A 72,089-nucleotide genomic window follows, 5' to 3' on the forward strand; every position below is an offset into this window, starting at 1 on the left:
CGTACAGGTTTATGTAGAGTATATGCATCCTGCTCTGATAACCACTCATTCACTTTAGCAGCGCTTAACCGGCTACCTGTTTCTTCGGCTATAGCTCTCTGTAAACGTTCCTTACCCCCTATAAGACCCAGGGTTGGAGGGGTTATAATAAATGTTTTTCAACATCTGCTCCGCCATCCTACAATAACGTTAATGAGCCACTTTCAAATAACGACAACATTTCATTTTCATTTTGAATGTATTTTTTTTATTTTCTGCAAACATCAAGTATTACGTAAGACAATTCAGGATTCGTTGCAGGATACTTGTCCCTGTTTTCTCAATGATCCCAGCATGAAACACCCTGTATATTTGGTTTTAGATTTTTTTAGATTTTTTTAAAACACACACTATATAAGTACATAAACAACAAATATGATACATGTTACAATTAAATGGTATTTCAAACAAATAAAGTAAAATCTTAGACAAAGTTGTTTCTAGTTCTTCAGAATCATCCACAAAACGGGATACCAGTTGTGTCCGTTGTAGACTCTCGCCCGCATGTCGTACATGATTCATGATCTGCTCCATTTTTAGCAAACGCTCTACATTAGCCCAGGCATTGTGTGTTGTGTAGAATGATACATTGTTCACTTTATTTTCAATAATTTGATGCATAACATTTGTAAGTTCTCTCAAAAGAAAACATGTATTTATTCTCTCTAACATCGTATGCATATAGTTGCCCATGGCTTTACATCTAAATAACAAATATATATTGTTACTCGTTCTCTTGGGGTTTATTGAGCCAGAAAGTCATCACATCAGCCACCACAGCTTCCCTGTATTTGTTGTCGTCAACCAGGGTGTCATGACGTTGCCCTCTTTGGGTAGAGCAAGCCCATCCCCCTCTCCCTGCCTCCCCCCTGCCTCCTCCAACTAGGCTGCTGTGGTCAGAGAGAGGTCGTAAATTCCTGAGAAGACCCTGCCTCATGGCCACACAGTATAAGAGACAGAGTGAATTTTCATAGAGAACAAAGGAATTTCTTCCACCTCACAGAACAAATTTCATGTTCCGGAGAAAGTATAAAAGACCGGTGAAGAATCCAGCTACGAACAGGTCCATTTGTTACAACTTGAGGAAGCTCATGGGAGACGCTGTGGCCACATTACCATAACGCTGTTTATATAATAGCCTCAGATATGAGGTTTACATCTAATTGTTGTATAAGATGAATGAGTGAGTATGATACTGTTTACACAATTTTACAATGTGATTTGAACTGTTTATTGAAGGAAACTCCAATTCCCTTTTGAGTTTAACTAAATCAGAGGACTGCCGCTGAGCCCAGTTAGGGTCAGGCATCCTGGGACAGCCCTTTTCTGCAATTCCAAATAAAACCCAACTTTGAGAAATTCTCAGTAAGACCATGTTTTCCTCCATTACGAGGGTACAAAGGTTGTAGACCAATGCTGAATCTTTTAACAATACTACGTGGTTAAACTCTTAGACTATCGATACCGACAAAATAAGAACAAGTCTTTGATATTAATTACTATTCTGCAGCCAGGAATTCGGTATCATTGAACGCGAAGAACGACAACCGCCGAAACATTCATTCTATAATGAATGAATGAATGTCACTCTGAACAATCCACTCTAACCTCAACAGAGATAACGTGGGAGAGAGACGGACAATTCTACAAAATAAACAACTTTTCAACAGCGATCAAGACGACACACTGAGCGTAAATATATATGTTGATTGCAATTGTTCCCGAATGAGTGAGCGTTCACGTGCAATGGATTAGCATTTCAATTGTTATAATTATTAACTCTGTAGTGACTTCTCAGTCGACCCCCACTCCCCCTTTTGTCCATCAAGCCGCAATGCCGGTTCAGCCCACTAGGGGCACATTCTCCTATCATTTCTTGTAACCATATTTACTGTTTGTTTATGCATCATTTCTGTGAATTACTTAGTTAGTAATAAATGAATGATTCAAGACAATTGATGTATGGATGACTCAAAGTGAAGACTGGGTTCGTGCAGATAATCAACAATTGACGATGTTTGGGATGGCGGCGCTGGTTGGGGTGATTGATCTCACAACCGCTGCATTTTTCTCTTATATACTCTCTAATCACCACATCTAAAAGTGTGGCTACAGAGGTCTTGATGGTCCACAAAAATAGTACTGACCACCACATCAAACACATCCTCAGGCTGTGTACATGTAGGGGGTGTCGTGGGTCTTGCCTGGGGGGAGTAGAATGTTGGGCTGCGAGGCATAGAGTCTGGCCCCCATGACGTATCGGAGTCCTGGTATGTTGTATGAATATCATCATCATGAATCAAAAATCAAATCAATTCAAATGTATTTATAAAGCCCTTCGTACATCAGCTGATATCTCAAAGTGCTGTACAGAAACCCAGCCTGAAACCCCAAACAGCAAGCAATGCAGGTGTAGAAGCACGCATATCCATGTAATATATGCTGAAATGAAGAACTGGAGGCTTTAAGGGCACTCCCTTTATTGTTGAACCAGTCCTTTGGGTATCAGGGCGTGGTTAACGCAGCAGTTTTTTTCGGGGGTTGAACCATCTTGGGGTTCCTTTGAATCATCATCCTCAGGATTCATACAGTATCTAATATGCACTTCCTTAGATGAACAATGCTCTGGATTCATACAGTATCTAATATGCACTTCCTTAGATGAACAATGCTCTGGATACATACAGTATCTAATATGCACTTCCTTACATGAACAATGCTCTGGATTCATACAGTATCTAATATGCACTTCCTTAGATGAACAATGCTCTGGATTCATACAGTATCTAATATGCACTTCCTTAGATGAACAATGCTCTGGATTCATACAGTATCTAATATGCACTTCCTTAGATGAACAATGCTCTGGATTCATACAGTATCTAATATGCACTTCCTTAGATGAACAATGCTCTGGATTCATACAGTATCTAATATGCACTTCCTTACATGAACAATGCTCTGGATTCATACAGTATCTAATATGCACTTCCTTAGATGAACAATGCTCTGGATTCATACAGTATCTAATATGCACTTCCTTAGATGAACAATGCTCTGGATTCATACAGTATCTAATATGCACTTCCTTACATTTTTTTTTTTTTTTTTTTTTTTTTTTTTTTTTTTTTTTTTTTTTACCTTTATTTAACCAGGCAAGTCAGTTAAGAACAAATTCTTATTTTCAATGACGGCCTGGGAACAGTGGGTTAACTGCCTGTTCAGGGGCAGAACGACAGATTTGTACCTTGTCAGCTCGGGGGTTTGAACTCGCAACCTTCCGGTTACTAGTCCAACGCTCTAACCACTAGGCTACGCTGTGTAGCCTCTGCTCTGGATTCATACAGTATCTAATATGCACTTCCTTACATGAACAATGCTCTGGATTCATACAGTATCTAATATGCACTTCCTTACATGAACAATGCTCTGGATTCATACAGTATCTAATATGCACTTCCTTAGATGAACAATGCTCTGGATTCATACAGTATCTAATATGCACTTCCTTACATGAACAATGCTCTGCCGCTGTTGACTCTGTACAAAAAGAGCGTCCAACAACTCTTTTCAATTCCATTAGATCCCAACTTTTAAAAGGAATAAGCATGAGCAACCTAAAATCCCCAGTCAGGCCACCATCATGAATGTTTTGGTTGCGGGTTTCCTCGTTGCTGATATTGAACTCCACACATCCACATGGAAGTCCATTCTTTCTTTGTATTTTCACCCTATGAAATACTCTACCTGAGGAGTCAGGGGCACCTTCCCAATGGGTCTCGTAGCCAGTGAACAAGCTATACCCCTTTGTGATAACTCTCTGTTCGGGAAATACAACCTTGCAAAAAAAACGGCCAGTCTTCAAGCCTGTAGTCCACTTCTAAAGCCTGGTCTGTATATTATTCTCCTTCGGCTATGGTATAGAGTTTCTCTCTACAGGCCAGGTAATCAAACTGATACTCCCATTGCTGTCCATTAGACATCAGCACTTGATCTTTCAGCGCAGTTGTGGGCGGTATTTTGGTTCTATACACTCTTAGAAACCGATTTTTGTTGCATCGTATATTGTGGCTTTATACTTGGCCCTTTCTCTATGTTTCAGCCGAGGTCCTGCTTCCTTTGTTACAGTCATCACTGCTTTGCAAAATCCATGTTTATTTTAAAAATCTTGTTTAGTGTTGTTTAGGGCCGCATGTCTTGTTTTGGGATTTATTTATAATACGTCGGCCGCAAATACAACCCCCCCGGACATTCCTACTTCATAGATAACAACCCTAAGGGCAATAAAATAGGGTGGGTGTGGGGTCACCCTCTTTGAAATGTTCAAACACATCCCCCCTGTTCAACCAGGTCCCTACACATCAATCATCACGACAACTTCAAAGGAATAGATGCAATATAGATATAAAATAACACACCCTCTAACACGTGACAACAGGAACAGGATGTCCAACAGGATGTCCTAACCGGATACCCATATTTCGGCACGTACGTGTCATCCGGACATAGGGTCATAAATCATAATTTTGACTCGTGCCGTCTACTTTATTCTCCACTCTGTTCTATCTGAAGTATCACTACTCTGTTCTATCTGAAGTATCACTACTCTATCTGAAGTATCACTAATCTGTCCTATCTAAAGTATCACTGCTCTACCTGAAGTACCATTACTTTGTTCTATCTGAAGTATCACTACTCTGTGCTATCTGAAGTATCATTACTCTGTTCAATCTGAAGTATCATTACTCTGGTCAATCTGAAGTATCACTACTCTGTTCTGTCTGAAGTATCACTACTCTGGTCAATCTGAAGTATCACTACTCTGTTCTGTCTGAAGTATCACTACTCTGTTCTATCTGAAGTATCACTACTCTATCTGAAGTATCACTACTCTGTTCTATCTGAAGTATCACTACTCTGTTCTATCTGAAGTATCACTACTCTATCTGAAGTATCACTACTCTGTTCTATCTGAAGTATCACTACTCTATCTGAAGTATCACTACTCTGTTCTATCTGAAGTATCACTACTCTGTTCTATCTGAAGTATCACTACTGTGTTCTAGCTGAAGTATCACTACTCTGTTCTATCTGAAGTATCACTACTCTATCTGAAGTATCACTACTCTGTTCTATCTGAAGTATCACTACTCTGTTCTATCTGAAGTATCACTACTCTGTTCTATCTGAAGTATCACTACTTTGTTCTATCTGAAGTTTCACTACTCTGTTCTATCTGAAGTATCACTACTCTGTTCTATCTTAAATATCACTACTCTGTTCTATCTGAAGTATCACTACTCTGTCTGAAATATCACTACTGTGTTCTAACACAACATACATCCTGTTAGTACAAGTATAGTCCTGAAATATTTCAGTGAATTATAATTGAGCTGAGCTTGACACCTCATCTTCTACTGCGTGACTGTGTAGTGTGTTCACCAAAAGCTGATGATGAATTGTAAATAAGTTGCTAAGTCAATATTTGGTCATGTCCTTTTAATGGTTCATTAGAGATCTGAGAACTTTGAAATGATTGAGAGGTGGAGTTGGTGATGATACGTTTCCTCCAACCAAAAACAAATCATCTGTAGACACACCCCAGAGCTTGAACAACTGTAGGACATCTATGAATGCGTCCCAAATGGCACCCTTTTCCCTATATAGTGCACTACTTCTGACCAGAGCCTTATGGTGACTAGTGAGTAGGGTGCTATTTGGGATTGATCCTACAACTTTGTGGTCCAGTGGTGAGTCCTGGCTGTGAAGCAGACTGTGTCCATAATAAGACTAACACAAACCTCCATCCCTCTTCTCCAATAACAGGCCATGAAACATGACAAGTAGTAAACCACAACTGAAGTTATATAACACTGAAGTTCAAACAAGTTAATCCCATCAGGTTTTAAAGGTTTATTTGAACATCTTTGTAAATATGCAGAACATACATAATATTTGATGTCATGCAACATATTAAAAACCCGGTAAAACCATAAAAATCAGCATAAACAGATGGACAGCGCATCATCCATTAGCCATTAAAAGGCCCACTCCTTCATTTGAAAAAGAACTAAACGGCAGCCCGTCACTTGGTTTGCTATAAAAGCTGAGGGATAGAGCTGGAGAAACGTAACAACTCAAACACGTCTGTGGCATAAATGGCTGTAAATATCACAGACTGGCCCTTTAAAGATTAATGCAACAATCTAAGATTCTGTAGACTGTTGATGAGTCTGTCCATTCATCACAGTTTAGATACGGGTTTACTGTAATCAATATGGGCCCAAATGGCACCCTATACCCTATACCATACACGAGGACTCTGTTCACTATACACTGAATGTACAAAACATTCCTAATATTGAGTTGCACGTCACCTTTTCGCTTTCAGAACAGCCTCAATTCGTCAGGCCATGGACTCTACAAGGTGTTGAAAGCGTTCCACAGGGATGCTGGCCCATGTCGATCCCAATGCTTCCAACAGTTGTGTCAAGTTGGCTGGATGTCCTTTGGGTGGTGGACCATTTTTGACACACACGGGGAAACTGTTAAGTGTGAAAAACCCAGCAGCGTTGCAGTTCATGACACAAGCCGGTGCCCTGGCACCTACTACCATACCTCGTTCAAAGACACTTCAATCTTCTGTCTTGCCCATTCATCCTCTGAATAGCACACATACACAATCCATGTCACAATGTCTCAAGGCTTAAACATCCTTCTTTAACCTTCCCTTCATCTACACTGATTGAAGTGGATTTAACAGGTGACATCAATCAGGGATCACAGCTTTCACCTGGAGTCTTATTGTTATGTACACTCATTGTATAGGGAATAGGGAGCACTTTTGGGATGTACGCTACTTATCAGGAATATCGATAGTTACCTAGGGATTATTATAATTAATACATTACACAATGTCAATTACAGTAAAGGTAATCCTACCTCTGACAGACAGACAAACAGAACAATGGTAACACCTAAAGTTTGATCAGTCCCCTCCTTAGATACAGAATCAACTATTCCAGCATCATCAAGGTACTTCCTTGAGTGTAGTAGTTTAAAAGCAGGCACCTTGTGCCTCACGGTATCAGTAGGAACAGGAAGAGTACCTGTTCAGGTGGACCAGGACAACTCGTTAGAAGAACCATCATGGCACTCCAATGGGTGAAGCCGTGGATCGCTCTGGTCTTCGTACTATCTGCTGCACATTCTGAGACTGGTAAGAAAATATATGATGAAATACAATTTAATATCACTTTAGGATAAGTCATGTAGCATAGTTTAGGAACTAAAGAGGAGCTGGGTTAGAAGCAAAATAAGACTTGTTCCCTGTCTATTTCCAGTTATGATTCCAGACATGACTTCCATTGGGAGTCTATATGATTCCAAACTGCAAATCGTATCAGGTAATTTGTGTTGTTGAATATGTCACCAAATACTCAAATATCTATATTCTACTCTACTGTTATATTATACATCTTATATTCAGACATGAATGGTGCAACTATACTGTACATTTCCCCCCATGCAGCAGGAGCAAGTCCCACTCATAACGGGCAGGTCTGCAGCACATGGGGTAACTACCACTACAAAACCTACGATGGAGACCTCTTCCAGCTGCCCTACACCTGTAACTACGTGCTGTCGTCGTTGTGTAAGAGCAGCAGTGGCTACGAGGCCTTTAACATTCAGCTGCAGCGCGGGGAGGTAGATGGGCTGCCAACCATCACCAAGGTATTCCTTTGTGATCAGTCCTTTGATTGTTTTACATTTCACTATTGATTAATTGATTTACATTTCACTATTGATTAATTGTTTCAAATTTCACTATTGATTAATTGTTTTTAAATTGCACTATTGATTAATTGTTTTAAATTTCACTATTGATTAATTGTTTAAAATTTACTATTGATTAATTGTTTTTAAATTGCACTATTGATTAATTGTTTTAAATTTCACTATTGATTAATTGTTTTTAAATTACAGTATTGATTAATAGGTTTTATTGCTCTATGATCTTAATATAAGGTGACCTTGAGGGTCCTGAAAGGCGTCTGTGAAATAAAATGTCCTACTATTATTATTATTAAGGTTTCTTTGAAGCTGGATGGAACCTTCGTGGAGCTGGCCAACGGTAACGTCAGCGTCAACGGATTACAGTGAGTTCCCAGTCTAGTCAACAATGGATCTCAGATGTGTAAAACCATTGGCTCTTAGATGTGTAAAATACATAGTAATACAGGAAGTAAATGATACTGGGGTTTGTTATAACTTATCTACATCCATGGGATTCATTTTATTCAGAGATCAATCTTTTTTTAGTTCAAAAAAAGATTGTAACAAATTTTATTTTCACTTCACCTGCATTCAGTTGCTACTTTTGTGCAAAGACTTGAGGTAAAATACATAAGTTTAAAAAAAATGCATCATCATTAATCTCATCTTGAGATCAATCTTTTGCTGTTTTAATATAATCTACATAATGTCAGTTTCAACCGGCAACAGTGAGTTCATCCGTGATCTAAAAGCACTCAGAGGTCAAACTCTTCTTCTGAAGTTCAGTTGATGTGCATTTACAGATGAAAGTTACCAAGCTGAAATTCCATTTGATGAAATCCTATACAGACATTATTACCTGGTACAGTCTCAACAGGGGAGGAAGAGAAATACAAAGAAAATACTGTAAAGGACCATTTTGACCCTTGTTGGAATACAGACTCTCCTCTCTGATGAACACTATTGTTTTGTCCCTCTAGGGTCACCATACCGTTTGGTCAGTTTAACGTCTTCATTGAGAGGACCGTTTCCTATGTGAAGATCACAGCCAAGCTGGGGTTAGTCGTCATGTGGAATGAAGATGACTCCCTCTGGGTATGTGTTTAGTTTGCTTACTCATTTCCATACGTCTTCTGTTACACTACAGTGATATGTGGTTGTTTCACCTGCTTTGGTTCAATACACTGATTGTAAATCACTCTGGACGAAATGTCAAATGTAAATGTGATGCTTTAATGCAATATTCTGGTCCTGGTGAAAATAGTCTGTAGTTAGCTAGTGACTCTAGGGAACATCAGTGTTTGGGGAACTGTTGGGATAAGATTGGGAACATCAGTGTTAACCTCTGATGGGATAAGAGTGGGAACATCAGTGTTTGGGGAACTGTTGGGATAAGAGTGGGAACATCAGTGTTAGGGGAACTGTTGGGATAAGATTGGGAACATCAGTGTTAGGGGAACTGTTGGGATAAGAGTGGGAAAATCAGTGTTAGGGGAACTGTTGGGATAAGATTGGGAACATCAGTGTTAGGGGAACTGTTGGGATAAGAGTGGGAACATCAGTGTTAGGGTAACTGTTGGGATAAGAGTGGGAACATCAGTGTTAGGGGAACTGTTGGGATAAGAGTGGGAACATCAGTGTTAGGGGAACTGTTGGGATAAGAGTGGGAACAGAGTGTTAACCTCAGATGGGATACGAGTGGGAACATTAGTGTTAGGGGAACTGTTGGGATAAGAGTGGGAACAGCAGTGTAAGGGGAACTGTTGGGATAAGATTGGGAACATCAGTGTTAGGGGAACTGTTGGGATAAGAGTGGGAACATCAGTGTTAGGGGAACTGTTGGGATAAGAGTGGGAACAGAGTGTTAACCTCTGATGGGACAGGACAGACCCATAATCAATCTATATTTCTGCACGGTTACATACAGCATTCTTACATTAAAAGTTGTTTTATTCAGTCTAACGGTCATACCAACAGATGTGGTCTCTTTAGAAGGGCCACAGACTGGCAGGTGAAGTGACATTACAATAGGCTTTGCGCCAATCAAGGATGTGGACTAATCTACTTCCTCCAACAACCCCTTTCATCAGCTAGGCTTCAGTGAAAAAACTCAGAAAATGGTTGTCCTAAATGGCACCCTATTCCCTTTATAGTGCACTACTTTGTGTGCACTACTTTTATATAGGCCTATACAGGACATTGGGTGCCATTTGGGGGGGACAGTATGGAAGAACTTATCAGTTTAATCAGTTCACATTGGTTTTATGGGTGGAGCTGGACTCAAAGTTCCAGAGTGTGGTTAGATCAGAAGACACAATATTGTCTCAATATCTATTGACATTGTAGTGAGTAAATACTGTATGTATCATCGTTCCCCTTTGTGTGTACATAAATAATCCCAGTGTACTCAAACATCATAATCTCAGACTGAAACTAACTAGCAAAGCAGACAGACCCGTTTTCAGACAACTCACATTCAATTTAATGACGAAAAATATGATGTTTAATTTTATTTTATTTTTTAAATGCACGTGAGAAAATAGAAAACAACATGATGAGAGTTTAAAAGGTTTTATCAACATGATGAGAGATTAAAAGGTTTTAACAACATGATGAGAGATTAAAAGGTTTTAATAACATGATGAGAGTTTAAAAGGTTTTAACAACATGATGAGAGATTAAAAGGTTTTAACAACATGATGAGAGATTAAAAGGTTTTAACAACATGATGAGAGTTTAAAAGGTTTTAACAACATGATGAGAGATTAAAAGGTTTTAACAACATGATGAGAGTTTAAAAGGTTTTAACAACATGATGAGAGATTAAAAGGTTTTAACAACATGATGAGAGATTAAAAGGTTTTAACAACATGATGAGAGTTTAAAAGGTTTTAACAACATGATGAGAGTATAAAAAGTTTTAACAACATGATGAGAGTTTAAAAGGTTTTAACAACATGATGAGAGTTTAAAAGGTTTTATCAACACGATGAGAGATTAAAATGTTTTAACAACAGGATGAGAGTTTAAAAGGTTTTATGAACAGGATGAGAGATTAAAAGGATTTAAAGGGAAGAGTGCATGTGCAGGAGAGGTAAAAAACAGAGGGGATTGTAAGACACCTCCCCTGTCAGATGTTTATAAAACACAAACCAACAAAAAAATAGAATCCTGATGATTAAAACAGAGAAACAATTAGTTGGGAGGAGTCATATAGTGACTGTATTTGTTTTTGTTGTTCAGATCCAATCCATTTCATATCAGACCAGAATAAAACTACAGTGAAACAGGTTTCCTATTGTAGATATATTGTAGACATGATCCCTAATCCACATAATTCCCTTTAATGAATAACCACTTGGGAATACAGTAGAGAAAACATTGAATAATATTAGCAAAGTCCTGAGCACACTTTTGTATTTTTTTAGGAGGCCTAATGCTCTGTATTGATCCTATCTGTATGTACCCAACCTGAAGTACAGCACCTGTTTTGTGTTAACCTCCCACTCCTTGTACTCAGCGTCATATGCCAAACATAGGGATATCAAATCAAATTCTATTGGTGTGTGAAATGTACATATATATGAACTGCTGTAGGTGCATGGCCAGCTAGCTGTATGTGAAATGTACATATATATGAACTGCTGTAGGTGCATGGCCAGCTAGCTGTATGTGAAATGTACATATATATGAACTGCTGTAGGTGCATGGCCAGCTAGCTGTATGTGAAATGTACATATATATGAACTGCTGTAGGTGCATGGCCAGCTAGCTGTATGTGAAATGTACATATATATGAACTGCTGTAGGTGCATGGCCAGCTAGCTGTATGTGAAATGTACACATATATGAACTGCTGTAGGCGCCTCAACAGCTAGCTTGCAATGCATTAACACTCAGTCATCTTCCATTGGTTTTATAGGTGGAGCTGGACTCAAAGTTCCAGAATCAGACATGTGGGCTGTGTGGAGACTTCAACGGAGTCCAGAACGAGTTCAATAGGAATGGTAAACAAAATCACCAAATGTCATAGAGGGGCGGATTACACTCCTGTTCTGTTTATGAATGTGTGGGTTCAATCTATGGGTTAGGAAGAGGTTATGAAGTATTTTTCTAGGTACCATTTTAAGAAAAGGTTATCAAAAACACAAAACACATGATGACAGAGACTGTTTGTAAGGGGAAATAAACAGGTAAGATAAAACTGTTTATTTTCCTACAGATGATTATCTGAAGACAATCGACTATGCTGATATTTGGAAGATGAATGGCCCAACAGAAACCTGTACAGAAATCCCTGTTCACACTGAGCAGTGTGAAGACCAGGTATTTACAAGTCTAGAGTTGAGCTGAATTGTTTTTTATTTTATTTTATTTCACCTTTATTTAACCAGGTAGGCTAGTTGAGAACACCTTTATTTAACCAGGTAGGCTAGTTGAGAACAAGTTCTCATTTGCAACTGCGACCTGGCCAAGAAAATCATAGCAGTGTGAACAGACAACAACACAGAGTTACACATAGACTTGTAGATGACCTGGAGCCAGTGGGTCTGGCGACGAACATGTAGCGAGGTCCAGCCGACTAGAGCATACAGGTCGCAGTGGTGGGTGGTATAAGGTGCTTTAGTAACAAAACGGATGGCACTGTGATAAACTGCATCCAGTTTGCTGAGTAGAGTATTGGAAGCTATTTTGTAGATTACATCGCTGAAGTCGAGGATCGGTAGGATAGTCAGTTTTACTAGGGTAAGTTTGGCGGCGTGAGTGAAGGAGGCTTTTTTGCGAAATAGAAAGCCGACTCTAGATTTGATTTTGGATTGGAGATGTTCGATATGAGTCTGGAAGGAGAGTTTTCAGTCTAGCCAGACACCTAGGTACTTATAGATGTCCACATATTCTAGGTCGGAACCATCCAGGGTGGAGATGCTAGTCGGGCGTGCGGGTGCATGCAGCGAACGGTTGAAAAGCATGCATTTGGTTTTACTAGCGTTTAAGAGCAGTTGGAGGCCACGGGAGGAGTGTTGTATGGCATTTAAGATTTCTTATTCATTACATATAAACATGACTGTTAGTTTAAAATACCAATATCATCAGCATCATGGCTGACATTTGATCAGTACATCATTTTATTTTATTTATGTATTTGTATTTCACCTTTATTTAACCAGGTAGGTTAGTTGAGAACACCTTTATTTAACCAGGTAGGTTAGTTGAGAACACCTTTATTTAACCAGGTAGGCCAGTTGAGAACACCTTTATTTAACCAGGTAGGCTAGTTGAGAACACCTTTATTTAACCAGGTAGGTTAGTTGAGAACACCTTTATTTAACCAGGTAGGTTAGTTGAGAACACCTTTATTTAACCAGATAGGTTAGTTGAGAACACCTTTATTTAACCAGGTAGGTTAGTTGAGAACACCTTTATTTAACCAGGTAGGTTAGTTGAGAACACCTTTATTTAACCAGGTAGGTTAGTTGAGAACACCTTTATTTAACCAGGTAGGTTAGTTGAGAACACCTTTATTTAACCAGGTAGGTTAGTTGAGAACACCTTTATTTAACCAGGTAGGTTAGTTGAGAACACCTTTATTTAACCAGGTAGGTTAGTTGAGAACACCTTTATTTAACCAGGTAGGTTAGTTGAGAACACCTTTATTTAACCAGGTAGGTTAGTTGAGAACAAGTTCTCATTTACAACTGCGACCTGACCAAGATAAAGCAAAGCAGTGTGACACAAACAACCACACAGAGTTACACAGGGAATAAACAAACATACAGTCAAAAACGCAATAGAGAAAAAAGTTTATATACAGGCAATAAATAGGCCATAGTAGTGAAATAATTACAATTTAGGCAATTAAACAATGGAGTGATAGATGTGCAGAAGATGAAAGTAGAGATACTGGGTTGCAAAGGAGCAAAACAATAAATAACAGTATGGGGATGAGGTAGTTGGATTGGGCTATTTACAGATGGGCTATGTACAGGTGCAGTGGTGGGTAGTATATGGGGCTTTGGTGACAAAATGGATGGCACTGTGATAGACTGCATCCAATTTGCTGAGTGTTTGGAGGCTATTTTGTAAATGACATTGCCGAAGTCAAGGATTGGTAGGATAGTCAGTTTTACGAAGGTATGTTTGGCAGGATGAGTAAATGATGCTTTGTTGCGAAATATGAAGCCGATTCTAGATGTAATTTTGAATTGGAGATGCTTAATGTGAGTCTGGAAGGAGAGTTTAGAGTCTAGCGAGACACCTAGGTATTTGTAGTCGTCCACATATTCTAAGTCAGAACCGTCCAGAGTAGTGATGCTGGACGGGCGGGCAGGTGCGGGCAGCGATCGGTTGAAGAGCATGCATTTAGTTTTACTTGCATTTAATAGCAGTTGGAGGCCACGGAAGGAGAGTTGTATGGCATTGGAGCTCATCTGGAGGTTAGTTAACACAGTGTTCAAAGAAGGGCCAGAAGTTTACAGAATGGTGTCGTCTGCGTAGAGGTGGATCAGAGAATCAAACCGTCTGTTGCCTCTAGTAATTCTTCTTCTTCTTCATCCTTTCAGACCAAACTTTGTGAGCAGCTTCTCACCAGTCTTGCTTTCAGTAGCTGTAAGGACCTGATTGCCACAGACTCCTTCATCAAGGCCTGTGCAGAAGACATGTGTCACTGTGGCAACAGCAGCAGCAGTGTCACCTGCGCCTGTCCCACCCTGTCAGAGTACTCCCGCCAGTGTGCTCACGCAGGGGGGAAACCCCAGGAGTGGAAGACCGACCAGTTCTGCTGTAAGGGAACATTATTTGCATTACACATCTTTTTTGTTTTTATTCTAGATTGTTTGTTTGTGTTGCTCTGTTGGTAGTTTGGTTGTGGGTAAAAAAAAACAACCTCAGCCACAGTTATGTTGTAACTCAAAGTAAACACTTTTGATATGCAATAATGCTTGGCCTTAGGTAATCTATAATGTCTTCTTCTTTGACATGCTTGTATTTACATTTATGTGACTGAAAACTGAGGAGCAAATCCCAATTTTCACTTCCAATGATGTCAATAGAAGGAGATGTGAAAATGTGATGAAGAGTCAGAAACAGATTTGTGACTCTGGTTATTTGTGTCGAGCAGTGGAGACGTGTCCTTTAAGCATGCAGTACCAGGAGTGTGGTAGTCCCTGCACTGATACCTGCTCCAACCCAAAGAGGAACCAGCATTGTGAGGAACACTGCACCGACGGATGCTTCTGCCCTGCTGGTACATGCACTCATTACTGAATACAACATCATATGTCAGCTATGTAACCATTTTAAAGTAGCTGAATACAACATTATATGTCAGCTATGTAACTATTTTAAAGTAGCTGACTACAACATTTTATGTCAGCTATGTAACTATTTTAAAGTAGCCGAGTACAACATCATACGTCAGCTATGTAACTATTTTAAAGTAGCTGAATACAACCGATGATGCCCTGATGCAGAGGTGCACCACAGGTCCCAGAGTGGTGGGGCAAATTGTTTTTCCTGGGGCCCGGAGCTTTTCCTAATCTGGTAACCTAACCCAGGTATACATCAGGATAGGATCTGGATAGGGATAGGATCTGACTGTGATTAATTAGTAGTTGTGAAAAGGTATTTTTATGGGCAATGATGGGAGTGGGACCAGATTTAAATTTTTAGCAGATGCTCTTATCCAGAGCGACTTACAGGAACAGTTAGGGAAAGAGCCTTGCTCAAAGGCACACTGACAGAATTTTCACCTAGTCAGGTCAGGGATTCAAACCATTGATCTAGCCCAATGCTCTTAACCAATAGGCTACCTGCCGCCTAGGTATACAGATATATATTTTCTAAACAGGTCACAGGGTTTTTCAGTACCATAGTCAGACTGAGAAAGCCTCTAGTTTTCTTCCCATACAGTTTAGGTGTAGGCTGCTGAAACATTTCCGTGAAGAGTTCTTGCTTGGGTATGTCAGGAGTGATGTGTTATCATGTTTGCTAAATACATACCGGAGGAAAGCGGAGCAGAGTTTTGCTAGATTATGTGATTTGCGCCTGGCCTGCGCAACCTGTGAAGACTGTATTAACTGTATCAACCAGGAAGACCGTATTAAAACTCATATCAGTTATGTGGCTATTTAAACCAGGAAGACTGTATTAAAACTCATATTGGTTATGTGGCTATTTAAACCAGGAAGACTGTATTAAAACTCATATCAGTTATGTGGCTATTTAAACCAGGAAAAGGTTAAAGGTTACATAGATTGGAAGAGTAGCCTTATTGTGGGACTGGAGATTTCGTTATTTGATCAAAGTTCTGCAACAGATGTACCGTAGTAATTAAGATACTGATCTACATGGATCAATGTATTTTATGAGATAAGGAAGGACTAAATTAATTAATTGAATGTCATTTAAGGGATTAGGTGACTAAATATATTTAATGTGATTTATGGGATCAGCTAACTAAATGTAATGTATTGAATGTAAGTCATGGGATCAGCTAACTAAATGTAATGTATTGAATGTAAGTCATGGGATCAGCTGGATAAATGTATTGAATGTAAGTCATGGGATCAGCTGGCTAAATGTAATGTATTGAATGTAAGTCATGGGATCAGCTGGCTAAATGTATTGAATGTAAGTCATGGGATCAGCTGGCTAAATGTATTGAATGTAAGTCATGGGATCAGCTGGCTAAATGTATTGAATGTAAGTCATGGGATCAGCTGGCTAAATGTATTGAATGTAAGTCATGGGATCAGCTAACTGAATGTATTGAATGTCTTTCTCATAGGAACCGTGTTTGATGACATCACTCAGACTGGCTGTGTAGCTGTGAACCAGTGCTCTTGTCTCCACAACGGACAAACTTACCAGCCTGGACAATCATTCTCAAGAACATGCCACAAATGGTAAGAGATGCAATGCGTTTATATACACTGAATTGTTGTGTGTGTTGATCCAGGTGTGTTGAGGCTAAACTGACTGTCTCTCTCCGTTAGTACCTGTATCTAAGGCCAGTGGAGTTGTATGTGCTGTGGCTAAACTGACTGTCTCTCTCCGTTAGTACCTGTATCGAAGGCCAGTGGAGTTGTATGTGTTGAGGCTAAACTGACTGTCTCTCTCCGTTAGTACCTGTATCCAAGGCCAGTGGAGTTGTATGTGTTGAGGCTAAACTGACTGTCTCTCTCCGTTAGTACCTGTATCCAAGGCCAGTGGAGCCAGATGTGTTGAGGCTAAACTGACTGTCTCTCTCCGTTAGTACCTGTATCCAAGGCCAGTGGAGCCAGATGTGTTGAGGCTAAACTGACTGTCTCTCTCCGTTAGTACCTGTATCCAAGGCCAGTGGAGTTGTATGTGTTGAGGCTAAACTGACTGTCTCTCTCCGTTAGTACCTGTATCCAAGGCCAGTGGAGTTGTATGTGTTGAGGCTAAACTGACTGTCTCTCTCCGTTAGTACCTGTATCCAAGGCCAGTGGAGCCAGATGTGTTGAGGCTAAACTGACTGTCTCTCTCCGTTAGTACCTGTATCCAAGGCCAGTGGAGCCAGATGTGTTGTGGCTAAACTGACTGTCTCTCTCCGTTAGTACCTGTATCCAAGGCCAGTGGAGCCAGATGTGTTGAGGCTAAACTGACTGTCTCTCTCCGTTAGTACCTGTATCCAAGGCCAGTGGAGCCAGATGTGTTGAGGCTAAACTGACTGTCTCTCTCCGTTAGTACCTGTATCCAAGGCCAGTGGAGCCAGATGTGTTGTGGCTAAACTGACTGTCTCTCTCCGTTAGTACCTGTATCCAAGGCCAGTGGAGCCAGATGTGTTGAGGCTAAACTGACTGTCTCTCTCCGTTAGTACCTGTATCCAAGGCCAGTGGAGCCAGATGTGTTGAGGCTAAACTGACTGTCTCTCTCCGTTAGTACCTGTATCCAAGGCCAGTGGAGCCAGATGTGTTGAGGCTAAACTGACTGTCTCTCTCCATTAGTACCTGTATCCAAGGCCAGTGGAGACAGATGTGTTGAGGCTAAACTGACTGTCTCTCTCCGTTAGTACCTGTATCCAAGGCCAGTGGAGTTGTATGGATCTAGATTGCCCTGCTACCTGCTCCATAGTGGGAGGTTCCCACATCACCACCTACGATGGGAAAGCCTACACCTTCCATGGAGACTGCTCATATGTCCTGTCCAAGGTAGGGATCTAACCTACTGTATGGAATGATATTAGTGCCAACAGAAATATTGAATAAAAATGTGATTTCTTCATACAAATTCAAAGTGATTCAATACAGATTTCATGTCATTTGGCACTAATATGACTCCATGCTGACACATACTGTATGTTTAGTAGATTTAACTCCTAACTCGCTAGCGAACATGTACTGGCCCACGAACCGGCCACATCCGGCATAGATTGCGGACGACAGCTGGCAGCCACTTGCATTGGAGGTGCTTATACATACCATTGGCATCACTATCCATATTAATCTCATAAATACTTTTCAATCAAGTTGAACCATAATATACAGTGCCTTCAGAAGGTATTCACACCCAATAATGTAGTTACTCCACAATACTAACCTAATTGACAAGTGAAAAGAAGGAATCCTGTACAGAAGAAAAACATTCCAAAACATGCATCCTGTTTGCAACAAGGTACTAAAGTCATACTGCAAAACATGTGGCAAAGCAATTCACTTTTTGTCATCAATAGAAAGTGTTATGTTTGGGGCAAATACAATACAACACATTACTGAGTACCACTCTTCATATTTTCAAGCATAGTGGTGACTGCACCATGTTATGGCTGCATCATGTTATGGGTATGCTTGTAATCGTAAACCCCGTTCCGCTAGCGGAACCCCTCGCCACAGCCAATGAAATTGCAGGGCGCCAAATTCAATCAACAAAAATCTCACAATTCAATTTTCTCAAACATACAAGTATTAGACACCATTTTAAAGATAACATTTTCGTTAATACGACCACAGTGTCCGATTTCAATAAAGCTTTTGGGCGAAAGCAGAACATATCATTATGTTAGGTCAGCAACTAGTCACAGAAAGCATACAGCGATTTTCCAACCAAAGAGAGGAGTCACAAAAAGCAGAAATAGAGATAAAATGAATCACTAATCTCATCAGATGACACTCCCGGGACAACATGTTACACAATACATGTATGTTTTGTTTGATCAGGTTCATATTTATATCCAAAAGTCCTCATATCCTCAGTTTACATTTGGCTTTGCCTCCAAAACATCCCGTGAATTTTCACAGAGCCACATCAATTTACAGAAATACTCATAATAAACTTTGATAAAAGATACAAGTGTTATTCACAGATTTAAATATATGCTTCTCCTTAAAACCTCTTACTTCTACCCCCTCCTTTTTTGAAAATTCTGTTAAAAATCGCGCAACTTTTCAGCGTCCTGCTACTCATGCCAGGAATATAGTATATGCATATGATTAGTATGTGTGGATAGAAAACACTCTGAAGTTTATAAAACTGGTTAAATCACGGCTGTGACTATAACAGATCGTGTGTTTCATTGAAAAACGCAAGAAAAACTGCTCTCTGAAAGCAAAAAATAATTTCCATAAGTCACTTCCACCAGTTGTTAAAAGAGAACAGAATTTAATGGGAATCTGCCTGCAATTCATACAAATTCCGCACGATGGCGCCATTGTCCTAATTTTCAATTGAATTAATTGTTGGAAAATCCTTCTGTCTGACCTCCATTTTCCCAGTCTTCACCCGGATGCAGTTGAGGGAGAGATCAGATGGCATTGTTTTTGAAGTGAAGACCTATTGAAGAGACATCGCCCTGTAATCATTTTGATAGATTATAAACGTTTACTAATACCTAAAGTTGGATTACAAAAGGATTTCGAAGTGTTTTGTGAAAGTTTATCGTCGACTTTTTTAATTTTAAAAAATTACGCAGCGTTTAAAAACGATGATTTTTTCTGAATGACACAACTTCCATACAAAGCTATTTTGGGTATATATGGACCGATTTAAACGAAAAAAAGACCCAATAGTGATGTTTATGGGGCATATAGGAGTGCCAAGAAAGAAGCTCGTCTAAGGTAATGAATGTTTTATATTTTATTTCTGCGTTTTGGGTAGCGCCGGCTATCGCAAAATCTGTTGTTTACGTGTCGAGCTGGCATTTTGGGGGGTGCATGCTATCAGATAATAGCTTCTGATGCTTTCGCCGAAAAGCATTTTAAAAATCTGACTTGCTGGCTAGGTTCACAACGAGTGTAGCTTTAATTCAATACCCTGCTTGTGAATGTTGATCAAAGATTGAGTTGTAACGAGTACATTTAGCATTTAGCGTAGCGCATTTGCATTTCCAGGGGCATACTTGGGACGTCTGCGTGTCAAGTATTCTCAAGAAGTTAATGCAACCGCTGTAACAGATTTCAAACCATGCAATAATCTGAGGACGGCGCTCAGAGACCAACACAACCCATGAAGATATCCACCATGTTGGAGTCAACAGAAGTCAGAAATAGCATTATAAATATTCACTTACCTTTGATGATCTTCATCAGAATGCACTCCAAGGAATCCCAGTTCCACAATAAATGTTTGATTTGTTCCATAAAGTCCATAATTTATGTCCAGATTACTCCTTTTGGTTCACGCGTTCAGTACACAATCTAAATTTACGAGGCGCGGGCAGGTCCAGGCAAAAGTTCAGATGAAAAGTCATATTACAGTCCGTAGAAACATAGAATCAATCTTTAGGATGTTTTTAACATAAATCTTTAATCATGTTCCAACCGGAGATATCCTTTGTCTTCAGAAAAGCAATGGAACAGAGCTCGCTCTCACTTGAACGTGCATGGTCAGCGCATGTTCAGCTCATGGCACTCTGGGAGAGACTTTACTCAATCCCCTCTCATTCAGCACCACTTCACAGTAGAAGCATCATATAAGGTTCTAAAGACTGTTGACATCTAGTGGAAGCCTTAGGAAGTGCAACATGACCAATATCCCACTGTGTCTTCAATAGGGAATGAGTTGAAAAACGACCAACGTCAGATTTCCCACTTCCTGGTTGGATTTTTTCTCAGGTTTTTGCCTGCCATATGAGTTATACTCACAGACATCATTCAAACAGGTTTAGAAACTTCAGTGTTTTCTATCAAAATCTACTAATAATATGCATATATTAGCAACTGGGACTGAGTAGCAGGCAGTTTACTCTGGGCACGCTTTTCATCCAAACGTGAAAATACTGCCCCCTATCCATAACAAGATAACTTAACTGCCATACCTTGTACCAATTGTTCCCAGCAAACCAACGAGACTGCTTTCACAGTCCTGGGTGACATAGTGAAATGTGGGAAGACGGACATTGAGACCTGCCTAAGATCTGTAACCCTGGTGACTCCAGAGTCCACGGTAAGTTAGCCAGTCAGTGACTCGTATCACCATTTCAAGGTTGGAGTAAATTAAATTTCATTTCCAGTCAATTCAGGCAGTCCACTGAATTCCAATTCCAATGCTCTTCATTGTTTTTCAGTGAGGAACATTTGGAATTGGAATTAGGTTTTCTTTCTGAATTGACTGGAATTGACTCCAACCCTGTTCCACACTCCTTATCACCAGGGGAGTTGTTTTAACTCAAGTTGTAATTTGTTACTTGCAGATGATCGTCATCGAGGCCAGTGGAAGGGTCTTTGTCAACAAGATGTTTTCTCAGATGCCGCTTTTCATGGGTGAGTGACTGATTGATGGCTGCTTGAGAAAAGGGATACAGAGATGTGATATCTGTCTATTTTTGTAGTCATTGATCAGTATAAATGTATGTTTGAAACCCTTCCCATGCAGTACGTACTGTACCAGAAGTTGTCTCTTTCTTTCGTCTTTCTTTCCTTATCTAGCAGCATGTAACACCATAAGCATCCCACAATAGGGAAGTGGGAGCTAAAAGTTCATGGTAAACCAGATTGTAACTAGAACTTGTGTATATTTTCCACAGCTGATGTAAGGATCTTTCAGCCCTCTACGTTCTACATCGTTGTGCATACCTCTTATGGGCTCCGTCTAGAGGTCCAGCTAACACCTATAATGCAGGTCTACATCGTAGCTAGCAGTTCACACAAAGAAAAAACCCAGGGTATGTTTCTCTCTGCTCATTTAAAGTCTTTGTGGAAAGATAAGCGTTTTTGGGTCTTTGAAAAGCACTTTATAAATCTCATGCATTGTTATTATAAAAGCTTATAGGTTATCAAACTACTGTTAATGTAACATGTGTCACTATACCACTTGTTTGAGGGGTTCGGTCAAACCTCACCTGAAACAATTAGTAATAAACTAATGATACTTGATGCATTGCATCTTCTGTCAATGTTAGTTCAAACCACCTGTTATAATGTTTTGTACCTCTTATCCAGGTCTTTGCGGAGACTTTAACGGTGTCCAAGCTGACGACTTCAGAACCATCAATGGACTCGTGGAAGGAACCGCTGTGACGTTTGCCGACACGTGGAAGACCAAAGCAAGCTGTCCTGATGCGTCACAGAACTTTGAGATCCCATGCAGTCTGAGTGTAGAGAACGGTACTCCTTCGACCTCTTTAAAAACACTAACATATGTATAATGCAGCGGTTCTCAAACTAGGGGTCACGACCCCATGTGGGGTCACTTTCTATGAAAATGGGGTCACAGGAGAATTTCAAAAATACCAAATAATATATATACAAATTTGTTTACATCCCTGTTAGTTAGCATTTAGCCTTTGCCAAGATAATCCATCCACGTGACAGGTGTGGCAGATCAAGAAGCTGATTAAACAGCATGACAATTACACAGGTGCACCATGTGCTAGGGTAAAAAAAAGGCCACTCTAAAATGTGAGGTTTTTGTCATACAACTCAATGCCACAGATGTCTTACGTTTTGACGCTGCATGCAATTGGCATGCTGACTGCAGGATCCACCAGATCTGTAGCCAGATAATTAAATGTTCATTTCTCTACCATAAGCCGCCTTCAACGTCATTTTAGAGAATTTGGCAGTACATCCATCCGGCCTCACAACCGCTGCTGATGTCAGTGTTGTGAACAAAATGCCCCATGGTGGCGGTGGGGTTATGTTACGGGGCTGGCATAAGCTACAGACAATGAACACTCTTGCATTTTATCAATGGCAATTTGACTACACAGAGATACCGTGACGAGATCCTGAGGCCTATTGTCATGCCATTCATCCAACCACCATCACCTCATGTTTCAACATGATAATGCACGGCCCCATGTCACAAGGATCTGTACACAATTCCTGGACGCTAAAATTGTCCCAGTTCTTCCATGGCCGCACTTGACCGTTGCACTTGAATCATTCCCACGTTGAATGGCTAGTTCCACTACGGAATGAAACCACACACTATTGCAGAGACTTTGATATTACCAACCGCAATCGATGTGGGGGGATAGAGGCACATGTTAAACAAAGAATTTATGCTATTTCTCGCAATCAAGAGGAAACTCTGATTGAACGACTCACAAACTCCCCAGCTTTTTATGGGTCTGAAAGGTGGACTCTTGCACAAATGGGGCAAATCTATGGTGGGACAGCGGGCAGGCCTCTTCACTAAATGGGGTCGTGGGCCAAAAAGGTTTGGGAACCCCTGGTCTAACGAAACAATACCCGAATGCGCTTCAGCCCAGCTTGAACAAAAAGGGAATCAGGTGTTCGACTGAGGGACTTGATAATACCAAAACGATTCCTTACTATTAGTAGAAAAAGGATCACTGTGAGATCTGAGTTTATTTTCCAACTAACCATTTAAACTCTTTCATTATGTTTCGGCGTAGAGAGCCTTTATCAGAGCCTTGGAATACTTTTTGGAGATTACATTTACATATGTCTACTGAGATGCACAGTAAAGCCTAGATAAAAACTCTTTGTACTTTTACAGAGAGATATGCCAAGTACTGGTGCTCAATGCTGTCAGATCGTGAAGGAATATTTTCCCCATGCCACACCGAGATCAACCCAAATTACTACAAGGAAGTAAGTATGATGGTTTTAACTTCTCAAATGCTCTTTAATTACAGAGTTATCCCAAAGCTCTATGAATACATATATTTTTAAACGATCAATTAAGACGTTCTATATCAACATTTTCTATTTATCTAATCAGATTTTTGTAATACTATTGTCCTGTGCTCGTGTGTGATTTCAGAAAACAGTAGTTTTCTTCATTATCACATCTCATAACTTCTTCTTCTTCTTCTGTTTCTTCTTCTCTCCCTGAAGATCTGCCTATATGACAGTTGTAACTGTGAGAGGAGTGAGGAGTGCATGTGTGCTGCGGTCTCCTCCTACGTCCATGCATGTGCTGCTGCAGGCGTCCTGCTCAGTGGATGGAGAAACACCACCTGTGGTAAGATAAACATCAGAGATACTGAATGTATTTATTTATTAATTAATGAAGGGTTCCCCTCCTATTAAACCACGGTGTCCAGGGTTTACCCTCCTATTAACCAAACGGTGTCCAGGGTTTACCCTCCTATTAACCCATGGTGTTCAGGGTTTACCCTCCTATTAACCCCCGGTGTCCAGGGTTTATCGTCCTATTAACCCACGGTGTCCAGGGTTTACCCTCCTATTAACCCACGGTGTCCAGGGTTTACGCTCCTATTAACCCACAGTGTCCAGCCTTTACCCTCCTATTAACCCACGGTGTCCAGGGTTTACGCTTCTATTAACCCACAGTTTCCATGGTTCACCCTCCTATTAACCCACAGTGTCCAGGGTTTACCCTCCAATTAACCCCCGGTGTCCAGGGTTTACCCTCCTATTAACCCCCGGTGTCCAGGGTTTATCGTCCTATTAACCCACGGTGTCCAGGGTTTACCCTCCTATTAACCTACGTTGTCCAGGGTTTACCCTCCTATTAACCCACAGTGTCCAGGGTTTACCCTCCTATTAACCCACAGTGTCCAGGGTTTACGCTCCTATTAACCCACAGTGTCCAGCCTTTACCCTCCTATTAACCCACGGTGTCCAGGGTTTACCCTCCTATTAACCCACAGTGTCCAGCCTTTACCCTCCTATTAACCCACGGTGTCCAGGGTTTACGCTTCTATTAACCCACGGTGTCCAGGGTTTACCCTCCTTTTAACCCACAGTGTCCAGGGTTTACCCTCCAATTAACCCACGGTGTCCAGGGTTTACCCTCCTATTAACCCACAGTGTCCAGGGTTTACCTTCTTATTTAAAAACAAAATACCGCAAAACATGTAATTAAATGTTGAATCACCATACTGTTTTCCACAGAGAAGTACTCCTCTAGCTGCCCTGACACAATGGTCTATGACTACACCATGACCAGCTGTGACCGCACCTGTCGTTCACTGAGCCAGACAGACTTCACCTGCCAGGTACATTTACATGGACATCTCATTTCTATTGCATGTGTTTGCTATTATTATTATTGTTTATTTTATGAATGTCTTGTTGTTTTGTATGTTGTTGTTGTGCTGTTGTTGCTGTTTTGTTGTTGTCTTGTTGTTGCTGTTTTGTTGTGGTTGTGTATCTTCTTGTTGTTGTGGATGTTGTTGTTGTCTTTGTTGTTGTTGTTGTCATGTTGTTGTGTATCTTCTTGTTGTTGTGGATGTTGTTGTTGTCTTTGTTGTTGTTGTTGTCATGTAGTTGTGTATCTTCTTGTTGTTGTGGATGTTGTTGTTACTGCAGACATGCCCAAAGTAATTTCCCCTCATGGATAAAACACTTTTAATTGAATTGAACAGTTAGACCATGTATCTGTGGACGGCTGTGGCTGTGCCGATGGAACCTACCTGAACGACCAGGGAGAGTGTGTCCCTGCCTCACGCTGCTCCTGCTACAATGGAGGCACAGTAGTACCCCCTGGAGAGGTCACCAGGATCTATGGGGCTACATGGTGAGGACTTGGTTGGCATGTGAAAGAAAATCTCTGAAAATCTGATGGTCTTCTCTGTTGTGGCTCTATTAAAATATTTAGAAATCGACTGTCTTCTTCTGAAGTCTTGTTTTACTGCAAGAGGCATGCTAAACCATGCTTAACCCCCTCCTCTTATACCCCTCTTAACCACCCAGCTCTTGTAGACAAGGGAAATTAAGCTGTACTGGAGAACAACAACATTTATGTGAGTACTCTGAAATTCAGAACACATCATTATATGCCAAATTTAGCAAATCACTTCACATCCAAGACTGTAGTTTAATCCCTACTAACCTATAAAGCCTACTTTTGTTCCCTACAGCCTGTGAAGAACCAATGGGTTTCTTCAACTGTTCTAGTGCAGGGCCCGGTGCCAAGGGCTCAGAGTGCCAGAAGAGCTGTCAAACACTAGACAGTCACTGTGTAAGTCTACAATGGGACATGCCTTACAACATGTTAATAAAACATGCCTTACAACACGTTAATAAAAACATGCCTTACAACATGTTAATAAAAACATGCCTTACAACACGTTAATAAAAACATGCCTTACAACACATTAATAAAACATGTCTTACATCACGTTAATAAAAACATGCCTTACAACACATTAATAAAACATGCTTTACAACACGTTAATAAAAACATGCCTTACAACATGTTAATAAAACATGCCTTACAACACGTTAATAAAACATGCTTTACAACACATTAATAAAACATGCTTTACAACACATTAATAAAACATGCTTTACAACATGTTAATAAAACATGCCTTACAACACGTTAATAAAAACATGCCTTACAACACATTAATAAAAACATGCCTTACAACTCGTTAATAAAACATGCCTTACATCACATTAATAAAAACATGCCTTACAACACGTTAATAAAACATGCCTTACAACACGTTAATAAAACATGCTTTACAACACATTAATAAAACATGCTTTACAACACATTAATAAAACATGTCTTACAACACATTAATAAAACATGCCTTACAACACATTAATAAAACATGTCTTACAACACATTAATAAAACATGCCTTACAACACGTTAATAAAACATGCCTTACAACACATTAATAAAACATGTCTTACAACACATTAATAAAACATGTCTTACATCACATTAATAAAGAACATGCCTTACATCACGTTAATAAAAACATATGTTGCAACACATTTTAATAAAAACATACAAGGACAATGTTATGTTAACACAGTGTCAGATTGATCAAATTATTTATTAGCTTGGACAAAGCTAGGCCCAGGATCCCAAACGATATCCTCCGATGAGATTGAGTTTTTAGAGGGTTTCTGTTTGAGCAGACTGTAATGTTTATAGAGAACCTGAACTCCATGAACATCAAAGAGATCATCTTTAAAAGTCATCCTTGTGTCTTTTCAATCACTTGATCAATTGATCCATTTCACAAATAATGTCCCCATCTTATACACTGGAGGGTGGAGGGACAAACGGGCACATAATGTCCACATCTTATAACCTGGAGGGTGGAGGGACATTCAGGCACATAATGTCCACATCTTATACCCTGGAGGGTGGAGGGACATTCAGGCACATAATGTCCACATCTTATACCCTGGAGGGTGGAGGGACATTCAGGCACATGATGTCCAACTTAAATTCATGTCAGTCCTTCCCTGATTCATTGTGTTATAGATCAGTGCAGAGTGTGTGTCAGGCTGTGTATGTCCTGATGGTCTGCTGTCTGATGGAAACGGAGGATGCATCAAGGAAGATCTATGTCCCTGTTCTCACAATGGAGTCTATTACCAACCTGGACATGTGCTCAAAGTAGACTGCAATACCTGGTAAAATCAACTTCTATCCCTCTTCTTCTTCTTCTATGGATATGTCAAATGCTTCCCTCTAAAATCTCCCCCTGTGATTATGTTTGCATCATTGTAGCACTTGCGAAGGCAGAAAATGGCAGTGTACCAATAAGCAGTGTGATGGGATGTGTGCCATATATGGAGATGGGCATTTCATCACTTTTGATGAGAAAAGGTTCACTTTCAATGGAGATTGTGAATACATTCTTACTCAGGTAGGGCAATAATCATTTGTATTCATGATTTTCTTTGTATTTTATTAAAACCCCTACTTTATGTATGATGCACATATTTTCTAATTATGATTAAGTTGAAGTAATGATAATAACTACGAGGTTTTCTGACTGTGTATTTTAATACATCCTGCAGGACTACTGCAGCAACAATCCAAACGGTACCTTTAGAGTGATCACAGAGAACATTCCCTGTGGAACCACCGGCACCACTTGTTCCAAGGCCATCAAGCTCTTCTTGGGGGTAGGAACTACTGTTCATAAATGGCTTCATACATGCATTAAAGGTACGATAGACAAGTCTGGACATTTGACTCAATGTCGACGCCGGTGGCTGTGAGTGTAATTGCATGCTGAACTCTGGATGCACTTATCTCGTCCCCTCCATGTGTTTTGTTAGCACACTAGATTGACAAGGCTGTCTGACGGAGTGTCTGCTTAGAATTATTGTCGGGTCAGATTTGATAGCAGCACAAAAATCTGCCAGCGGCATACCACCCTGCATACCACTGCTGGCTTGCTTCTGAAGCTAAGCAGGGTTGGTCCTGGTCTGTTCCTGGATGGGAGACTAAATGCTGCTGGAAGTGCTGTTGGAGGGCCAGTAGGAGGCACTCTTCCCTCTGGTCTAAAAAAAAATCCCAATACCCCAGGGCAGTGACACTGCCCTGTGTAGGGTGCCGTCTTTCGGATGGGACGTTAAACTGGTGTCCTGACTCTCTGAGGTCATTAAAGATCCCATGGAATTTATCGTAAGAGTAGGGGTGTTAACCCTGGTGTCCTGGCTAAATTCCCAATCTGGCCCTCATACCATCACAGTCACCCTCCTCTCCCCTGTAACTATTCCCCAGGTCGTTGCTGCAAATGAGAACGTGTTCTCAGTCAACTTACCTGGTAAAATAACAGTTAAATAAAATGTAAATAAAAAATCACCCCTTTGTATTAGGGTTAGGGTTAGCTATGTATTAGGGTTAGTGTTAGCTATGTATTAGGGTTAGTGTTAGCTATGTATTTGGGATAGGGTTAGCTATGAATTAGGGTTAGGGTTAGCTATGTATTAGGGTTAGGGTTAGCTATGTATTTGGGATAGGGTTAGCTATGTATTAGGGTTAGGGTTAGCTATGTATTAGGTTTAGGGTTAGCTATGTATTTGGTTTAGTGTTAGCTATGTATTAAGTTTATTGTTAGCTATGTATTTGGGTTAGGGTTAGCTATGTATTAGGGTTAGGGTTAGCTATGTATTTGGGTTAGGGTTAGCTATGTATTAGGGTTAGTGTTAGCTATGTATTTGGTTTAGGGTTAGCTATGTATTTGGGTTAGGGTTAGCTATGTATTTGGGTTAGGTTTAGCTATGTATTAGGGTTAGGGTTAGCTATGTATTTGGGATAGGGTTAGCTATGTATTAGGGTTAGCTATGTATTTGGGATAGGGTTAGCTATGTATTAGGGATAGGGTTAGCTATGTATTTGGGATAGGGTTAGCTATGTATTTGGGTTAGTGTTAGCTATGTATTAGGGTTAGGGTTAGCTATGTATTAGGTTTAGGGTTAGCTATGTATTTGGGATAGGGTTAGCTATGTATTAGGGTTAGGGTTAGCTATGTTTTAGGTTTCGGGTTAGCTATGTATTTGGTTTAGGGTTAGCTATGTATTAGGGTCAGGGTTAGCTATGTATTAGGTTTAGGGTTAGCTATGTATTTGGGTTAGGGTTAGCTATGTATTAGGGTTATGGTTAGTTATGTATTTGGGTCAGGGTTAGCTATGTATTTGGGTTAGGGTTAGCTATGTATTAGGGTTAGGGTTAGCTATGTATTCGGGTTAGTGTTAGCTATGTATTTGGGCAGTAGAATTTAAAATCATGTTGTATCTGTGTACAAACTGGATTGTGAAAAACCCAGCACCACCACAGTGTAACCCTGGATAGTATAAAGCCCAGCACCACCACACTGTTACCCTGGATGGTGTAAAACCCAGCACCACCACAATGTTACCCTGGATAGTGTTAAATCCAGCACCATCACAGTGTAAACCTCTCTACTAGTATTACATTAGCAATGAACACTTTCTGTTTCTCTCTTTCAGAGCAATGAGATCATACTAGCAGATGAATCTGTAAAAGTGATCAAACAAGAGAACGGGGTTGACGTACCATACCAGGTCCACTCTATCGGTCTCTATATTGTTGTTGAGGCTGAAAATGGCCTGATCCTCATGTGGGACAAGAAGAATAGCCTGTTCATCAAACTCAGCTCTACCTTCCAGGTGAGTGACTAGAATAGAACATTTTGAACCAATGCTGGCACTGTATCTTTATTTAGCAATTGCATTGGCTTCCAAAGCAATGTGATGTTTGATTATCTACTTCAAGTTACTATTTCTAAATGTTGAATTTCCTTCCAGGGCCAAGTGTGTGGTCTGTGTGGAAACTACGACGGTAATGGAAAGAACGACTTCACGTCCAGAAACCAGGAAGTGGTTGTTGAAGCTCTGGAGTTTGGGAACAGCTGGAAAGTGTCACCCAGTTGCCCCAATGCTGATGTCATAAAAAACCCATGCACTTTAAGATCATACAGGCAGTCCTGGTCTCTGAAACGTTGCAGCATCATCACCAGTAACGTTTTCTCAGCCTGCCACTCACAGGTACAGTACACAGCAGATACTATTCAATGTAGATTCAATACCAAAGTTGTTAGGAAGTCGACGTAGTCTATATAAACGAAGATAAAAAGACACATATATACAGCAAATACTTCAATAGAGACGACAGCAGATACATTCAATAGAGACTACAGCAGATACATTCAATAGAGACGACAGCAGATACATTCAATAGAGTCGACAGCAGATACATTCAATAGAGACTACAGCAGATTGATTCAATAGACAGTACAGATACATTAGAGACTACAGCAGATACATTCAATAGACAGTACAGCAGATACATTCAATAGAGACGACAGCAGATACATTCAATAGAGACGACAGCAGATACATTCAATAGAGACGACAGCAGATACATTCAATAGAGACTACAGCAGATACATTCAATAGACAGTACAGCAGATACATTCAATAGAGACTACAGCATAAACATTCAATAGACAGTACAGCAGATACATTCAATAGACAGTACAGCAGATACATGCAGTTGGCAGGTTCAAATAAGCTGGCTGTACAAAGGCTATGACTTGTGTATCTTGGCTACATTGGTATTTGCATTTGGTGAAAATTGTAATTTTCTGTTAAAAGTCTACACCGTTGGGGGGGGGGGGTTACATATGGAATTGTTTTAAAATAGTAATACTATTGATCATTTGGATATTTCATTTTGAATTGTAGGACCCCTTTATGTTTCAAAAATATATATTTACGAAAGAAAACATTTAAAATATTGAATTTGGCCTTTAATACTACAGGCCTTAACAACACATTCATAAATGGCAAAAAAAGACAGTCAAAAATAAATCATAAGAAATAAGATGTTGAAGTGTCTGTCGTATAGATAGGAGGAGATTTAAGAAAGCTCAGGAATACATATTTTTTGGGGGGGCTTGGTGGACAAAAGGGAAGTGGGGGTCGACTGAGATGAGACACTACAAGGTTGATAATTATAACAATTTAAATGGTAATCCTTTGCACCTGAACGCTCACTCATTCGGGAACGATTGCAATCAATATATATATTTACGCTCAGTGTGTTGTCAGGATCTCTGTTGAAAAGTGTGTTTCTGTTGGAGAGTTTGTCCGCCCTCTCTCTCTCTCTGCCGTGGTTAGAAAGGATAGTTCAGAGTAACATTCATTCGTTATAGACAGATGTTTCGGCAGTTGTCGGTCTTCGTATTCAATGACACCGAATTCCTAGCTGCAGACTAGTAATTAGTATCAAAGACTTGTTCTTATTCTGTCAGTATCAATAGTCTTAGAGTTTCAACAACCATTACAACCTTAGCTTATACTCAGGTTTTATGGAAAAATCTTTCCAATAAAATTGGTTTGTCAATAATCATGTGAATGTCCACACAGTCACCATAATAGACAACAACAAAAGTAGTACTAAACAGAAAACAAAAACATAAAGTCAGCCATCCAACCGAATAATAATCATTGTCAATAATTCATCTGTAGTCTCTTCAACAAGCTGGGCAATGCATTGAATAAATAAATGATGGCTTAATGCATCTTCCTAAAAGGTGGACCCCACGCCATTCCATGATGCCTGTGTGAGGGACTCGTGTGCCTGTGACACTGGGGGAGACTGCGAGTGTTTCTGTACAGCTGTAGCAGCCTACGCCCAGGCCTGTAACGAGGCAGGGGCTTGTATTAAGTGGAGAACACCAGATATCTGCCGTGAGTCATTTGCTTTGAGTGGGACAATTGATTGATGGATAGGTGGGATTGTTTAGCTATCGGGACAGAATACCAATTTATCATTTGAATGTGTAACTGTTCAATCAATCTTTTAGGACCCTGGTTCCGTTAAAATGTGACATGTTTTCGTTTCACCAGCTCTGTTCTGTGATTTCTACAACCCTATTGGTGAGTGTGAGTGGCATTATAATCCGTGTGGATACCCCTGTATGAAGACCTGCAAGAATCCCTCAGGAACATGCTCCAGTCAGATCCCTGCACTGGAAGGTAACTAAGAGCCCTTCATAACAGCTTGGCCGTTTGATTTACAATTTACATTCCAAGTTGTTAAACAAATGTACAGTATACAATATGTAATGCCTCCCCCTCCCTTGTTCATCTATACTGAAAACGAAATACAAATATTGAAATATCATATCCATTACAGCTTTGGTGTTAAAACTAGATACCATGAGGATGATCTAATCTGTGCAGGTGTCCTGGATTAAATTGACTGTTTTTATCTTAAAGGTTGCTATCCAAAATGTCCTTCGGCCCAGCCTTATTTGGAAGAAAGTACCATGAAGTGTGTCACTAAGAAGGACTGTGGTTGCTACGATGGAGATGGAACTCATTACAATGATGGAGAGGTTATACCTTCCAAGGAGAACTGTCAGCCATGGTATGTATCAACATTTTGATAAATACACAGATACTGTATTTACATTACATAGGGTTTAATACGGTTGGTATAAGCCTTAAGGTAGCCTGTATTTCTGGTCAGATAAGGCAATGTCAATAGTCCACCTACAAAGAGGTTTTCCTACCATTCAATTGATTATGATTTTCAAAGATTGTGATTTGACCTGTTAATACCTTATTGTGATTTGACCTGTTAATACCTTATTGTGATATGACCTGTTAATACCTCATTGTGATTTGACCTGTTAATACCTCATTGTGATTTGACCTGTTAATACCTCATTGTGATTTGACCTGTTAATACCTCATTGTGATTTGACCTGTTAATACCTTATTGTGATTTGACCTGTTAATACCTTATTGTGATTTGACCTGTTAATACCTCATTGTGATTTGACCTGTTAATACCTCATTGTGATTTGACCTGTTAATACCTCATTGTGATTTGACCTGTTAATACCTCATTGTGATTTGACCTGTTAATACCTCATTGTGATTTGACCTGTTAATACCTTATTGTGATTTGACCTGTTAATACCTTATTGTGATTTGACCTGTTAATACCTCATTGTGATTTGACCTGTTAATACCTCATTGTGATTTGACCTGTTAATACCTTATTGTGATTTGACCTGTTAATACCTCATTGTGATTTGACCTGTTAATACCTTATTGTGATTTGACCTGTTAATACCTTATTGTGATTTGACCTGTTAATACCTTATTGTGAATATAACATATAACATTGTTATGTAATTCATAAAAAATAGCTCTTAATATCTTATTCGACTTTGAAAGGAACTGTAACCTCCTTCTTTCTTTTTCAAGTCGTTGCTCATCAACTGAGGTCAGATGCAGCTATGATGTCCAAGGTAAGGAAAACCACGACAAACTGAAACATCAGCCTACATTATTACCAAGAAGTAAAATGACAAGATGATTACATGATAATAACTGAAACATTAGTCTACATTATTACCAAGAAGGTAACATGACAAGATGATTACATAATAATAACTGAAACATTAGTCTACATTATTACCAAGAAGGTAACATGACAAGATGATTACATGATATTAACTTGTGTTCCTTGTGATAATCCTATTGCAGCTTGCTATTGTTTATACGACGGCAGAACATACCCGTATGGAGCGACCATATATCACACATCTGACGGTGATGGGACCTGTATTACTGCCACCTGCAAAGAGAATGGAACTATTGTCCGGATTATGAACCCCTGTCCTACCACCCCAACTCCAAAGACTACACCAAGTGTTACAACAACACAGATATCCACTCAAGCACCGACCACAACAGTATTTGTTTTCTCAACTCCTACCACTACCCCAACCACAACCACAACCCATACCCCTACCCCCACAACAACCATGACACTGACAACACGCCCTTCCACTACCCCCACAACAACCATTACTCTGACAACAACCCCTTCCACTACCCACACAACAACCCCTACTTCACCAACACCCACTTTATCCACTACTTCTCCACACTGCCTGACCAACACTGTCTGTGAATGGTCAGACTGGATTAGCAAATACTATCCCTCTGTTGGACCAGAAGGAGGAGATTTTGAAACCATAGAAAATATAAGGAAATCTGGTATTGATATTTGTAGCCAACCGAAGGAAGTAGAATGCAGAGCCAAAGACAACATCTATGTTCCTTTGGCCGAACTAGGTCAAAATGTTGAATGCAATCCCTCAGTTGGACTGATATGCCGCAACAAGGATCAAGGCATCCCACCAATATGCTACAACTACGAGATCAGAGTCAGATGTTGTGTTGATGTTTGTAGCAATGAGACACCTACCACCGCAGAAAGGCACACAACAACCATTACAACATCATCAACTACCCCAACAACAACAACAACAACCGAAAGTCCAACACCAACAACTACCCCAACAACAATAACACCAACAGAAAGTCCAACAACAACAGAAAGTCCAACAACAACAACAGAAAGTCCAACAACAACAACTACCCCAACAACAACAACAACAACAGAAAGTCCAACAACAACAACCCCAACAACAACAACAACAACAACAGAAATTCCAACAACAACAGAACGTCCAACAACAACAACAGAAAGTCCAACAACCACAGCTAAGTCAACAACTCAATCCATAACAACAATAGTAACAGAGGAAGTTACAACTGGTCCAGAATCAACAACACCTACCACCACAACAACAACAACAACAACCACCACAGAAAGTCCATCAACCACAACAACATCTAAGACAACAACATATTCCACAACAAGTGAAACAACAGAGGAAATTACAACTGGTCCAGAATCAACAACTCCCACAACAACCCCTACTACTACCCCAACTACTACCACAACAACAACAACAACAACAACAACAACAACCACCACAGAAAGTCCAACAACAACTACAGCAACAACATCAAACCCAACCACAACCCCTACCATTACCCCAGGCACAACCCCTACCATTACCCCAACGACAACCCCTACCATTACCCCAACAACAACAACAACAACAACAGAAAGTTCAACAACAACAACAGAAAGTCCAACATCAACAACAACGACTATGTCAACAAAATATTCCACAACAAGTGAAACAACAGAGGAAATTACAACTGGTCCAGAACCAACAACAACCACAACAACCATTACTCTGACAACAACCCCTTCCACTACCCCCACAACAACCCCTACTTCACCAACATCCACTTTATCCACTACTACTCCACACTGCCTGACCAACACTGTCTGTGAATGGTCAAACTGGATTAGCAAATACTATCCCTCTGTTGGACCAGAAGGAGGAGATTTTGAAACCATAGAAAATATAAGGAAATCTGGTATTGATATTTGTAGCCAACCAAAGGAAGTAGAATGCAGAGCCAAAGACAACATCTATGTTCCTTTGGCCGAACTAGGTCAAAATGTTGAATGCAATCCCTCAGTTGGACTGATATGCCGCAACAAGGATCAAGGCATCCCACCAATATGCTACAACTACGAGATCAGAGTCAGATGTTGTGTTGATGTTTGTAGCGATGAGACACCTACCACCGCAGAAAGGCACACAACAACCATTATAACATCAACAACTACCCCAACAACAACAACAGAAAGTCCAACAACAACAACTACCCCAACAACAACAACAACAACAGAAAGTCCAACAACAACAACCCCAACAACAACAACAACAACAGAAATTCCAACAACAACAGAACGTCCAACAACAACAACAGAAAGTCCAACAACCACAGCTAAGTCAACAACTCAATCCATAACAACAATAGTAACAGAGGAAGTTACAACTGGTCCAGAATCAACAACACCTACCACCACAACAACAACAACAACAACCACCACAGAAAGTCCATCAACCACAACAACATCTAAGACAACAACCTATTCCACAACAAGTGAAACAACAGAGGAAATTACAACTGGTCCAGAATCAACAACTCCCACAACAACCCCTACTACTACCCCAACTACTACCACAACAACAACAACAACAACCACCACAGAAAGTCCAACAACAACTACAGCAACAACATCAAACCCAACCACAACCCCTACCATTACCCCAGGCACAACCCCTACCATTACCCCAACGACAACCCCTACCATTACCCCAACAACAACAACAACAACAACAGAAAGTTCAACAACAACAACAGAAAGTCCAACATCAACAACAACGACTATGTCAACAAAATATTCCACAACAAGTGAAACAACAGAGGAAATTACAACTGGTCCTGAACCAACAACAACCACAACAACCATAACTCTGACAACAACCCCTTCCACTACCCCCACAACAACCCCTACTTCACCAACATCCACTTTATCCACTACTACTCCACACTGCCTGACCAACACTGTCTGTGAATGGTCAAACTGGATTAGCAAATACTATCCCTCTGTTGGACCAGAAGGAGGAGATTTTGAAACCATAGAAAATATAAGGAAATCTGGTATTGATATTTGTAGCCAACCGAAGGAAGTAGAATGCAGAGCCAAAGACAACATCTATGTTCCTTTGGCCGAACTAGGTCAAAATGTTGAATGCAATCCCTCAGTTGGACTGATATGCCGCAACAAGGATCAAGGCATCCCACCAATATGCTACAACTACGAGATCAGAGTCAGATGTTGTGTTGATGTTTGTAGCGATGAGACACCTACCACCGCAGAAAGGCACACAACAACCATTATAACATCAACAACTACCCCAACAACAACAACAGAAAGTCCAACAACAACAACTACCCCAACAACAACAACAACAACAGAAAGTCCAACAACAACAACTACCCCAACAACAACAACAACAAGTCCAACAACAACAACTACACCAACAACAATAACAACAACAGAAAGTCAAACAACAACAGAACGTCCAACAACAACAACAGAAAGTCCAACAACAACAACTAAGTCAACAACTCAATCCATAACAACAATAGTAACAGAGGAAGTTACAACTGGTCCAGAATCAACAACACCTACCACCACAACAACAACAACAACAACAACCACCACAGAAAGTCCATCAACCACAACAACATCTAAGACAACGACATATTCCACAACAACTGAAACAACAGAGGAAATTACAACTGGTCCAGAATCAACAACACTTACAACAACCCCCACTACTACCCCAACTATTACCACAACAACAACTCAGACGAGGACTACCTCTGAGGTTACAACAACAGACTTCACTGTAGTAACAAATCCAACAAACACAACACCAACACCAACACCAACTGAAAAGCAAATATCAAACTTGACAACACAGACAGAAGAAACTACTACATCAAACCCAACCACAACCCCTACCATTACCCCAGGCACAACCCCTACCATTACCCCAACGACAACCCCTACCATTACCCCAACAACAACAACAACAACAACAGAAAGTTCAACAACAACAACAGAAAGTCCAACATCAACAACAACGACTATGTCAACAAAATATTCCACAACAAGTGAAACAACAGAGGAAATTACAACTGGTCCAGAACCAACAACAACCACAACAACCATTACTCTGACAACAACCCCTTCCACTACCCCCACAACAACCCCTACTTCACCAACATCCACTTTATCCACTACTACTCCACACTGCCTGACCAACACTGTCTGTGAATGGTCAAACTGGATTAGCAAATACTATCCCTCTGTTGGACCAGAAGGAGGAGATTTTGAAACCATAGAAAATATAAGGAAATCTGGTATTGATATTTGTAGCCAACCGAAGGAAGTAGAATGCAGAGCCAAAGACAACATCTATGTTCCTTTGGCCGAACTAGGTCAAAATGTTGAATGCAATCCCTCAGTTGGACTGATATGCCGCAACAAGGATCAAGGCATCCCACCAATATGCTACAACTACGAGATCAGAGTCAGATGTTGTGTTGATGTTTGTAGCGATGAGACACCTACCACCGCAGAAAGGCACACAACAACCATTATAACATCAACAACTACCCCAACAACAACAACAGAAAGTCCAACAACAACAACTACCCCAACAACAACAACAACAACAGAAAGTCCAACAACAACAACCCCAACAACAACAACAACAACAGAAATTCCAACAACAACAGAACGTCCAACAACAACAACAGAAAGTCCAACAACCACAGCTAAGTCAACAACTCAATCCATAACAACAATAGTAACAGAGGAAGTTACAACTGGTCCAGAATCAACAACACCTACCACCACAACAACAACAACAACAACCACCACAGAAAGTCCATCAACCACAACAACATCTAAGACAACAACCTATTCCACAACAAGTGAAACAACAGAGGAAATTACAACTGGTCCAGAATCAACAACTCCCACAACAACCCCTACTACTACCCCAACTACTACCACAACAACAACAACAACAACAACAACAACAACCACCACAGAAAGTCCAACAACAACTACAGCAACAACATCAAACCCAACCACAACCCCTACCATTACCCCAGGCACAACCCCTACCATTACCCCAACGACAACCCCTACCATTACCCCAACAACAACAACAACAACAACAGAAAGTTCAACAACAACAACAGAAAGTCCAACATCAACAACAACGACTATGTCAACAAAATATTCCACAACAAGTGAAACAACAGAGGAAATTACAACTGGTCCTGAACCAACAACAACCACAACAACCATAACTTTGACAACAACCCCTTCCACTACCCCCACAACAACCCCTACTTCACCAACACCCACTTTATCCACTACTACTCCACACTGCCTGACCAACACTGTCTGTGAATGGTCAGACTGGATTAGCAAATACTATCCCTCTGTTGGACCAGAAGGAGGAGATTTTGAAACCATAGAAAATATAAGGAAATCTGGTATTGATATTTGTAGCCAACCGAAGGAAGTAGAATGCAGAGCCAAAGAGAACATCTATGTTCCTTTGGCCGAACTAGGTCAAAATGTTGAATGCAATCCCTCAGTTGGACTGATATGCCGCAACAAGGATCAAGGCATCCCACCAATATGCTACAACTACGAGATCAGAGTCAGATGTTGTGTTGATGTTTGTAGCGATGAGACACCTACCACCGCAGAAAGGCACACAACAACCATTATAACATCAACAACTACCCCAACAACAACAACAGAAAGTCCAACAACAACAACTACCCCAACAACAACAACAACAACAGAAAGTCCAACAACAACAACCCCAACAACAACAACAACAACAGAAATTCCAACAACAACAGAACGTCCAACAACAACAACAGAAAGTCCAACAACCACAGCTAAGTCAACAACTCAATCCATAACAACAATAGTAACAGAGGAAGTTACAACTGGTCCAGAATCAACAACACCTACCACCACAACAACAACAACAACAACCACCACAGAAAGTCCATCAACCACAACAACATCTAAGACAACAACCTATTCCACAACAAGTGAAACAACAGAGGAAATTACAACTGGTCCAGAATCAACAACTCCCATAACAACCCCTACTACTACCCCAACTACTACCACAACAACAACAACAACAACAACAACAACAACCACCACAGAAAGTCCAACAACAACTACAGCAACAACATCAAACCCAACCACAACCCCTACCATTACCCCAGGCACAACCCCTACCATTACCCCAACGACAACCCCTACCATTACCCCAACAACAACAACAACAACAACAGAAAGTTCAACAACAACAACAGAAAGTCCAACATCAACAACAACGACTATGTCAACAAAATATTCCACAACAAGTGAAACAACAGAGGAAATTACAACTGGTCCTGAACCAACAACAACCACAACAACCATAACTCTGACAACAACCCCTTCCACTACCCCCACAACAACCCCTACTTCACCAACACCCACTTTATCCACTACTACTCCACACTGCCTGACCAACACTGTCTGTGAATGGTCAGACTGGATTAGCAAATACTATCCCTCTGTTGGACCAGAAGGAGGAGATTTTGAAACCATAGAAAATATAAGGAAATCTGGTATTGATATTTGTAGCCAACCGAAGGAAGTAGAATGCAGAGCCAAAGAGAACATCTATGTTCCTTTGGCCGAACTAGGTCAAAATGTTGAATGCAATCCCTCAGTTGGACTGATATGCCGCAACAAGGATCAAGGCATCCCACCAATATGCTACAACTACGAGATCAGAGTCAGATGTTGTGTTGATGTTTGTAGCGATGAGACACCTACCACCGCAGAAAGGCACACAACAACCATTATAACATCAACAACTACCCCAACAACAACAACAGAAAGTCCAACAACAACAACTACCCCAACAACAACAACAACAACAGAAAGTCCAACAACAACAACTACCCCAACAACAACAACAACAAGTCCAACAACAACAACTACACCAACAACAATAACAACAACAGAAAGTCAAACAACAACAGAACGTCCAACAACAACAACAGAAAGTCCAACAACAACAACTAAGTCAACAACTCAATCCATAACAACAATAGTAACAGAGGAAGTTACAACTGGTCCAGAATCAACAACACCTACCACCACAACAACAACAACAACAACAACCACCACAGAAAGTCCATCAACCACAACAACATCTAAGACAACAACATATTCCACAACAACTGAAACAACAGAGGAAATTACAACTGGTCCAGAATCAACAACACTTACAACAACCCCTACTACTACACCAACTATTACCACAACAACAACTCAGACGAGGACTACCTCTGAGGCTACAACAACAGACTTCACTGTAGTAACAAATCCAACAAACACAACACCAACACCAACACCAACTGAAAAGCAAATATCAAACTTGACAACACAGACAGAAGAAACTACTACATCAAACCCAACCACAACCCCTACCATTACCCCAGGCACAACCCCTACCATTACCCCAACGACAACCCCTACCATTACCCCAACAACAACAACAACAACAACAGAAAGTTCAACAACAACAACAGAAAGTCCAACATCAACAACAACGACTATGTCAACAAAATATTCCACAACAAGTGAAACAACAGAGGAAAATACAACTGGTCCAGAACCAACAACAACCACAACAACCATTACTCTGACAACAACCCCTTCCACTACCCCCACAACAACCCCTACTTCACCAACATCCACTTTATCCACTACTACTCCACACTGCCTGACCAACACTGTCTGTGAATGGTCAAACTGGATTAGCAAATACTATCCCTCTGTTGGACCAGAAGGAGGAGATTTTGAAACCATAGAAAATATAAGGAAATCTGGTATTGATATTTGTAGCCAACCGAAGGAAGTAGAATGCAGAGCCAAAGACAACATCTATGTTCCTTTGGCCGAACTAGGTCAAAATGTTGAATGCAATCCCTCAGTTGGACTGATATGCCGCAACAAGGATCAAGGCATCCCACCAATATGCTACAACTACGAGATCAGAGTCAGATGTTGTGTTGATGTTTGTAGCGATGAGACACCTACCACCGCAGAAAGGCACACAACAACCATTATAACATCAACAACTACCCCAACAACAACAACAGAAAGTCCAACAACAACAACTACCCCAACAACAACAACAACAACAGCAAGTCCAACAACAACAACCCCAACAACAACAACAACAGAAATTCCAACAACAACAGAACGTCCAACAACAACAACAGAAAGTCCAACAACCACAACTAAGTCAACAACTCAATCCATAACAACAATAGTAACAGAGGAAGTTACAACTGGTCCAGAATCAACAACACCTACCACCACAACAACAACAACAACAACAACCACCACAGAAAGTCCATCAACCACAACAACATCTAAGACAACAACATATTCCACAACAAGTGAAACAACAGAGGAAATTACAACTGGTCCAGAATCAACAACTCCCACAACAACCCCTACTACTACCCCAACTACTACCACAACAACAACAACAACAACAACAACAACCACCACAGAAAGTCCAACAACAACTACAGCAACAACATCAAACCCAACCACAACCCCTACCATTACCCCAGGCACAACCCCTACCATTACCCCAGGCACAACCCCTACCATTACCCCAACAACAACCACTATCATTACCCCAACAACAACCCCTACCACTACCCCAACAACAACCTCTATCATTACCCCAACAACAACCCCTACCACTACCATAACAACAACCCCAACCATTACCCCAACAACACCCCCTACCACTTCCCCAACAACAACCCCTACCACGACCACAACAACAACCCCAACCATTACCCCAACAACAACTCATATCACGACCCCTACCACTCCCCCTACCATTACCCCAACAACAACCCCTACCATTACCCCAACCACAACCCCTATCATTACCCCAACGACAGCCCCTACCACGACCACAAGCCCTACCACGTTATGTTTTTGCACATACAAAAATCTACATTTCCCTGCTGGTAAGTGATAAGTTTCCTTCATTAAAATGATAAATTCTGACTACATATTGCATTCCTACACTTCATTTAATATCTATTCATTACTAATATTATGTTTATGTTTAGGTTCCTTGATATATAATGAGACTGATGGGGCAGGCTGGTGTTTCACCTCCTACTGTAACTCAAGTTGTGTTGTTGAGAAACAAGCCAGACCATGTCCCTCTACGACCCCAGCTACAGTCAGCACTGTCTCAACTACAGTCAGCACTGTCTCAACTACAGTCAGCACTGTCTCAACAACAACAGAAGCTACACATTCTACAACATCTACATTGTCCCCGACTACACCTTACAAGGGCTGTGAATATGTCATTCCACCAAGAAAGGTAATGAAATAAAATAAACAGAATTATTGTGTTTCTTAGTTCATAGTGCTGTGTAGTTCATAGTGTTGTGTACTTCATAGTGTTGTCTAGTTCATAGTGTTGTGTACATCATAGTGTTGTGTAGTTCATAGTGTTGTGTATTTCCTAGTGTTGTGTAGTTTATAGTGTTGTGTTGTTCATCGTGTTGTGTAGTACGTAGTGTGTTTACTTTCAGGACTAAAACATACATTTTCAACTTTAGGATGGTGAGACTTGGAAGACAGACAACTGCACTACTCAGACTTGCCACAGGGGTGTAATTACCACCACGCCTGTGGACTGTAAGTCTGTAGAAAAGCCTGTGTGTGAAAATGGATACCCACCAGTGAAAGTCTATGACGAATCAGGTTGCTGCTATCACTACGAATGTGAATGTAAGTTCAAAACGTAATGTTTTTAATTATCTTCTGTTCCCACCTTCTACAAATACGTATTACTCCAAGTGTACTTGTTTTAAAGACGTCCTCCAGTGATTTTTGAACATTTCCTGTTGGAAAGTGATATCCCAAGTATAAAACTTCAAGGAGTTGGTCTGATCCAGTGGCGCAACTTTGGTTTTAGTATTGGGGGGCATAATCATTATCATTATTATTTGTATCCAGTCGGATAAACACTCCAAACACCCTACTGGACCACTCAGAGGCGTCCGCATGGTCCTAAAGCACAGCGTTGCCTTGTTTTGTATCACATTACAATGATAAAACTGGGGGGGAACAAAAATGCAATTTCAGAAAGTGGTGGAGACATGCCCCCGTCCACCCCCCGTCCCCAGTAAAAGTTGCACCCTTGGTCTGATCTGATCGTGACATTGCGATGTTATCAGCTTGTGCCATTTCATGAGGATACCTCGACCAGCCCTTGTGTTCAGTAAATCAGGTGTTAAATGAGGTGAAAAGGAGACTGGAGTAGGACTTTAAACTCTTGTATTGATGAGTGATCTATCTATTTGTTACCTTCTATCCCTCAGGTATATGCTACGGATGGGGAGACCCTCATTACGTCACATTTGATGGCCAATATTACAGTTTCCAGGAAAACTGCACCTACGTTTTGATTAAAGAAATAGTTCCTCGACAGAACTTCAGTGTCATCATCGACAACTATAACTGCGATCCGTCTGGACATGCGACCTGCCCTCAGTCTCTGATTGTCAATTACAAGTCCTACAAAATCGTTCTTACTCCGAAGAGATTAAACGTGACAACAAATATGGTAATTGTAACTGTGCTATTGTTCACATTTATACACTTTAAAAAGTGCACTTTGAGATAGACATTATTTGATATAGACATTCTTGATACAGGCATTCTTTGATACAGACATTCTTTGATACAGACATTCTTTGATACAGACATTCTTTGATACAGACATTCTTTGATACAGACATTCTTTGATACAGACATTCTTTGATACAGACATTCTTTGATATAGACATTCTTTGATACAGACATTCTTTCATACAGAGATTCTTTGAAACATACATTCTTTGAGATAGACATTATCATACCACTTTAAGACTTAAAATAATCTAGCTTCATATTTTGAAATCTATTATTTACTTATTTACTTTTTGTAACGTGGGGGTATTGATTAATAGGGATATCTGATCTTGGCGACTACAACAAATGTAATTTGCAGTACTACACTACAGTAGTTACAAATAGTTATTTAGCAACATTACATATTGGTTAACCACTTTGATGATGCCATCACATTAACTCAAAACCATCATCAAGGTATCTGAAACATTCCCATGACATTTCAAAGAATTTCATTATATTGTCAAATTATTAACAGACTACCAACTCTCCTTGTGACTTCATTTAGTTCTGGAAACCGTTCATATCTTATCTACATTATTGTAATGTTATTCTGTTCTCTATTCTCATTCGTAATGTAATGTTTTTCCTTATCATTCACAAGGTTTACATCAATGGAAATCAGATCTTCCCAACCTTTTCTAATGAAGACCTCATGATCACCAGCACTGGGGTGGAGTTACTGTTGAAGATCCGTGCCATTAAAGCAACAGTGATGTTTAAGTCCCTTATGTTCAGTGTAACCCTGCCAAACTCCCTATTCTACAACAACACAGAGGGGCAGTGTGGTAAGTATGTAGGCTTTGCCTGCATCCCAAATGGCACACTGTTCCCATTGTAGTGCACTCCTTTTAACCAGGGGGGATAGGGTCCCAATGTAGTGCACCCCTTATAACCAGGGGGAATAGGATCCCATTGTAGTGCACTCCTTTTAACCAGGGGGAATAAGGTCCCATTGTAGTGCACTCCTTTTAACCAGGGGGAATAGGATCCCATTGTAGTGCACTCCTTTTAACCACCTTTTAACCAGGGGAATAGGGTCCCATTGTAGTGCACTCATTTTAACCAGGGGGAATAGGGTCCCATTGTAGTGCACTCCTTTTAACCAGGGGGAATAGGGTCCCATTGTAGTGCACTCATTTTAACCACCTTTTAACCAGGGGAATAGGGTCCCATTTTAGTGCACTCCTTTTAACCAGGGGGAATAGGGTCCCATTGTAGTTCAGTCCTTTTAACCAGGGGGAATAGGGTCCCATTGTAGTGCACTCATTTTAACCAGGGGGAATAGGGTCCCATTGTTGTTCACTCCTTTTAACCAGGGGGAATAGGGTCCCATTGTAGTGCACACCTTTTAACCAGGGGGAATAGGGTCCCATTTGGGATGCATCCATTATGTAGACCAAAAACACTTTAAGTATGATTCAGATGAACAGCTTGTAGTAAGTACTCTGTGAGTAAACTGAACATTTGTTGCAATGATTTAATGTTATTTTGTTGCGTGTTTTTGCATTTCCATGGCATTAAAGTTCACTGTACAGTTACAATGATAGCATTACCAATTAAAAGATACTGTAGGTAGCCTTAAAGTTATGAGCAGCTGTTTCTGACATAAAATAACTTGTGTTTTCTCTCATTCCCATATTTATTGTACCTTTATAAAGGTACCTGTGACAATATCAGGAAAAACGATTGCAGATTACCGAATGGAAAGATTGACCCATCATGTCCTGGGATGGCTCATGAATGGAAGATTCCTGATGTTAAAAAACCCTACTGTGAATGGCAACCCCCTACCCCACCTACCCCTAAGCCTCCAACCTGCCCATCAGGAAAAACATCAATCTGTGACATCATACTTAGCCCGTAAGACGTGTAACCTTGTAATAACACAAAGAGACAGCCATATTACAAAGACAAGGGAATCTGATTGAGGTTGCTGTGACACTGTTTACATACAAGTCTGTAAACTCTCCGGTAAAGGCATGGGTTGTTGTTCCATAACTTAGAACCAAAAGTATCTTACAGACTGTTTATGCCGTATAAAATATGTCATATTCATAGGAACTTCATAGATGCTTCACAAATAATTTAGCGTGTAAGGCATAGAGTAGTCAATATTTGTAAGAAATCTGTTGTGACATATTAAATGCCCCTTTTGGGTTAGGCCGATATAATAACTTAAATGGGTTCTTTATTTTGGAAGGGTCTTTAAGCAATGCCATGACGTTATCCCACAACAACCCTTCTTCGAGGCCTGTAAGTTTGATGTCTGCCACATGCCAAATATCTCAATCGGCTGCTCCAGCCTGGAAGCCTACGCCGTGAGGTGTGCAGCAGCTGGAGTCTGTATCGACTGGAGGAAATCAACTAATGGAAAATGTGGTAGGGAAGGACTTTCATATCCAATAAGACCTGTGTCCCCAATGGGATCCTATTCCCTACATAGTGCACTGCTTTTGACCAGGCTCCGGCCATAAGTAGTGATCTAAGTAGGGAATAGGATCCAATTACGGATGCAGGATAGATGTTAATACAATTTTAAATAATTCTAATAACTTTATGATTTACATTCATTATTTGTATTTTGACAACCTGCATTTACAAATTGTGTACATACTGTTTTGTCTTTCATTCCATCTTGACCATAATATAGATCTGACATGCCCTAAGACCAAAGTGTATAAGGCATGTGGCTCTACTATCCAGCCAACATGCAATTCAAGGTATCCATCTCATTCCCATCTCATCTCATCTCATTCTCATTCTCATCTCATTCCCATCTAATCTGATACTGATTACATTCTCATTCCCATTCTCATCTCATTCCCTTCTCATCTCATTCTCATCTCATTCCCATCTCATCTCATCTCATTCCCATCTCATTTCATCTCATTCCCAACTTAACTCATTCCCATCTTATCTCATTCCCATTTCATTCTCATCTCATTCCCATCTCGTTTTCATCTCATTCCCATCTCATCTCATTACCATCTTATCTCATTCCCATTTCATTCTCATCTAATTCTCATCTCGTTCTCATCTCCTCATTCCCATCTCACTCTCAACTCATTTCAATCTCATCTCATCTCATTCTCATCTCATTCACATCTCATCTCATTCCCATCTCATTCTAATCTCATCTGATTCTCATTACATTCTCATTGCCATCACATTTCATTCCCATCTCATTCTCATCTCATTCACATCTCATCTCATTCCCATCTCATTCCCATCTCATCTGATTCTCATTACATTCTCATTGCCATCACATTTCATTCCCATCTCATTCCCATTCTCATCTCATTCCCATCTCATCTCATTCCAATCTCATCTCATTCTCATCTCATTTCCATCTCATTCCCATTTCATTCTCATTCCCATCTCATTCCCATCTCATCTCATTCTCATTTCCATCTCATCTCACTCTCATCTCATTCCCATCTCATCTCATTCCAATCTCATCTCATTCTCATCTCATTTCCATCTCATTCCCATTTCATTCTCATTCCCATCTCATCTCATTCTCATTTCCATCTCATCTCACTCTCATCTCATTCCCATCTCATCTCATTCTAATCTCATCTTATTCTCATCTCATCTCATTCCCATCTCATTCCCATCTCATCTCATTCTCCTCATCTCATTCCCATATCATTCCCATCTCGTCTCATTCCCATCGCATCTCATTCCCATCTCATTATTTTATACCACTACCTAATGGACATGCATTCTTAAAGGTTTCCATTCTTTTCCAAGGTTTCTAGTCTGTAATAAATTGTTTTTTCTTGTCTTAGATACAATGACAAATATGTGCATTCATGTCAAGGAGCACAAATGACCCGTGACTTTGTATGTGACTCATTCATGGAGGGCTGCTTCTGCCCTGAGGGTACCATCTTGTTCAACACATTCTCTGACACCTGTGTTCGTGACTGTGGTAAGGATGTGTCAGTTTGAGGAATACATTATTTAATTGTGTCTCAAAGTACCACCATTTATGACCTAAGATCTTATTTTCCCTTCAAGGATGCACAGGACCTGATGGAAAACCCAAACAGGTAATAATGTGGATGTGAACCCCAATGAATCTGTCAGAAGAAATGGTTCAACAGATCACTTCACATTATGGCCCACAACAAGGTTCTGTATAGAACCCCCATTATTTTAATCTACTAGTTTCATTGGGGCTTGTAAGTTGTCCAGCCCTGAAGAGGCTGGAGCCCTATTGCTATTATCAATCAATCAAATGTATTTGATAAAGCCCTTGTTTCATCAGCAGCAGCAACAAAGCCTTTACATATACCCAACCTAAAACCTCAAAGAGCAAGCAATGCAGAGGCAGAAAGACAGTGGCTAGAAAAAACTCCCTAGAAGGCAGAAACCTAGGAATAAACCAAGAGAGGAACCAGGTTCTGAGGGGTGGCCAGTCCTCGTCTTAACAAATTTGAAGTCTCTGTTAACAGTGTTTGTTTTGTCCCAACACAGTTTGGTGAGACTTGGAACAGTAACTGCCAGAAGTGCACGTGTAATGCTGACACACTGAGTGTCCAGTGTGAACCAGTGAAATGTCTGCCCCAAGAAATTGTTACCTGTAAGAAGTACGGTGAGGTGTTGGTCAACGAGACGGTGGACTGCTGTCAGATAAATACATGTGGTGAGTAGAGACAGGATAGAGAGGCACCTTAACGTGCTACCAGGTAACCTGGGTACAAGTCTGTTTGTGCTAAATGTTTGGCATATGACAAGGAGTGGAATGTTAGCACCAAACAGCTCTTCATTCTAGCTACTTCATAAAGCCTTCATAAGCACTACATAAATGTGTTACAAAGCATCTATAACGTGCTTTATAAAGGATTCATAAATGTGCCATAACTCTGTGACATAATCCCCGGACTGTGAATAGTGTAGCTTGTCCCTGAGCTGGTGGACCAATGGTTTCTTACCTGTCTTTCTGCTGGAGGTTCTGCATGTTGATTCCAACCTTAAAAGTAACAACAAAGAAAACTCATAGAAGACCATGTCATTGGACCCTGTCACTTGACTCTGTCACTTGACTCTGCTATTGGACCCTGTCATTGGACCCTGTCACTGGACCCTGTCATTGGACCCTGTCATTGGACCCTGTCATTGGACCCTGTCACTTGACTCTGTCACTTGACTCTGCTATTGGACCCTGTCATTGCACCCTGTCACTGGACCCTGTCATTGGACCCTGTCATTGGACCCTGTCATTGGACCCTGTCACTTGACTCTGTCACTTGACTCTGCTATTGGACCCTGTCATTGGACCCTGTCACTGGACCCTGTCATTGGACCCTGTCACTTGACTCTGTCATTGGACCCTGTCATTGGACCCTGTCATTGGACCCTGTCACTTGACTCTGTCATTGGACCCTGTCATTGAACCCTGTCACTGGACCCTGTCATTGGACCCTGTCACTGGACCCTGTCATTGGACCCTGTCATTGGACCCTGTCATTGGACCCTGTCATTGAACCCTGTCACTGGACCCTGTCATTGGACCCTGTCATTGGACCCTGTTATTGGACCATGTCATTGGACCCTGTCATTGGACCCTGTCAGTGGACCATGTCACTTGACTCTGTCATTGGACCCTGTCATTGGACCCTGTCACTTGACTCTGTCATTGGACCCTGTCATTGGACCCTGTCACTTGACTCTGTCATTGGACCCTGTCATTGAACCCTGTCATTGGACCCTGTCACTTGACTCTGTCATTGGACCCTGTCATTGGACCCTGTCATTGGACCCTGTCACTGGACCCTGTCAGTGGACCCTGTCATTGAACCCTGTCATTGGACCCTGTCATTGGACCCTGTCAGTGGACCATGTCAGTGGACCATCATGCACCATAATTTAAAAACTGTGTAAAGTGATAAAACAGTGTCATGATGGTAACATGGTGCAGGTGTCATGATGGGAACATGGTGCAGGTGTCATGATGGGAACATAGTGCAGGTGTCATGATGGTAACATGGTAGAGGTGTCATGATGGTAACATGGTAGAGGTGTCATGATGGTAACATGGTAGAGGTGTCATGATGGTAACATGGTAGAGGTGTCATGATGGTAACATGGTAGAGGTGTCATGATGGTAACATGGTGCAGGTGTCATGATGGTAACATGGTGCAGGTGTCATGATGGTAACATGGTGCAGGTGTCATGATGGTAACATGGTAGAGGTGTCATGATGGTAACATGGTGCAGGTGTCATGATGGTAACATGGTGCAGGTGTCATGATGGTAACATGGTGCAGGTGTCATGATGGTAACATGGTGCAGGTGTCATGATGGTAACATGGTGCAGGTGTCATGATGGTAACATGGTGCAGGTGTCATGATGGTAACATGGTGCAGGTGTCATGATGGTAACATGGTAGAGGTGTCATGATGGTAACATGGTGCAGGTGTCATGATGGTAACATGGTGCAGGTGTCATGATGGTAACATGGTAGAGGTGTCATGATGGTAACATGGTGCAGGTGTCATGATGGTAACATGGTGCAGGTGTCATGATGGTAACATGGTGCAGGTGTCATGATGGTAACATGGTGCAGGTGTCATGATGGTAACATGGTAGAGGTGTCATGATGGTAACATGGTGCAGGTGTCATGATGGTAACATGGTGCTGGTGTCATGATGGTAACATGGTGCAGGTGTCATGATGGTAACATGGTAGAGGTGTCATGATGGTAACATGGTAGAGGTGTCATGATGGTAACATGGTGCAGGAATTGTGACTAACTTAACCGTTCAACAACTGTTATGTCTCAATCATTGTCTGAACCTTTTATTGTGTGTTCTTTCAGTGGCCAAACCTGTTTGTGTCCACAACAATACTGAATACACGGTGAGAAGTGACACTTCTTTGATACCACTCAGAGCTGTATTACAATAAATAATTTGTACATTTTGTATAAAATAAACAGATGGCCCCTTTAAGTAATCCTGAGAGCCACTGTGGCCCCAGGCTGAATTTTTGCTTCAGTGCATGATACTAACTCTCATTCTCCAGCTTGGTGAAAATGTTCCCAACGGCACCTGTGAGGAGTGCAGGTGTGGTCCTAAAAAGGATCCAGTCTCCAAGCTATATGTTGTTGAGTGTGCCCAAATCAACTGTAACACCACCTGCCCAACGGTACTGCACTCTGGATAATTGCAAACTCGGTTTAACATAAGTGAACCATTTTACATGGTTGGCTATACAGTATAATATTCCAGGTTTATATGAAGGAAATCCCCTAACGATGTCACCATGTTGATTCTCCTCCAGGGTTATGAGTATGAAGTCCTACCTGAGAAATGTTGTGGAACGTGTGTACAGAAGGACTGTGTTGTCGGTCTAACAGATGCCACATCTCACATCATTCAGGTGACATTGATGAGATAATGCACCCAAATTAGATTATTTTTAACATCAGATATCTTTGTGAAATGTCAAAGGGACGAATGACATCAATTATGAGAACATATAATTGCTTAGAAATTCTCCTAAATGTTAAAGGTGTAAATGCTTAAGAATGTAATGTTTGTTTACATTTTTGAATACTGATGTAGATATTTCTGAAAAGTTTATAAATGATTTATCAACTCTTATTTATTTAAGATTTTATAACGTACAGTACTAAATTACCAACATTTAATTTTTTGCTACTTGACAGCTTGGGAAGTTTTGGTCGCCCCCTAGTGACCGCTGTGTGAAGTATGGATGCACGAAGACAAACAGCCAGTTCATCGTTGTGGAATCCAAATTGAAATGCCCAGTGTTCCGTCCAGAGGACTGTGTCCCTGTAAGTAGATGAGGAAACTGGTTGAATGTGTTTATTTGAAGTAAAGTAACTATTCCTAAATATACTGCTTGCTTCATTTGATAGTAACTTGGAGGTTATATTGAATTTACACCCCAGTAACATATTCATAGATGATCATAGTTTTCCATTATAACATCTACACTGTGTTCTCTAGCTCATTAGACTGTAACTAGTCGTATCCAAATTGAGCTGTTCACTATTCTTTTTGACAGGGAACTGAGAAAACGGATGCAAATGGATGTTGCACAACCTGTAAGTTAAAAATATATAATGATTCATTTCTAAATATTCATGATTTGTGTTGTATTTTTAGTTTATATGTCAGATCTACGAGTCAAACATATGAACCTGACCTCTTATGAACCTGACCTCTGATGAACCTGACCACTTATGAACCTGACCACTTATGAACCTAACCTCTTATGAACCTGACCACTTATGAACTTAACCTCTTATGAACATAACCTCTTATGAACCTGACCACGTATGAACATAACCTCTTATGAACCTGACCACTTATGAACATAACCTCTAAAGAACCTGTCCACTTATGAACTTAACCTCTTATGGACATAACCTCTTATGAACCTGACCTCTTATGAACATAATCTCTTATGAACATAACCTCTTATGAACATAAATCCTCTTATGAACCTAACATCTTATGACACAATAAATCAATGTTGAGTTACTGTAGATGAAACTGAATACAGATGTGATGTACTTTTTCAAGTTGCTAAAAGTCTATGCACTTTACATAGTAAGGGGGAAACTCACCACTTTAAAATGTCCTCCTTAACTCTGTCTACCTCCACAGGCACTTTAATCAGTCACTGTGACGTGAAGAACACCACCACCTACCTTGAGGTGAATAACTGCAGGTCCTCTGTGCCGGTGGAAATCTCAGCCTGCGGGGGATCCTGTGGAACATCTTCTATGTGAGTACAAACTCTAAATAAGAACACACACACACATGCCAAAAAAGCACACAGAAACAAACGCAACATGCATTTGGGTTTTGCAGAAATGTGTACGGGGGGAATTGGATTGAAGGGTAAGATTTCAATGGGAGGTGACCTATGTTTCTAACAGTGTTGTTTGTGTGTCCTGTTTGCTAGGTACTCTGCAGAGAAAAACACCCTGATGCACTCCTGCTCCTGCTGTCAAGAGATGTCGACCAGTAAGAGGAAGGTGGAGATGGTCTGCCCTGATGGGAAGAAGATCATGCAGTCCTACATTTACATTGATAAGTGTGGCTGCCATGACTCTGAGTGTGACAAGAAGAACCACTTAGATTAGGCCTTGACGAATTAAGTCTTTTAAAATGTTCTTATTTACCTGCATGGAATATTCAATATTTGTATCTAAAGGGAACCAATAGGGTCTGTCTCATTATCATATAGGCTACTTTCATGAACTGCATGTCCTTTCTCTCTACACTATCATAGACATTATGCAAACCTATTAAACTGATGAAGAAGCATGAAGTCATTATCTTTCTTGTTTTATTTCATATTGTCAAGTGCGTCATTGTGTGACTAGGAAAACAGTACACATAGTATTTAATAAAGAACATATTCATTACATAACGGTTACTATTAAAAGGGGCAATCTGCAATTCAAACAATAACAAAGTGGCCACCCTGCCAGTGTTTTGGCAAAAAGCTGAAGAATGGGGCTGGAGAAATGTAACCACTCTCAAGTTCATAGACAGGCCATGGATGTAAGAACTGACCATCCATGATATCAAAATGACAGTTTTAATCATGTTTTGAGGCAATAGAGTTTTTGTTAACAATTATGTTGTTTACCAACAATGGAATTAAACAATCTTATATTCTGGGTTCTGATGGGCTACGACAGTTGAACTCAGTTGATTAGTCATTTATAAGTTATATTCTTCAAAAAACAATGGGTATCATCAATTTAGAAGTCAAAATGACATGGAGCAGAGAGATGGGAGCTTGTTGCTGTTCTGTAAGGACATGGTGCAGAATGATGGGAGCTTGTTGGTGTTCTATAAGGACATGGTGCAGATAGATGGGAGCTTGTTGGTGTTCTATTAGGACATGGTACAGAGAGATGGGAGCTTGTTGGTGTTCTATATAGACATGGTAGACATTCCTATGAATTTGGCTCTAGCATTTTAACCGTTTTGGCTATAAGCTATGATGACCCAATTCCTGAAAGCTGAAACTCTCTGGAAAGTGGATGTGCCTTCTGTTCTCCTCCATGGTGATCACAGGCCACGTTAGAAGGGAGTGTCACAATTAGCCCTGTCATAGCTCTTCTAAGGATAGCCTTTCTGATCTATTTCATCTTGTTCTTGTGACTGACTGGGTTCGAACCAGGTCTCCTGCATCTCATGTGCTTAGAATTAGAGGTTAGTAAGGCCCAGGTGAACAAGGAGACGGTTGTGGCTGTCTGTTTTGATGTGGAGAAAGCGTACGATATGATGTGGAAGGAGGGGTTGCTAATCAAGCTTGGTTTTATGGGGGTAGTTGGTAGAACGTACAACTGGATAAAGGACTTCCTGTTTGGAAGGTCTATCCAGGTGAGGGTGGGGAAGTCTATACCAGGCAGCTACCTGGTGGATACACTGCAGGGGAGCGTGATTGGCCTTCTTTAGTTTTTAATCATGATCAATGATATTTACTCTCAGGTACAGACGGATATTGGGAGGTGTTCATTTGCCTCAGATCCTCCAAAAGTCCTACAGCTGCACTGTTGAGAGCATCTTGACTGGCTGCATCACCGCTTGGTATGGCAACTGCTTGGCATCCGACCGCAAGGCGCTGCAGAGGGTAGTGCGTACGGCCCAGTCCATCGCTGGTGTCGAGCTGCCTGCCATCCAGGACCTCTGTACCAGGTGGTGTTGGTGGTGTCAGAGGAAGGCCCTAAAAATGGTCAAAGACTCCAGCCACACTAGTCATAGACTGTTCTCTCTGCTACCGTCTGGCAAGCGGTACCGATGCAATAAGCCCCAAGCCATAAGACTGATAAATAGTTTGTTAAATAGCTACCTGGACTATCTGCATTTACCCTTAATGAACTAATTATTTTGACTTATCATATACACTGCTGTTACTGTTTATTATCTATCCTGTTGCCTAGTCACTTTATCCTTACCTAGACAATATACAAAGTATGTGGACACCCCTTCAAATTAGTGGATTCAGCTATTTCAGCCACACCCGTTGCTGACAGGTGTATTAAATTGAGCACACAGCCATGCAATCTCCATAGACAAACATTGAGACAGTTAAACGGCCTTACTGAAAAGCTCAGTGACTTTTAACGTGGCACCGTCATCACATGCCACCTTTCCAACAAGTCCGTTTATTAATGCATGGAATAGGTCATTGGACCGAACAGTGTGTGTACCTCAAAACCTCCTCTAACTGGCTGAGAAAGAGCGACAAATGCATTCAATATGGCACCACTTCTACCGAGAGACCTGAGTCCTGAGCCAGCAGCCTGTATGCAGCATCCAATCAGAGCTATTGACTGCTTTTCCCTCACGTCTTTTCTTTCAGGAGTGTGACAGGAGTCCACGTGGAGTGAGCATGGGGAGAAATCTGTTCCAAACTTCTCTTATGTTGCTGGTATACTAGTTGATAAGTGGACAAGACATAATGGGTGGTAAAAGGTGGTGGCGGGTCGGGTGAGACATTGAAATTGGGACATTATCATGTGTCATCCACTTTGAACTGTAAAGCTATCTGAAGAAGACAAGTGAAGAAGAGTCCAGAAGATTGAGTGCCTGAAGGGGGGTTGGTCAACTGTGCCCAAAATTACCTTAGACTTGTCTAAAATTGTTTACTTTGTGGTATCAGGTTGATTGTAGAGGTCTACACACTACATACAATTATAGTAATTTAGATTAAGAATGCCTTAGGATACTGATCTGTAATTATAATCACGATAAGAAAGTTAATACTAGAATTATAGGATAATTATACTGTATGTTAATATGTTAATATAAATGTACATTCTACCAATGTCAAAGTGTGTTAAATTTAGGGTTTTGAGTGATATTACCAATTTGAATCACTGAGCAATGTCATTCTACATTTTGGTTGGATAATTAATAGGGTTATGATTATGATTTCGAATCGGAATGATTTTGAAAACTGATGGATTGATTTGAGTTTAGTATGCTAATAACTCTTTGAGTGAAGCAATTCATGTATTATTGTCACGACTTCCACCGAAGCCGGTCCCTCTCCTTGTTCGGGCGGCGTTCGACGGTCCATTTGTTTTGTCTTAGTCTTACACACCTGGTTTCACTCACCCAATGACCTGTTTAGTATTTAACCCTCTGTTCCCCATGTTTGTTTGTGAGTGATTGTTCTTTGTAAATCGGTCTGTTATTGTGGGCTCGTAATATCTGCCTTGTATTTTTGTATTTTTGAGTAAAGTACGTTGATTACTCATCTCTGCTGTCCTGCACCTGACTGTCTACAGCAGCTACACACGGGACCCCATTACTATTATGGATTGATTGTGTAACGCGGAATGACGCTGTTGAGACGAAGCAGGTACGGGGAGTAAAACATATAATTATAACGGACAGAGGCGAGACAGGAACAGCGTCAAACAAATTCAAAAAGACAAAAACAATACAATGCAGCAGCGTTGGAACAGAGCTGGGGAACTGATCTGGGAACAGAGCTGGGGAACTGATCTGGGAACAGAGCTGGGGAACTGATCTGGGAACAGAGCTGGGGAACTGATCTGGGAACAGAGCTGGGGAACTGACAAATATAGGGGAGGACCTAACGTGTGATAAGTGAGTCCAGGTGAGTAACCAATAACGCTGATGCGAGTGACGAGGGAGGGCAGGTGTGAGTGATGGATGGCAGGAGTGTGTGATGCAGGGTAATCTGGCGCCCTCCTGTAACGGTTTTCTAGGTGTGAAGGAGAGTCGGACCAAAATGCAGCGTGTAGATTGCGATCCATGTTTAATGAACAAACGTAAAACACGAATCAATAACAAACACTACAAAAACAAAGAACTTAACGAAAACCGAAACAGCCTATACTTGTGTAAACTAACAGGACCAACGACACATAGGACAATCACCCACAAAACACTCAAAGAATATGGCTGCCTAAATATGGTTCCCAATCAGAGACAACAATAAACACCTGCCTCTGATTGAGAACCACTCCAGACAGCCATAGACTTTGCTAGATCACCCCACTAGCTACAATCCCAATACAAACCAAAACCCCAAGACAAAACACACCACAATACAAAAACCCCATGCCACACCCTGGCCTGACCCAATACAGGAAGATAAACACAAAATACTTCGACCAGGGCATGACACCTCCTAATCTATTTGATCTGTAGGCATTGCCTTATAAATAGTGGAATCATGATGCTTGTCTTGGGTCATGTTCACTGGGCACCAACGGAATACATTTTACTTAAACCAGAAGTCACTACCTGAATTTGTCCAACAAAATATGCTAACGTTAGTTTCTGGGATGGAAATAGTTATTTCCACCATGCTGATCCATTGGAGTGTGATAGATAACTAAAGCTTAATTTATTGAACTCCATTGTTGCATGCACTGCATTTGGCATTACATATGTGCTTTTCACTGTCTATGAAGATATAGCTTTGAATCTCATAAACTGTACACATCTTTTGATTTTCCTCATGGGTTCGTGCAGGTGATTGTGTATCATGACCTCCCCAGACAAATTGGTAGAATGCTTAGAATATGTGTTGGAGGTTGAAATTGGAGGCAGTGCTGAGTTTCTTGGGAGGAGGCTGAGCCAGTGCTATAGCAGCCGGTCACGTGCAGGAATCCATGCTATGAGTAGTTGCTTTAATGCTTCTTGGTTTATGAAGAATGTATGCATTTTCTTCATGTGAATTAATGTTTTTAAATCTTGTCATTTTCTTTTAAGTTGAGAGGACTCTCAAAATTTGGGGAATGTGAATTATTAGTAACCTTGTGACCCATTCCATCCTTAGGATGGACATTGCTATAAAATGGGGAGATATAAATGCTGGGGCTCAAATCTGCTCATTGAGTTCAGTGATCACCTCCACGAGTGATTACCGACCGGCTCCATTACTGCAGTAATAAATAATAAAGTTTGATTGTTTTAAAGAAATCTAAAAGTCTCTTCTTTTGATTACAATAATTCCACCACATGTCTCTACCTTGATCCTGTATCTCTCTGGTCCTGGACCATCCTCACTGTCTCCACTCTCAGTTGTTGTCCATAAATAAACACATATTTAGGTGAATATTAGCTACATCTTGAAATGAGACACATTCATGGAGATAGAATTGGCTAAACAAAAGATACATCTATGTTATTACTGTCAGTGAGAGGATCTCTGGAAATGACAGATAGGTAGCCAGTTTGTTACATTCAATAACATGCGTTTATTGGGCATACACTGGTTAATTCAACATAGTTTTCACGTAATTTCAATGAAAGTACCCTGAACCAATGTTGAATAGATGTTGAATTAACGTGTGCCCAGTGGGTATCGTTCTTGTGACATTTTGACATCAATGTATAAGAATAGGTAATCAATGTTGCAGATTTCAGTGGCTAATCTGTGATCGCTACATATATTTCTGGACTTGTAAATTGATAATACCTATTGATTCTTGAAGAATATAACATATAAATGCCTAATGAGCTGAGTTCAACTGTCGTAGCCCATCACAACCCAGAATATAAGATTGTTTTACTCCATTGAATTAAAACAACAAAATTGTTAAACACCATAGCCTCAAAACATGATTAAAACTGTCATTTTGATATCATGGACGGTCAGTTCTTACATCCATGGCCTGTCTATGAACTTGAGAGTGGTTACATTTATCCAGCCCCATTCTTCAGCTTTTTGCCAAAACACTGGCAGGGTGACCACTTCGTTATTGTTTGAATTGCAGATTGCCCCTTTAATAGTAACAGTTATGTAATGAATACGTTCTTTATTAAACACGGTGCACTTTTTACCTAGTGTGGGAGCAAGCGGTACATGTAGGAACAAACATAATATTGTAGAGCAAAGGGGTACATTAGACCACAGGCGGAAGAGGACACACTTAGAGTGCATTGGCCATTCTGGTAAAAACAGGAAACCAAGAAATAACAGACCAAAGCCATAAAATGGCCAAAGCCATAAAATGCATAAATGTTTACAGTATAATGCATTGTATATTGTATAGGACAGGAAACCAAAGCAAGGCCATGAGTGCATAGGACAGCTGGACATACCGAGGTCAGAGGGTCACACAAAGGAGGGTGTCAGCCAAATGACCAACAGATGGACTATAGACATAGTACATATATCATACATAGGTCACGAAAGGGTCCAGCCACCATTATAATCTAATCATAATCTAATCAAGAGAGGATATAGGCGTTATTAGGCATGAACAAATAGGAAGCCTGGACTGAAAGATAATGGTGGCCGATGACCTGAGGGAAGTAACTTCATTAGCATACATTAAAGGAACATTTTGACATTTGCCGTATGGTTAGTGAGAAAGTCCATATTGCAAATGTACGGTCCCTTACTAGAGACGTCCGAGAACGTTTCTAAAATTCGCGGTCGGGCCGTGCGGCAGGGCCGGACCTACCGGGAAGTCATCAAACAAACTTTCTCGGACATTCGGTTTCCGTTTTATAAAATAATCAAATTTTAGTCATTTTTCCGCTGTGCCGGTAAATCCCACAAGAGGATATAAGCAATCATATTGCAAATGTACAAAACATCACGAATCACGACGTGGCCTTATCTCCAAAACAGAAAAGATTTAGAAGCCGAAACTTGGTGAGCGTAGGTTTGGCATAATGGGCAGTTGGCCCCGAACAAGATGGCGTCTAGGCCTCAACGGTTTTTGAGTTATGGCCATTTTTCTGGGATTAAAGGTCCAAAATGAAAATAGAGAAATCATTTTTCCACTTCACGTCAAAGTCAAGGAGCCTCCGGTGTCAATAACAAACAGCCATTTATCTATCGTCATTTAAGAGAAATCGTACAATGTCAAATTGGTGAAGTTCAAAAATAGGTGTTTTTTTAAACAACAGTTACAGATCCAGTTGCAGGGTGTTCATACGAATCTTTTTAAAGTGTGCTGCGGAGCTCTGCGAGATTTCTGTGATTTTCTATGATTTTCTGAAATAACACACACTCACTAAACCCTCCGTAAATAACTCAGTTCTTAACGTAAAGACTTAGAACTCAGGATTCTGTAAAAGCATACCCCAATCAGGATATGAGTTTATTTATAGCTTCCTGTGTTTCCAAGGGTTAAAAAGGTCAGATCTTTTCAAAACTTCATATGTGTGATTAGGCAACCCCCATGAACTGTAAGTCAGTCATTTCTCCCAACAGATGTCAAAGAAAAGCTCTCTCACACACACACACAGACACACACACACAGCAAGGATGGAGTGACAAAGTGCGGTGCTTAAAGACACACAGAGCCTGCAATGGCATTTCCATATTCTCTAGGCCGTGCCGAGTTCAACGAGATGCCCCGCTTGACCGTAGCTCGCTCTGATGGACACTGACTTGCTAGTTGACTTTTGTACATTTGCAATATGTTTAAACGGAGAGGGACCATCACCAACATGGCATTCTGAAATCAACACAAAAAATGGCATCACCATAGTCTCCAGACTGTGCCGAGTTCAACGTGACGCCCCGCTTGACCGTAGCTCGCTGTGAGTGCAGCGACCGTGAAAAAAAGTAGGCCCAAAATGAAGCCTGGCCCTCAATGTCATTTCCTTTTGGGTGACAGTGAGAGAACCGTTAGGGTGAGAAGCACAATTCAACCTCAGGTACGTTCCTAAGGTCCTCCCGATCCGTGCAAGCCTAACCTTGACCGTGTGGCATTAACCCTTAACAGTTAAAAGAAGGTGTTTACTTCAAACAGTTTGCATTGACTTCCCTCCCCATAGGAATACATTGCCTGCACCTCTCAATTCACCCTGAAGCCTATGTGGGTTATGAATGCCTTATGAACCTGTCTTCTATGACAGTCCATCAGACCACTATGAGGTCTACCTGTGTCAATTCTAAGCTTCCTGAAGCAACCGGAAGTGGTTCAAATCACCCTAAACGTGCTTTGAAACACATAACCTGTCATTATGAAAATCACGGCATTCAATCCTGTGTAGATCAGTAAATTCTTAACTTAAAGACTTAAAACTCAGGATTCTGTAAGAGGCTACCTCAGTCAAGACAGGTGTTTAACTATAGCTTCCTGTGCCAACCGGAAGTGCCTTTAATTGGGTCCCACTGTCTGTTTTGAAGGGTTAAAAAAGTCACATCTTTCCAAAACTTCATATGTGTGACTAGGAAACCCTCCTGAACTGTAAATCAGTAATTTCTCCCAACAGATGTCAAAGAAAAGCTCTCACACACACACACAGCAAGGATGGAGTGACAAAGTACGGTGCTTAAAGACACAGAGAGCAGGCAATGGCACTACCATAACCCCTAGAACGTGCCGAGTTCAACAAGATATCCCGCTTGACCGTAGCTCGCTCGGTCTAAGCGCAGCGACCATTAGAAAAGTAGGCCCAAAATGAAGCCTGCCCCACAACGTAATTTGCTTTTGGGTGACAGTGAGAGAACCGTTAGGGTGAGAAGCACATTTTGACCTCAGGTACGTTCCTAAGGTCCTCTCGATCCGTGCAAGCCTAACCTTGACCGTGTGGCATTAACCCTTAACTTCTTGCGTCGAGCAATCCCGTATCCGGGAGCGTAATCATAGCCTCAAGCTCATTACCATAACGCAACGTTAACTATTCATGAAAATCGCAAATGAAATGAAAGAAATATATTCACTCACAAGCTTAGCCTTTTGTTAACAACACTGTCATCTCAGATTTTCAAAATATGCTTTTCAACCATAGCTACACAAGCATTTGTGTAAGAGTATTGATAGCTAGCATAGCATTAAGCCTAGCATTCACCAGGCAACATTTTCACAAAAACAAGAAAAGCATTCAAATAAAATCATTTACCTTTGAAGAACTTCAGGATGTTTTCAATGAGGATGTCACGAATCCCGTTTCCTGAGTCTGTTTTTGCCTATGTTCTGTCCTGGAGAGTTTTTCCGGCGTCCTGGAACGCACCCTGTCTGGTTGCCGGGCAATGTAGCCAGTTGGGGTTTCTGATTACCCGCACCTGTATCCCATCAGCTATCTGCACACCTGGGCCTGATCATCATCTCTCCTCTTTATAAGCCCGGACCTGACATCCATTCCCTGCCGGATCGTTAGCCATGAACAGTATGTTGTGCCAGAGTATCAACCTCAAGTTGGATAGAAGTTGTTTTGTTGTTGTTACGTATTGCTTGCCTTGAACTTACCTCTGTTTGTTCTGTCTTCAGTTACTCACCCGGATCATTTACCCCATTCCCGCCTGGTCGTCAGAAGATTCCGCTTCCCCATTGGATCCACCTATTTACTCCCATCAACTCATCACCGCTACCCGCTACACCACCTGGATATATCTACCCATTCACTTGTAAATAAATACTCACCTTTTTCCTACTCTCCTTGTCCTGGTCTGCTTCTGGGTTCGACTTTGAAGAATCGTGACAGAGGAGACTCTCAGTTAGATAGCAAATGTTCATTTTTTCCAAAAAGATTATTTGTGTAGGAGAAATCGCTCCGTTTTGTTCATCACGTTTGGCTAAGAAAAAAAACGAAAATGCACAAGCATTTACAATATGATTCAACAGTCCCCAAACATCACCAAATGGACATGATGAAGTCAACACAACGAGAGATGGAAAGGAGCAACTATCACTGCACGGCCATCCTGTGTTCATCAGGTAAGTCAATTTTGCAATTCTGCATGATTTTTGAGCATGACAAAATCGTGATGGTAAATGCCCATTGAAACATATTGCAAATAGACGTGCACTTGCAATATGATTCTATTTTGAGAAAACATCACCAAATGGACATGATGAAATCAACACGAGTGATGGAAAGGAACAACTATCACTGCCCGGCCATCCTGTGTTCATCAGGCCAGTCAATTTTGCATTTCTGCAGGAGTTTTGAGCATGTCAAATTTCTTATAGCATTTGGCCCCCAAAAAAGTGACTTTTGACTTTGACTTCCTATGAAATCATATTGCAAATGGACAAAACATATGCCTTATGCACAAGTAAAAAAATAAAAAATATGTCTGATATGTTTGTATTAAAAGCCTATATTGAACTCACAATTCACAAGAATTCACAATAATTCACAAGAATTCACAATTCACAAGTTCTTGTAGGTGTGATATTTTGTAACGATTCTCCACGAAATAAGTTGGTGAGCTAGCCAGGAGAGACAGGGACCATGGAGTGACGTTCCGGGCTGTTCCGGGCTGTTAGTAGAAGGACTGAATGGACAGGTTACTTATGAATACAGCTCTAAAATAATAGAGATCTGCATAAATAAGTAGTTAGAAAGTCCACGAATACCGCTCTTTAAAAATAGCATGCCAAATTCGTGATGTTAAATGCCCATTGTAACATATTGAAAATGCATGTGCATTTGCAATATGATTCTATAGTGGAAAAAACATCACCAAATGGACATGATGAAATCAACACAACGAGCGATGGAAAGGAACAACTATCACTGCCCGTCCATCCTGTGTTCATCAGGCCAGTCAATTTTGCATTTCTGTAGTATTTTTGAGCATGTCAAATTTCTTATGGTATTTGGCCCCAAAAAGAGTGACTTTTGACTTTGACTTTTGACTTCCTATGAAATCATATTGCAAATGGACAAAACATATGTCTTATGCACAAGTTAAAAAATAAATACAAATTATGATAATAAAATTGAACTAAAGTATGTTGATACAGTTCTTATACGATTGTAATTGACACAATTGGAAAGAATTTCGAAAAACGGCCCAGAAAGCACTTTTTTAAGGGTGTGTGAAGTTTTTTATAAAATGTTTTTGACTTTTGACTTCCTATTAAATCATATTGCAAATGGACAAAACATATGCCTTATGCGCAAGTTATTTTTATTTTTTAAATTATGATAATAAAATTGGACAAAAGTATATTCATACAGTTCTTACACATGTGTAATTGACAAAAAAAATCGAAAGACTTTCTAAAAACGGCCCAGAAATCACTTTTTTAAGGGGTTGCTAGGTTATGATATTTTTCTTTTGGATGTTGACTTGGGTTGCATTTGCAATATGAAAAACCACGGTGGAGTGCGCTCGCCACCTGTTGGATTTTCAAAGTGTTACACCTGGCATTTGCCATATGGCATTTGCAATCAACTTTACACGAATCAACGCCGAATTGGGAGGTATTGGACCCCGTGTATATGGTTTGTCCAATGCCAATGACCTCCCATTCATTTTTGTCCATTTCAGGGGGGAGTTCCCTTACATATGGAAGGGACTCATATACTGTGTGTGTATAAATACAGAGCCAATGCTCTGGGAAAGTGTGTGTTCCGCGGACCATCTAGGCTTCTGATATGTTTGTATTAAAAGCCTATATTGAACTCAAAATTCACAAGAATTCACAATAATTCACAAGAATTCACAAGAATTCACAATTCACAAGTTCTTGTAAGTGTGATATTTTGTAACGATTCTCCACGAAATAAGTTGGTGAGCTAGCCAGGAGAGACAGGGACCATGGAGTGACGTTCCGGGCTGTTCCGGGCTGTTAGTAGAAGGACTGAATGGACAGGTTACTTATGAATACAGCTCTAAAATAATAGAGATCTGCATAAATAAGTAGTTAGAAAGTCCACGAATACCGCCCTTTAAAAATAGCATGCCAAATTCGTGATGTTAAATGCCCATTGTAACATATTGAAAATGCATGTGCATTTGCAATATGATTCTATAGTGGAAAAAACATCACCAAATGGACATGATAAAATCAACACAACGAGCGATGGAAAGGAACAACTATCACTGCCCGGCCATCCTGTGTTCATCAGGCCAGTCAATTTTGCATTTCTGTAGTATTTTTGAGCATGTCAAATTTCTTATGGTATTTGGCCCCAAAAAGAGTGACTTTTGACTTTGACTTTTGACTTCCTATGAAATCATATTGCAAATGGACAAAACATATGTCTAATGCACAAGTTAAAAAATAAATACAAATTATGATAATAAAATACGACTAAAGTATGTTGATACAGTTCTTATACGATTGTAATTGACACAAAATTGGAAAGAATTTCGAAAAACGGCCCAGAAAGCACTTTTTTAAGGGTGTGTGAAGTTTTTTATAAAATGTTTTTGACTTTTGACTTCCTATGAAATCATATTGCAAATGGACAAAACATATGCCTTATGCGCAAGTTATTTTTATTTTTTTAATTATGATAATAAAATTGGACAAAAGTATATTCATACAGTTCTTACACATGTGTAATTGACAAAAAAAAATCGAAAGACTTTCTAAAAACGGCCCAGAAATCACTTTTTTAAGGGGTTGCTAGGTTATGGGATTGCTAGGTTATGATATTTTTCTTTTGGATGTTGACTTGGGTTGCATTTGCAATATGAAAAACCACGGTGGAGTGCGCTCGCCACCTGTTGGATTTTCAAAGTGTTACACCTGGCATTTGCCATATGGCATTTGCACTCAACTTTACACGAATCAACGCCGAATTGGGAGGTATTGGACCCCGTGTATATGGTTTGTCCAATGCCAATGACCTCCCATTCATTTTTGTCCATTTCAGGGGGGAGTTCCCTTACATATGGAAGGGACTCATATACTGTGTGTGTATAAATACAGAGCCAATGCTCTGGGAAAGTGTGTGTTCCGCGGACCATCTAGGCTTCTGATATGTTTGTATTAAAAGCCTATATTGAACTCACAATTCACAAGAATTCACAATAATTCACAAGAATTCACAAGTTCTTGTAAGTGTGATATTTTGTAACGATTCTCCACGAAATAAGTTGGTGAGCTAGCCAGGAGAGACAGGGACCATGGAGTGACGTTCCGGGCTGTTCCGGGCTGTTAGTAGAAGGACTGAATGGACAGGTTACTTATGAATACAGCTCTAAAATAATAGAGATCTGCATAAATAAGTAGTTAGAAAGTCCACGAATACCGCCCTTTAAAAATAAAAGATTAGAAAGGGGTCTGCTTGGGTGGTGTATTCACGGTTACCGCCTCTAGAAGGAAGAGGGACTGCCCGGGTGAATAGATAGGGAGAGGAAGAACTCTAACCCGATTTGGCTGGGTTCAACTGCAAAATAAATCCTATATGACAAATACCGGCTTATGTAGAGGAAGTGAATTTAGTTAGGAGGTAAAAATATAGGTCATTTTAGGTAAAACGAAGGGTATGCGTGAAAAATCCTATAGGATAATACTGGCTTATGTAGAGGAAGTGAATTAAGTCAGTAGGTAAGAAACCATAGGTCGTTTTAGGTAAAACGAAGGGTGTGTGTGAACAAATGTGAATAAAGAAACTGAATGAATAGAAATAAAACGCATGAATGAGAATTCTCTGTGGTGAAAGGAAGAAGAACAGGTTATGTGTGTGTCGTGCCAGAGGAGGTCCAGAGGAGGGACGGCGGAGTCTTTCTGTGACAGGCAGGGTAATACATTAAGGGGAGGCACTCTTAACTATCGCTAGATAAAGGGAACGAAATCGATAAACATTGGGCAAAAGAAGGTAAAAATAAGGATAAAACATTGAGGTGATAATGTGTGAAACGACCATTGTAAAAAATACAATAGGTGTTAAAAAGAGGTATTAAACAAGGCAAGGATAGTATATAATGGATGCGAAGTAGGAAGAAAGAATTTTAAAATATACAGATAAACTAAAATATACTGGTTAAAATAAATCTAGGCGGTCTAGAATAAAGTGCCAAAACTGCATGAGAGACACCAAAATAAATGTCGATGGGAATGTTTAGGAAAAAATAAATAGTGGCATAGGAAACAAAAGGACTGTCAGCATACAGAGATAGCGAAATTTAATAAAAGCCATGGAGTCGCTGAAAGAAGCACATGTGAATTCTACCAAATTCGGCTTGAATATGAAAGAGCAAACTGGATAATAGAGGACAACATTCCCGGTAAACAGGATAAATAAAATAAACAATTCAGGGAGGCAATTAGGAATTGGAACAATCACATAAACCATAATAAGAAGCTCAATTTACAAGCGTTCTGATGTCAACATTCTATCATCAGAAAATACATTACGATGGGGGACAGATATGACTCTGCTCGCCCTCGCAGACGTGCGAGTGGTTAGCAGAGCTATAGAAAATATCTGTTGTAGGTGTGGAGCTAACAAGTATGGGAAAATGAGTGTAAGATGACACTTGAACTTAGTGTCAAAAGAACAAACAACTAATCGTTTTGAGGTTAGTAAGAATGGAATTTTCACCTGGCGATGTATAGTCTCTGATCGATCAATGAGTGGTTCATAGAGATTACAGTTTATATATGATGAAATAAGTATTAGATGACGTTTTACCTGACATCTAGTAGAGTACCGATGGGATTTACAAATAGTCCCACTTGGAAACTTTTTACATTTAAAAAATAGTTTCAGTGGTGATAAAAACGTGGATAATTTGTTATTAGCGTCAAAAGACAGAAAATAAACGTATATGAGAAATCACCACCTTAGTAAAATTAATTGCAGGAAAAACATGTAAAATGTAATATATTGGTGTTTCAATTTTTAAGGGTAAGATACAGATAACCAACCAGGAAGAAACTATGCGTTTCATGGCATGGCTAAAACGTTTATTGCATGACCAAAAGGTAAAAGGGGATTTTAATTGTGTTAGACATTCAATACCGTCATTCTCTGAAATTATTAAGACGCTTATAGAATAAAATCAATATATATATAATACTATTGGCTTGCTGATTAAAAGGTAACATTGTGAATATTAACGAAATGTACATTTCTTTTCCAGAAAAAAAGGGGTTTCATTTTCTCTGGTCAAAATGTCATTGGAGACAGCGGTACTGAGGAAAGCAGTTAGAGATATTCGGCCACTTTAAAAATAAAAATATCTGGAAAAAGCTAAAAATGGAGTTCCGGATAAGTGAGGCCAGTTCCTGTGTGTTCTTGGCCTATGGTTCACTAGTAAGTACACACCTTATACCGGGAATGAATATGCAATAGTGGATTTATTTTTCAATTCAGTTTCAAATTGGCAGAAGGATATGGAAATATTTTTGAAAATGTATTGAACCTCTTGCGACGAGCAACCCCGTATCCGGGAGCGTAATCATAGTCTCAAATGCATTAGCATAACGCAGCGGACATAAATACCCCTAGAAACTTTTCCTATTCATGAAAATCGCAAATTAAATGAAATAAATATATTCAAACACAAGCTTAGCCTTTTGTTAACAACACTGTCATCTCAGATGTTCAAAATATGCGTTACAGCCAACGCTAGACAAGCATTTGTGTAAGTTTATCATGGCACAATGCTATGCTAGGCTCTGCTGGCAGCATTTTCACGAAAATAAGAAAAGCAACCAAATTAAATCATTTACCTTTGAAGAACTTCAGATGCTTTCACTCAGGAGACTCCCAGTTACAGTGCCTTGCGAAAGTATTCGGCCCCCTTGAACTTTGCGACCTTTTGCCACATTTCAGGCTTCAAACATAAAGATATAAAACTGTATTTTTTTGTGAAGAATCAACAACAAGTGGGACACATTTATGAAGTGGAACGACATTTATTGGATATTTCAAACTTTTTTAACAAAATCAAAAACTGAAAAATTAGGCGTGCAAAATTATTCAGCCCCCTTAAGTTAATACTTTGTAGCGCCACCTTTTGCTGCGATTACAGCTGTAAGTCGTTTGGGGTATGTCTCTATCAGTTTTGCACATCGAGAGACTGAAATTTTTTCCCATTCCTCCTTGCAAAACAGCTCGAGCTCAGTGAGGTTGGATGGAGAGCATTTGTGAACAGCAGTTTTCAGTTCTTTCCACAGATTCTCGATTGGATTCAGGTCTGGACTTTGACTTGGCCATTCTAACACCTGGATATGTTTATTTTTGAACCATTCCATTGTAGATTTTGCTTTATGTTTTGGATCATTGTCTTGTTGGAAGACAAATCTCCGTCCCAGTCTCAGGTCTTTTGCAGACTCCATCAGGTTTTCTTCCAGAATGGTCCTGTATTTGGCTCCATCCATCTTCCCATCAATTTTAACCATCTTCCCTGTCCCTGCTGAAGAAAAGCAGGCCCAAACCATGATGCTGCCACCACCATGTTTGACAATGGGGATGGTGTGTTCAGCTGTGTTGCTTTTACGCGAAACATAACGTTTTGCATTGTTGCCAAAAAGTTCCATTTTGGTTTCATCTGACCAGAGCACCTTCTTCCACATGTTTGGTGTGTCTCCCAGGTGGCTTGTGGCAAACTTTAAACAACACTTTTTATGGATATCTTTAAGAAATGGCTTTCTTCTTGCCACTCTTCCATAAAGGCCAGACTTGTGCAATATACGACTGATTGTTGTCCTATGGACAGAGTCTCCCACCTCAGCTGTAGATATCTGCAGTTCATCCAGAGTGATCATGGGCCTCTTGGCTGCATCTCTGATCAGTCTTCTCCTTGTATGAGCTGAAAGTTTAGAGGGACGGCCAGGTCTTGGTAGATTTGCAGTGGTCTGATACTCCTTCCATTTCAATATTATCGCTTGCACAGTGCTCCTTGGGATGTTTAAAGCTTGGGAAATCTTTTTGTATCCAAATCCGGCTTTAAACTTCTTCACAACAGTATCTCGGACCTGCCCGGTGTGTTCCTTGTTCTTCATGATGCTCTCTGCGCTTTTAACGGACCTCTGAGACTATCACAGTGCAGGTGCATTTATACGGAGACTTGATTACACACAGGTGGATTGTATTTATCATCATTAGTCATTTAGGTCAACATTGGATCATTCAGAGATCCTCACTGAACTTCTGGAGAGAGTTTGCTGCACTGAAAGTAAAGGGGCTGAATAATTTTGCACGCCCAATTTTTCAGTTTTTGATTTGTTAAAAAAGTTTTAAATATCCAATAAATGTCGTTCCACTTCATGATTGTGTCCCACTTGTTGTTGATTCTTCACAAAAAAAATACAGTTTTATATCTTTATGTTTGAAGCCTGAAATGTGGCAAAAGGTCGCAAAGTTCAAGGGGACCAAATACTTTCGCAAGGCACTGTAGATAGCAAATGTTCCTTTTTTCCCAAAATATTATTTTTGTAGGCGAAATAGCTCCCGTTTCTTCATCATGCTTGGCTGAGAAATCGACCGGAAAATGCTACAACTATAACGCCAAACTTTTTTCAAAATTTGCTCCATAATATCGACAGAAACACAGCAAACGTTGTTTAGGATCCATCCTCAAGGTGTTTTTAACATATATATTCAATCATATATTCGTCGAGGCAATTGGTTTCTCATAAGAAGCGATTGGAAAAATGGCTACCTGAGTATTTTACACAAGATTTTCTGGAGACACCATGTGACCACATGCTATATATGGTCCCTTACGGCCATTCTTCAATGGAAATGCCTAAAAAGACGTCACAATGCTGTGACACCTTGGGGAATACGTGGAAAACGTAAGCTCATTCGTAGCTCATTCACAGCCATATAAGGGGTCATTGGCATGAGGCGGTTTCAAAAAATGCGGCACTTCCTGGTTGGATTTTTATCTGGGTTTCGCCTGTAACATCAGTTCTGTGGCACTCGCAGACAATATATTTGCAGTTTTGGAAATGTCAGAATGTTTTCTTTACAAAGCTGTCAATTATATGCATAGTCGAGCATCTTTTCGTGACAAAATATCTTGTTTAAAACGGGAACGTTTTTCATCCAAAATGTTTAATAGCGCCCCCTACTGGTTAAGTTGTTTCTAAAGAAAAGGGAGTGGAAACATTTTAATGGTGTCAAATGCCCTGAATCCTACGAATTTCCCGTGAAGACTGATCAACTTCACTAGAAATTGTTGGAACAGGTGGGATTTAATTATAAAATTAACTATGGAAGGAAATTAGGAGGAGTGACTTATGTGTTATGGGTTAGAAAAACTGTGACTACATTGGGGATATGAGGGAGCTCATAAATGAAGGTTATGGGAGTGAAGGGGTGTTATTTCTAGAAATGATGTATATTATTAGAGGAGATAACTCACAGAAAAGGAAGGACAGTTGGCCTTGTAAAAATATAGGGATATAAAATATAGGGACAATTCTAAATTAAATAGAACATTACACATACCTAGATTATGGTAAAAGTAATAAGTGGTGGCATTTGGAACACGAGAGCAAAAGTTTAAGAAACTTATGACTTGGATTGGATATTCTTCCAACTGGAAGACACTTGACTGATTACATGTTATTCTTACAGCAGTTGCTGTAGGGACCATAATTTGGCTATCATTATGAATATTACTGTGGCAGGAGGCCAGGTATTTGAGACAGAATGTTTACATAGGGCTGTTATTTAAAAATTAAGATTTAGTGATCTTGCTATAAGAAGAAAGTCTGTTGTCAGGAAATAACCCATGTTTGTGTGTGTCCTCAGGAAATAACAGCACATAAGAGGCCAGATGGAAGGGCATGGGCTGAATTCT

The 72,089-nt window shown here is 40.4% G+C and overlaps 2 protein-coding genes across 2 annotated transcripts; both read left to right on the forward strand.

The window, feature by feature from the left end:
- Positions 1-7,188: 7,188 nt before the first annotated feature.
- On the forward strand, positions 7,189-16,975 carry LOC139378597 (mucin-2-like). Its single transcript, XM_071120916.1, has 11 exons — positions 7,189-7,258; positions 7,383-7,445; positions 7,571-7,773; positions 8,131-8,198; positions 8,796-8,910; positions 11,738-11,822; positions 12,038-12,141; positions 14,376-14,595; positions 14,933-15,058; positions 16,601-16,718; positions 16,939-16,975. Exons 1-11 carry the CDS (start codon positions 7,189-7,191, stop codon positions 16,973-16,975), a joined length of 1,209 nt encoding a protein of 402 aa, XP_070977017.1.
- Positions 16,976-17,853: 878 nt separating this feature from the next.
- LOC139376606 (mucin-2-like) lies at positions 17,854-53,955 on the forward strand. The gene is made up of 38 exons (XM_071119386.1): positions 17,854-17,987; positions 21,109-21,216; positions 21,464-21,533; positions 21,797-21,934; positions 22,212-22,376; positions 23,737-23,831; positions 24,078-24,204; positions 25,101-25,204; positions 25,574-25,725; positions 25,902-25,951; positions 26,069-26,169; positions 27,438-27,589; positions 27,687-27,825; positions 27,980-28,087; positions 29,921-30,100; positions 30,239-30,478; positions 32,029-32,185; positions 32,345-32,473; positions 32,717-32,867; positions 33,716-33,759; positions 33,998-42,901; positions 43,007-43,269; positions 43,511-43,682; positions 44,276-44,520; positions 45,232-45,415; positions 46,289-46,490; positions 46,831-47,009; positions 47,281-47,350; positions 48,422-48,564; positions 48,654-48,685; positions 49,113-49,281; positions 51,460-51,500; positions 51,666-51,788; positions 51,924-52,022; positions 52,312-52,440; positions 52,674-52,713; positions 53,279-53,399; positions 53,580-53,955. Exons 1-38 carry the CDS (start codon positions 17,877-17,879, stop codon positions 53,758-53,760), a joined length of 13,818 nt encoding a protein of 4,605 aa, XP_070975487.1. The 5' UTR covers positions 17,854-17,876; the 3' UTR covers positions 53,761-53,955.
- The last annotated feature ends 18,134 nt before the right edge of the window (positions 53,956-72,089 follow it).

Source organism: Oncorhynchus clarkii, chromosome 2 (genome assembly GCF_045791955.1).
Source record: "Oncorhynchus clarkii lewisi isolate Uvic-CL-2024 chromosome 2, UVic_Ocla_1.0, whole genome shotgun sequence".
In the NCBI taxonomy this organism is placed as follows: domain Eukaryota; kingdom Metazoa; phylum Chordata; class Actinopteri; order Salmoniformes; family Salmonidae; genus Oncorhynchus; species Oncorhynchus clarkii.

Bases quoted from the DNA above. Each gene is read 5' to 3' on its own strand.
- LOC139378597 (XM_071120916.1), top strand. From the start codon at position 7,189: ATGGCACTCCAATGGGTGAAGCCGTGGATCGCTCTGGTCTTCGTACTA. The intron at 7,259-7,382 runs GTAAGAAAATAT...GTCTATTTCCAG, and splicing joins TGCTGCACATTCTGAGACTG to TTATGATTCCAGACATGACT. The intron at 8,199-8,795 runs GTGAGTTCCCAG...TTGTCCCTCTAG, and splicing joins GTCAGCGTCAACGGATTACA to GGTCACCATACCGTTTGGTC.
- LOC139376606 (XM_071119386.1), top strand. From the start codon at position 17,877: ATGGATCTAGATTGCCCTGCTACCTGCTCCATAGTGGGAGGTTCCCAC. The intron at 28,088-29,920 runs GTAGGAACTACT...TCTCTCTTTCAG, and splicing joins CCATCAAGCTCTTCTTGGGG to AGCAATGAGATCATACTAGC. The intron at 52,023-52,311 runs GTGACATTGATG...GCTACTTGACAG, and splicing joins CCACATCTCACATCATTCAG to CTTGGGAAGTTTTGGTCGCC.